Raw genomic sequence first — 60,948 nt, 5'->3', positions numbered from 1 at the left:
AGGTATTCGAATTTACTTCAACTTTTGTTCAATATTCTATGCCAAAATTATAAAAGTTTATGATCATGAGAGAGGAAGGACACTGCACAAGTTATAGAACAATGTTAGTAGAGTAGCAATCACAACATATATGTGGACTTCTAACTATCAAAAGATGGAGTTCATGCCTTCTAGAACACATTTTATTCCTAAACTCCACATAGAGAAGGTAAATATGAATAAACTTTCGGAGGAAGACATGAATCATATGAAAAACAAGAACATGCATGAGACCCTGGAAAGTTTTACCGAAGCAGGCCTGACAAAGTTTCTTGTATTTCATCACTAATATTGACGCAACATATAAATGCTAAGAAAGTAATGAGGATTTTTCAAGTCTCGGATCGAAAGTTGTGCTTGTTTTCGTCAGAAATCAGGGCTTGACACAGTTTATTGTATTTCATCACTAATATTGACACGATATGTAATTCGTAGGCCCAAATACGCCCACTTTGCCGAAACATTTGCGCTTTGGCCCAGATTATTGCCAAATTTTTGTATAACTAATGATGCCTTGATAGATGAGCTGAATGATAAATTGCAAGTTGGTTCTTTGGCATTATATTGAGCTCGATGATTTAAAAGAATATATGCAAATAAAAGACATAAGAATTTAGTTGCAATAAGTAATAGTGCTCTGACACAAATGTGTTTAGTGTTTTTAAAAAATATATAATAAAAAAGTTAAAGAGAAAATAACAAAAGATCTGCTACTCCGCCAAGTGAATACCTCATACATTTGAAATATTAAAAAAGTTATCTATCACAGCCAGCTGTGATATGATCAACAAGAATATATATATATATATATATATATATATATATATATATATATATATATATATATATATATGCTTTTGATTTTTAACAATTATTTTTATATCAGTAAATTAAAATAATAAAAAAAATTAATTTTTTTAAAAAATTAAAATTTATAAAAACACTGTCAATACAACGTATAAATGCCTTTTTCTATCGCATCGCTTTGTAACTGGGGAATTTCCAGGAAATCAACAAATGGTTACTTCCGTAAAGCCCAAGAAATTGGATTTGATGCCCCCATTATTATAAATTTATACATATGCCTAAGGCAGGGTCTTCAACACGTAAAGCCTAAGCTACTGTTTCAAAATCAGCCTCATCTTTTTTCCTTGAGTTACTTCCGTTCTCTCCCTCCAGACCTCCCTTACCACCAGAGTCTTAAGTCTTGTTTTGATATGAATCGCACCTGGAGCTACATGTGGAGTTGGACCCAGTCAGGAGGATTATTTCAGTAATTGTTGAGTAAGGTGTCTGTTGCACTAGAATCGGTCAACTAAATAAAAGGATGGCAAGGCTAAGAGCAAGCCGCCGAAGAGAAGAGAGCAAGAGAAAACTACCAAACTATTTCAAAATTATTTGAGAATAATATTTTAAAAAACACAATATCCCCATAAAAACAAATACCACCCGACTATTGCAAAAGTACTTGAGAATGCAATAATGACTGTTTTTCAAAAAAAAATTATCTAAAAATATAATAAAATAATATCTTTTTATTTTTAAAAATTATTTTTTATATTAGTTCATCAAAATAACCTAAAAATATATATCAAAAAAAAAATTAAAATTTCATGTTAGCGTTTCCAAAAGGTTTCTTCGTATCTAAAAGAGACTGCAACGGGCTCGTGTCGGTCAATTTGACCTGCAGGCGGCAACGGCATATAGCATTCTGCTTGTTGCAGCACGCCAGTATCTGGATATGAAGTTACTCAAAGGCAAAAAAAGGCACTAACAATGACAACCGCCCCCAATAAATGATCTTATTAACGTAATTTCAATATATAGAAGTAATTCTTCGTGAAGATGCGCCCATGACAAAGGTATGCCACGCCAAGCAACGGTGCATATAATAATAATAATAATAATAATAATCAACGAGCATTTGCTAGAAGTTGGGACAATTGTTAACTTTTTCAAGGAAAAGTAAGTGGCACCCAACTGTTCAGAGCTTAGCGAGAAGCCCATTCTGGATTGGCTTTGCGGCTACCACATTGTCCTTGAGATCCAGATCAGATGCACTTGGAGGGACATCAACCGCCGGTGAGCTATTAAAGAACCCATGTGGCTGCATCACGAACAGAATTAAGAGCAGCAGCATCACAAGTTTGCCTCATTGGTAAAGAACTTGTATTTTAACTCCATAAAACATGTAAGAATCGCTTTAGAAGTGCAATAATGTATGAAAATAGATACTGTTATTACTGAGATGAGTAAAATACCATAAGCATAAAACCAATTCGTTCCACTGGCATGACAGGCCAGTCTTCTAGCCGAGGAATGTGTGTAACACCAAATACATACCTGCAATATTTGATATCATGATCAGAAAGATCTCTCATATGTGAATAAACCAATGATCTGATGTATTTGCATGGCAAATGATGCTTAGCGTGCTCTATTTGCAACACTTTTTGGTAGTTCGTTAATACCCTATTGTATTATTTATCTAAGACAGTGTATGCTGCTGCATCAGATATACAAAAGCACGTCTAATATCCAGTGTAGAGTTTTGTGATAGAAAATCAGGATATTATTTCCATAATCAAATTGATAGTGCCAATACAAAATGAAATTGTTTCTCTTATAGAAACAAGAAATATCGGTAAGTGGACTGACCAAAGAACTACATCAGTTTCTTCAAGTGATCGATTTTGCTTCACCCAAGTAGCCAATCCCTCACCAACACGTGGATTCTGATTAGGAAACTCGCCTCCAGGATACATTTCATCACGTGCATATGGCGTAACCCAAAGGTTATGTTTCAAGAAAGCAGCTCTTCTCAAGAATTTTGCCTCAGAACCAGCTAACGGTAAACAGTTTGAACCAGGCATCAGCTTGTAACCTGTTAGCTGCCCGCTCCGGTTGACAGTTCTTGTGTTTCTGATCTGATTTTATGAAATGAGGAGCACAAACCAAAGCAATCAAAGATGGGAATAAATAGTAAAAGATATGAAGTCCTCCCCAAAAAATAGACCAAGAAACAACAGTTTAAAAAAGACAGTAGCAAAAGATGACATCCTTTCAATTTATACAACTAGAACAGCTGCAAATGAACTAAACGTTAGTATGCATTACAACCTTCCAGGTGACAAAAGTAGCGAACATATTGTTCAGTCAAAGCAAATCCGACAAGAATTTGCATGTTTAAGCACAAAAAATTCATGCACAATCCAATTTTTCAAATGAAATGTGAAATTCCAAGACAAACATCATGGCAGCATGAGCACTAAAAGTTGTTTGACATTGATACAGGATAACTAAATTTTTCTCCCAATTTGCACCCAAATTTTTTTTAAAAAATCATTATGGAACATAAACCAAAGCATACTTTTATTAAGGATATAGCCTAGCAAGCAGAACGTCTGCTTCCCCAACAGTTATGTTATTTGAAAATAAATTGAATTGTGCATGGGGGCATGCTAATCTCAAGACATTGCCCCAATCCAATCAACCTTACTGTCCCGGGGCCTGTTTAGGAGTGTGGTAGAGATTGTTTTTCAAAGTGCTTTTCGCTTAGACATGCATCAAAATAATATTTTTCATTTTTAAAATTTATTTTTGACATCAGTACAAACAAAATGATCCAAAAACACACAAAAATAATAATTTGAAGGTAAAAACATTTTCAAAAGCACCGTTGGACTACAATGACAAACAAGGCCTCACTCTCTGCATATTGCCAAAATCAACCTTCACTGTGCACACTATGACCATATGACAAATATTACAATTTACCCAAAATGACAAGGAGAGTCACAATGGCGGCAGAAGTACTTACAATCCAATGGCGAGCAGATAATGGATTACAATCTCGCATTGCTTGTAACTCAGATCTGAGCAGTTCCTCTTCAGCATAGAATGCATTGTTATGGACATTATCCTTTCCTGGCTCTTCAATTTTAACGTTCACCTCAACGACCTATAAGAAGTTAGATAAAGAAAGTAGACATCCCTTAGCGAGCATGAAAACATAACAGCAGTGGAGATTAATTTAGTCACTTGGAATACAACTCTGTAATGGGACAGAAGAAGAAAACAAACTCTATTTGAATTAGTTAATTTTCTTTTACTTTGATATACTGTACTGCGACTTGGTCTTCATCACACATTTTTTTAATGATATTAGATCATATAGCCTGGAGAGAGGGACCAAAAGAAAAAAGGAAGGGACATAGAAAAAATAAATAAATCAAGACAAGCCCAGATTCCGGTGGACAATTTCAGCAAATGCTAAGCATAAAGAGTTCGAGAAACCACAACAATAACAAAATATCCAAAGATAGCCAATGTAAGAGACACCTGATATTCTACCTACTGAAAAGAACCAGCATCCCTGTTAATAAATCAGGAAAGCTGCTTGAACATAAAACTCAAATATCAATATTCCAACTAATAACATGTGTCCATGAGCCATAAAATTGCCTAGAATTTACCCTGTAGCACCTGTGATTTTTTCCCTCTCAAACTACTCAAATGAGGAAGTTACAAACAGACTCAATCTTGGAGAAGCCATCTAGCACAGTCTATCTTGACCAACCAAACCTAAATTAACATTAAATCATGAAACAATGACCAACAGCCTTCAAGAACGCTACAACTATAGAACATATTGATGAGTACTCAAACGACCTCCCAGAAAGAGCAACTTATGGGGACAGAGATGAGCCAGAATTAACTAATCCTTCAAAATGTCAGAATGCAGTAGCTCTTATTCACAAAAGAAATAAGGATTTAATTGATCATAAGAAATATTAAAATAAGCCTATCACAAAAATTGCAATATTACAGTGGATCAGAGACTTACCTGATTGAATGTTTCACCAGGTCTACAATCAACAGCCATATCCATACGTGCCACAAAAAAGTGTTGATGGACAGGTGCGTACAATCCCGGAGCAATTGTTGTTCCATATTTTCGAGTTTCTCCAGGTGGAAGTGCTCCTAAGCTAAGAATTCCAGTTAGTTTAACCTCGGCTTCAATTTTTCCATCCTGAAAGAAGGAATGACTACAGGCATTATGAATACATTAAGGAACTATCTTTTGACAGCCTCAAGGAAAAAACTCTAAAGAAGATAGCAGTAAACTGTATAAGCACTGCAATATTCCTCACTTGAAAACAACCCCATTTTTCCATCAAGATGGCGGCTAAGCATCACAGCCACATTCAAAGAGCTTTGCATAACTCATAAGATAAAACTACTATCAAAAAAAGACTGAACGATCAAGGATTTATGTAAAGCAAGCAGATTATACCACCAATTGACTGACTTGCCTGATAAAAGTGCCAGAAAAATCCATACTCATAATTAGCAACAGTGCAAACAAAAGACACTGAAAGCCTTCTAGAACGTCGGACTTCTGCTAATCCTGTTCTCCAATCCTGATGCTTCCATAAGATCCCATGATCCTCTTCATGTAAACAAACACAGTTCTCAATCGTTTCAACACCTCCTGTGAAATTTGTAAAGTGTGCATCGAAGTACTTTATATAGCCTAAACAATCACAACCCTGCAACGTCCACTTTATTCAGTTATTGAGTAGCATAACATGGATTCTAAAATTTTAAACTGATGGAAGAAAACCAATAGTAAAAAGGGAGATGAAAGAAGAAAATAATTCTCACCTTCTTAAGAGAATGTGCATTTTTACCCAGTCCATCTTCTCCAGCATCAAATGCATTCTTCCTATAGTGTGGGTCATTAGGATCTCCATAAGGGACCACCATCTCAACAAAACTTAACCTGTGAGCCACAGGTCTCCGACCTCGACCATCATCAACATATGCAACAGAATAGATGACTAAGCCCTCCCTGGGTGTGAAACCAATACGAAAATTCCACTGCCAAGGAAAATGAGAGCAGAAAAGAATACTGATCAGTTGATTTGTAGCACTTGGAGAGTTAGTTATGTAGCTCTACAAACAGACAAGCACCTTCTGCCATTCGATGAAGTGTCCACTGACACGAAAACTTGGACCTTCGGGTTGAATGATCTGTAGAGGTTTAATATCACTTCTATCAACACCTCCTCGAGTTTCGCCTGAAGTATAATTTCTCAATGGATCAGCAGGCGGTAAGGGAATCAGTTTACGGTCTTCAAACTCAATCACGACCATATTTTGCATATCAACAAGAACATGGATTCCTTCAACCGGACGGGCATAACCATTTTCCATAGGGCAGTCACTCTCAGTTCTGCAAAAGATAAGAGGTTTAGCAAGCCTGCGGCTAGGAGCATCAGAATCACTGTGATATCCAGCACACCTGGAAAAAAAATTTGGGAACACCCAAAATATTATAATGATTGCAGGGGGATACACTGGAACATAATTTTACAGAGATAATTGGTGTCAGTGCCAACAAAGAAACTAACCAAGGGTCCACCATCACAAGATCCATGTCGTCAATACCCCTCTTTTTCATTGCCTCGCGAAATGGAGGGAAATCTTTCACCACAGCTTCGCATTCAGCATATTCCACAGCATCCTGTAATTTTGAAGCAAATGAAAAGGTAGAATCCATTATGTGTATTATTCTATTTAAGATCACAGCAAAAACTACCTCAGATTTTTTTTTTCCAGGATTCATACAAGTACCCCACTGCCGCATAGCGCTTTCCACAGACCTAACTGGAACTTTCTTCCTATTCTGATTATGTTATAACCTTAACCTAACAGTTGATCATTTAACATGTAGCCCATACAAGAAGAGTGGTCGTTAGAGACAGGAGCTTTCAAAGATGCATTACAAAATCTTTTTAAAAAGGCCAGGCACTCCTGTAAAGTTCAAAATGTTTCACATAATTCACCCTGTTTCCAACAAATTTAAATTTATGCCATTATCACAGACAAGTGACAAGTACTTAACCAAGTCTAAATTCTTGATGAAAATTTCATTTTTTTAGCACAGCAGCCAGAGCTAAAAAAGGGTACTTTACATACCATGGGAGGCTGAACATTCGGAACAACTTCAGATGAAATGACTTTGCCCCTGTGGTGGCCACCTCGAGTTGTTGCACGAACTTCTGCCAGTTCAACAATCCATATGCTTGTCTCATTTGACCTTTTGTTGTAAACAACAAGTCTTGCTCGTCTCGGAGGAAGTTTAGTGGGAATCACTGGTCCACCTTTCGTTCTGGGAAGTAATGAAGGCTGGAAAGGAGGAAAGAAATACGCATCTGCCAATGCAACCACGTGCTTGACAGGCTCCACCAAAACTACTTCCACAAATCGCATGCTATCCCTCACCTGCCAAAAAAAAAAAAAAAGGAGTGAAGTAAACAGTTAATAAATTCCTTTATGAAATCAAAGTTAGTATAAGTCATAAATTTAGTTTAATTAAAACCTCAGGGGTTGCTCCAGCTGCCCTAACAGTTGCCACTGCAACAGAAATCTCAGCAGCAGTTAGTGGTTCTAAAGGGTGGCAGGTTTGCGCCCTCGTCATTATCGTAATCCCTGTCCAAAAAAGATTAAAGATGAGACGGAAAAAAATGGAATAATTTTCAGAATGCAAGTATGTTGAGTTACCTTTAGTATTAGGATCAGGTGAGAGGGAGGAAACAGGACGGATCAGGGAAACCGAGGTGGGTGATCTCTTGGTGATGGGATCCTGGGAGGGATCGGTCCAGCTCTGCAAGACCCCATCTGCTGCTGCTGCTTTTCCAGCAGCAGACGCAAAGGAAGTAGGCGTCGCCTTTTCCTGAGCTGTGGCCATTGTAAAGGGTTAGCAAGCTCACCGTAATAACTGTCACTGTAGTATTTCGCTGTCATACAGCAAAAAAATTCTACAACTAAAAATTGTGTAGCTCTAGCTAGCTAGCAAAGGTAAGGTAGGATTCAATTAGTTGAGTGATTTGATTCTTCACCTAAACTTTCTCGACTTCTTGCTCAAGCCCTTTCCTTGTCTTTTTTATACGATACCGAGAAAGAAAGAAAGAAGATGGATTGGTGCGAGTGAGACCGAGTTGAGTTGAGTTGAGTGAGAGAATAAAGAAGGATGAGGATTTTGCTTTAAGATTTATTAATTGCCTACAGTACCCCCACCCTACCTACCCCTTATTTTCCTAAATTTTACACTCTGACCGTGGTGCATTATTGAAAAACTTGCCGTGTCCTTTTATTATTATTATTATTATTATTATTATTATTTATCATAGTATTTAAAAAAACAATTAACTGCACCACATTGGCAATAAAAGAATCTATGCATATTATTTGCAGCAGCTCGTTTTATTAGTTTTTAGATTTTTTAAAATGTTTTTTTAATTTTTTAAATTTACTAATATAACAAGTATTTTTTAAAAAAATATAATTTTAATACATTTTCAAATAAAAAAATATTTTTAAAAGTAACTTTTAATCACTGTCTAAAAACTTTTAAAATTGTTTTTTGTACTTTTATTAGTCTCATTTTTATAATTATAATTTTTTTAATTTTTTTTTGTTGAGAGTGCTGTTCCATTTTTATAATCTTTCACGTTTTGGGGATATTATCATGTGGTAGTAGCTAGGCTCCAACCAGAAAACGGATTATTGTCGGTGAATTTGGCATGACATTTATGATTCCTCGCGTCAAAATTCAAATGTATAATAATTGAGTAATGGTCAAAATTCAAGATTTCAAACCTTGAGAGCCCGTGTTTACGGGATAAAACCTCGAGGCTACGTGGCTAACAGGGACAATATCTTCCAGAAATTAAGGTTATGTTTGCAGACAAAATTATATCAAAAGTTGAGATTTTTAACTTTCAACTTGTGAATTATAACTTATAATACATTTAAAACAAGTTTTTTCAAGTCATTTTCACTAAATATATTTATAATTTATTTTTATTTATAACTTATTGTAAATTATTTATAAAAAATAAATTTTGATTATGACTCGTCATAAAAAAATATATAATTCAAGAATAATGTTTGTTGGACTTTAAATTAAGATATTTTTAAAATATTTTTTGTTTGAAAACATATTAAAATAATATTTTTTTCATTTAAAAATTTTATTTTTAAAATTATCACATTAAAACAATTTAAAATTATAAAAAAATTAATTCGAAGCTAAAACAATTCTCAAGAATTTTTAAAAGCGTTATTTGAACATAAAAACAAATATTCTTTTAAAATATGTTTGTTTTTGTGGTTGGGATTTGAAAAAAAAATAGATTTATAAAAATTATTTTTATTTATTATTTATTTGATTTAAATAGATGTTTAATTAAAATTATGGTTGAAAATATTATTAAAAATATATATATTAAAACTGTTTGGTTAAAGTTGATGCTGTGACTTAAATTACAAAAAGGATACTACGTTTTTTCTTAATTTGCATAGCAATTATAATAAACTATAATAAAAACAATAAAAAAAACTAATTTTGTATAAATAATTATAGCATGTTACTTTTTTGTTAACTCATGACTGGACCATAAGTTTTAATAGGTCCTCCAAATACAAATATATATTTCAAATATAACTAAGCCGTTATAAAATTAAATATAATTTTAGATAATATTTGAGATTATGATAATAGTTATTTTTTAACATATTTTTCATTTAAAAATATATTATAATAATATTTATTTACTTTTTAAAATTTATTTTTTAATATTAATTATCTAAAAACATAAGAAATTTACCTCGAAAAAATTTTTAAAATTCACAAAAATATTTTCTAAGAGCAAAAACAAACACAGAAAAGCTCGCCCTTTTCTTCTTAATTAACACGTGAGCAAAACTTTACCTTGTGATTGAAAAAAGAAAAATGTATTTTTCTGAAGTTTAGAACACGATAAATTTATCTATGCATCTAGTAAGATCATCTCTCGCGATTCTCCAATTTATTCTATTTTTTAATGGAAAAATCATTTAACAGTTTAACTACAAAATAAGCTATTCCCAAATTAAAAGTTTATCATCTCATGAATTTTTTAGAGGAAAGGTATTAAATAAAAGAGATAATAACACGTGTGAACTTTGATAATTTCACAACCGAGTGTCAATATTTATTTTTTTAAAATAGAAGTGTAGACTATTAAAATTATAACAACCAAGTGGGATTTAAAAAATTGTCGGATATAGCATGAAAATCTTGCTTAGGTGTGTCGTTTTAGTACTAAGATGGCATGTATAACATGAATTTAAGGGTATTGAATTGAAATCTGTTGATCACGTAGAAGATTGTACAGATCACGTAGAAGATGGTGCAGCAACTAAAAATCAGGCCAAACCTCAGCAAGCGGAGAAGACATAACAATAATTCTGGACCTTTAGTTTCGGTTCTGTTAAATGCCTTGATTTACGTTTTCAGATTCTACTTTTGAATTTTGTATAGCAAATTAGTAGGAGTGATTTACTCACAATTGTATTATAAATATTTAGACTTTGTACACAACAAACCATTGAAATAAGAAAACAATTCTCCTCATCTGTCTCTGTGAAATTCTACATGGTATCAGAGCCAACAACTTACATTCTCTCATAAAGATTCTTCTCTGTCCATTACTTACATCTTCTCCTTCTAAACTCCTTTCTCAGATTCCTCTTAGCCACCATGGTCGCCTCTTCCCATGCTTCCCTTACTTCTGACAACACTCTACCTGTCTTCAATCCTTCTTCCAGCATCAATATCACCAAACTTACTCGCACCAATTTTCTAAATTGGAAAGCGACCATGCTTCCCTATCTCAAAGGTCAAAAAGTGTTTGGCTATGTTAATGGCACTATTAAAATGCCTGCAAAGGAAATTCCTCACAGTGATGGCACCATGCAATCAAACCCAGCCTTTGATATATGGGAAACTCAAGACAATCTTCTTCTCAGTTGTATTAATGCCTCTCTTACTGATGATATACTCATGCAAGTAGCACAATGCACTACTTCTCATGTAGTTTGGATATCTCTTCACACCACCTTTGCTACACAATCAAAAGCTAAGGCCATCCAAATCCGTTCGCAGCTTGCTACTGCTCGTAAAACTACTCAGTCTGTTACCGAATATTTCTTGTATGTGAAAAAGCTCTCTGATGAACTTGCTATGGCAGGTCAAACACTCAAATGTGATGAAATTATCACATACCTACTTACTGGTCTAGGACCTGAGTATGATTCTCTTATCACCACCATTTCAATTAAAGAAAATGTCACCTTAGAAGAGGTGTACTCTATGCTGCTCATTTGTGAGGCACGTGTGCAGCATCATCAACAAGCTCTCTTGTCTGCCATACCATCAGCTAATGTTGCTACCAAGCAACAATCCTTTTCTGGATCCCGTGTCTGCAACAACAATTTTACCTTCCGAGGCAAGGGGCGTGGCCCTTCCTCCTTTCATGGTAGAGGTAACTTCCAAACTGCTTGTCGTCCAAATAACAACTACACTAATCTTTGGTGTCAGCTCTGTGATAAACCTGGCCATATTGCGGCTCGCTGCTTTAAGAGATTTGACAGTCAGTTTCTTCCTCAACCTTTTCGACCAAATCCTCAAGCCAACATTGCCTCCAACCAACACATTCAGCACTCATTGGAGCAAGAATGGCATGCCGACACTGGAGCTACACACCATTTGACTAATAACTTCAACAACCTTAATGTTCGTAGTGAAGAGTATGCTGGAAATGATCAGATTCAAGTCGGAGATGGCACAGGTTTGCACATAACTCATTTAGGCAAGGCATCTTTATCTGCACACTCTAAATCTTTTATCCTTGACCAAATATTAGTTGTCCCTCAAATTACAAAAAATCTTATTTCTATCAAAAAATTCACTGAAGATAATTCTGTTTATTTTGAGTTTCATGCTTCCTGTTTTTTGATCAAGGATTACTCGGGAAACACCCTGCATAAAGGTGTCGTCAAAGATGGTCTCTACTGTTTTTCACAGCCTCTTCAACATTTATATCCCAAAGCTTTTGTTGGTGTTCGTGTTTCAGTCTTAGATTGGCACTGTCGTCTTGGGCACGCCTCTTACAACACTGTCAATCATGTTATCCGCTCAAATAATCTTTCCTTTCTTTCCAATAAAAGACACAAGATATGTCCTGAATGTGAGATGGCAAAAAGCCATAATTTACCTTTTTCCGCTTCTGTACCTCATGTTACTAAGCCCTTGGAACTCATTTATTCAGATGTTTGGGGGCCTAGTTCCGTGATTTCCAGCTACGGCTCTCGCTATTATGTTTGTTTCTTGGATGCTTTCACAAAATATATTTGGTTATTTCCTCTTAAACAAAAATCCGATGTTGAAAATATTTTCTTACATTTTCAAACGTATGTTGAACGCCATTTTAATACCAAAATTAAGGCCATTCAAACTGATTGGGGAGTTGAGTATCGTAGATTAAATACATATTTTTCCAAATGTGGTATTCAACATTGTCTAGCTTGCCCATACACACATGAGCAAATGGGAGCTGTTGAAAGACGACATCGTCAAATTGTTGAAATGGATCTAGCATTATTGGCCTATGCTAATCTTCCAAAACCATACTGGGAGGATGCATTTTTAACGGCTGTTTATATAATCAATCGTCTTCCAACTAAAATTTTAAACCATTGCTCTCCTTTTGAAAAGGCTTATCATCAAAAACCAAATTATAACTTTATGCGTGTGTTTGGTTGTGCTTGTTGGCCAAATTTACGTCCTTATAACAAACATAAATTTGATTACAGATCGAAAACATGTATTTTTATTGGCTACAGTCTCTCACATCAGGGGTATAAGTGTCTCGATTTGTCTACTGGCAAAATCTTTGTGTCTAGACATGTCATATTTGATGAACTTTTCTTTCCCTACAATTCTCCCCAATCTGTGTCCTTAGTTTCCGAGTCCACTGCTATCACCTTACCAGCCAATTTACAACCAAGTGTTTCAAATTCCCTAACTCTTCTTGCAGGTGATGTTACAAATGCCAATCATGTCTCTCCACATGAATTTGATCTCATTCCAGCTACTGTTACTACAAATGTTATTTCAAATGAGGTTCCAACTCCAGCACTGCATGCGGTTCATACATCTTTTGCAGATGCACTTGCTCCTTCCCACATACCAAGAAAAATGACTACCAGATCTCAGACAAACTCTCTCAAACCGAAGCAACCATATGTTGGGTTCATCAAATACCCATTGCCTCATGCACTTCTTGCACAATCCTGCCACGCACCGGTTGAACCAACATCTTTTACTGATGCTTCAAAAGACCACAAATGGAGGGAAGCAATGAACATGGAATTTACTGCTCTTTTACAAAATAATACTTGGGATCTTGTACCAGCTAAATCCAACATCAATCTTGTTGGAAATAAATGGGTTTACCGTATCAAGACCCATGCTAATGGCACTGTGGAGCGGTACAAGGCGCGGCTGGTAGCTAAACGCTATCATCAACAACATGGTGTTGATTTTCTGGAAACCTTTAGCCCCGTCATTAAACAAGGAACCATTCGGTTAGTGTTATCTATTGCTCTCTCCCAGCGTTGGTGTATTCGGCAACTGGATATTCAAAATGCCTTTCTCCATGGACTGCTAGATGAAGAGGTATATATGTGTCAACCTCAAGGGTATATTCATCCCGACTTTCCCACTCATATATGCCGCTTAAAGAAAAGTCTGTATAGTCTTCGTCAGGCTCCTCGTTCTTGGTTCTCTAGGTTGACAGATCAATTGCTTCAGTATGGTTTTGTAGGCTCAAAATCAGATCCTTCACTTTACATTTTACAAACTGCAAGTTTCCAGCTGCTCATACTTATATATGTTGATGACATTATTGTCACGGGTTCTCACTTTGAGGAAGTCAACAAATTAATTTCTTACCTTGGACGTGTCTTCCCTGTCAAAGATTTGGGACTATTATCATATTTTCTCGGAGTTGAAACTCTGCATGATGGTGGTGATCTGATTCTGACTCAACGAAAATATGTCATTGACTTGTTACGAAGACTCAAGCTAGATAAGGTCAAACCTTGCAGCACACCAATGTCCACAAACTGCACACACTCTAAATTTGAGGGTATTGATTTCGACGACCCTTATTTATATCGAAGTACAGTTGGTGCCTTACATTATCTCGGTTTTACACGACCTGACATTGCATTTGCAGTTCACAAGGTGAGCAAGTTCATGCATCAGCCCAAAGATGTTCATTGGCAGGCAGTGAAACGTATACTTCGTTATCTCAAATACACTGTAAATTTTGGTTTACATATTACTCATCAGTCTGATCATACTTTACAAGGATTTAGTGACGCCGATTGGGCTGGTGACAGTGATGACCGACGAAGTGTAGGAGCATATTGTATCTTTCATGGATCCAATTTAATTAGCTGGAGCTGCAAACAACAGCAAACAGTGGCACGCAGCAGCACTGAATCGGAGTATAAGTCACTGGCCAACACTGCTGCTGAATTGCAGTGGCTTCAATCTCTGTTGCAAGAACTCAAAATGCCTCTCCAACGTTGTCCAACTCTTTGGTGCGATAATATTGGTGCGACTTATCTCTCATCTAATCCAAAGTTCCATGCTCGTACGAAGCACATTGAAATTGACTTTCATTTCGTACGAGATCAAGTTGTGCAGCAGAAACTTCATGTCTCCTTCGTGTCCACACGTGATCAGCTTGCAGATTTGTTGACTAAACCTCTGACTGTTGCACGGTTTACTCATCTACGGACCAACCTTCATGTGCAGGAGCTGCCCATTCGGTTGAGGGGGTGTATTGAATTGAAATCTGTTGATCACGTAGAAGATTGTACAGATCACGTAGAAGATGGTGCAGCAACTAAAAATCAGGCCAAACCTCAGCAAGCGGAGAAGACATAACAATAATTCTGGACCTTTAGTTTCGGTTCTGTTAAATGCCTTGATTTACGTTTTCAGATTCTACTTTTGAATTTTGTATAGCAAATTAGTAGGAGTGATTTACTCACAATTGTATTATAAATATTTAGACTCTGTACACAACAAACCATTGAAATAAGAAAACAATTCTCCTCATCTGTCTCTGTGAAATTCTACAAAGGGATAATGCAGTGGATGATTAATCATGTGCCGCTAATGGCAAGGAAAACACTTTTAAAGGTAAATTTCCCCTTTTTTTTCTTTCTACTTTTGAATAAAAAATAAAAAGTAATAATCGTGTTTGAGAGTATGATTGTCATTGTTTTTTAAAGTGTTTTTTATTTAGAAATATATTAAAATAATATTTTTTATTTTTTAAAAATTATTTAATAAAAAATTAATTTTTTAATAAAAAATAAATAAAAAAACTAACCAACTTAACCTAACAAGAAATTAGAAGTGTTCCCTCTTCTTCTTATATTTTTTTAACTAAATATAAAAAACAATTAATTTTTTTTTATTTTTCTTGTCTTTATTGCCATGCCATCTCCTAGATCCATGTCATTCGTGTCATCTGGATAACAATAAAAAAATATCCAATTAAACATTCATTTTTTAAAAAAAGAAAAATGTTGACATAATTGAATGTAAAATTTCTCAAAATACACACATCTTTCTAAGTGAAGCTTTTCACCACCACACGAAGGAGAATAAATTATAAACTAGTCATCTTAATTTTGGAAAACAAATTAAATGGTCCTTTTAATTTTAAAAACTAACTAGTCGTCTCTTTCTTGAATTTTTTATTTTATTTTATTTTATGTTTTAGTTTTAAAAATAAATAAATAATATGGAAAGATTTGACGAGGGAAAAAACATTTTTTGGAATAAAATTATATAGAATTAAACATGCTCAACGTTGATTAAAAGACTAAGTAATTAGTTTTTAAAATCAAACGAACTACTTAATTTGTTCTGCAAAACTACAAGAACTAATTTATAATACACTTCAGGAAGGAACATAGCTTTTCAGTGCAAGTTTTTTCCAATGTTTAAATAAAGTCTAGAATGCTTCATTTTAACAATTGTTATTAAACAGCGAAAGCCCAATACACTAAGATTTTAACATTAAATGTTCCTTGAGACACTATTTCTTGTAGGGGTCTCGGACTAAATAAAACGGTCATTATTTTCATGGTCTATAAAATCAGACTCCGTCCATAAAACTTCAAGGTTAGTAAAATTAATTAAGATAAATACAAGCTAATCCAGATACCTATATTAATAAATAATAATAAAAAAAAAGACAACAATACCCAACAGGGTAGGGTTTGAATATTCATGTAAGCTAACAATGGCAATATCTGTATGTTCAACCAATTTCTTGTTAGCTTGCTTCGACAGTATTGCTTGCTATTCACTAAACTGATCGACCCCTGGCGGAGCTCGGCATTCAAATACTAACCTTACAATTGCCTTAAGTCTCTAAATGCTGGTTTCCGTCCTAAATCCCTGGGAGAACTCTCCACGGACAGAGGAACCCTGACATTCGAGCACTATAATTGATTGGACCACCATGATAATATTTCTTCGCCTCAATTTGAGTTCGTTCGTTTCTATAATGGCTAGTGCAACTTCAATCTCGATTCCCACTAGAGATGAACAAACTCCTTTGATAAAACCAGTAAACCTAATGCTATAGAATCTGACTTTCACTCCTCAATCCCCCCATTTATCCAATACAAAAGGTATTTGCACAATGTAGGATTCGCAGCTAGAAACATTAAAACCGCAAGTCCATTGGATGAAATAAGACAGCTCTGAAAACACATACAAATAGGCCAAAATTCAAGCACGCCAAAGGGTCAATGACAAGAGATGGATACCAAACTCTATGATGGAAGAATATTGCTGGCAGACATGGTTAGAACGCCATGCAAAAGGAAATTTTACAATCACTCGAGCCAAAGAGTCAATGACAAGAGATGGATACCAAACTCTATGATGGAAGAATATTGCTGGCAGGCATGGTTATGATGCCATGCCAAAGGAAATTTTACAATCACTCGAGAGAGTGATTTAACGGACATAAACAGAATCTCCATAAAGCACAAAACACCAGGGCCTTAACAAAGCAGGTGGAACCAAATTGCTGATACGCAAGTACAGGTGATAGCAGACAGTCATATTATAGTCCATGCACAAAAATTCCTAATAACATATCAATTTATCAATAAAATGAGTATTCGTATTTCATACTGATCGAAATGATACTTAAAACATTTGCAAATAAGTGATAAAAAAACATTATAAATATAATATGATATTTGTGAGGAAAAATCAGCAAGCACACCAGAATGTCTTCACACTATTGTTAAAATCTCCAGTCACTAATGCTAAAATAAATAATGCAGAAGGAACATGAGCAATAGGTTTAGTAGAAAACCCACCAAACAGCATTAATTTATTGAAAAACGAATTTCGGGTGTGGATTCCTAGAGTCCCTCAAGTCTACTGCAATGAGCTAGATCAATACATTACTGATATTCTATTTCCTTCCCACAAGCAAAATGCGTCATGATTGGAAACCAAATATGAGCAAATTCCTATAAGAATCTTGTAAACAAGACACCTAACGAGAGAATGTGACAGGGCATATCCCAAAAGAAACCAACTATCGAGAGAATGTGACAGGGCATATTCCAAAAGAAACCAACTATCGAGAGAATGTGACAGGGCATATTCCAAAAGAAACCAGCACTGAGAAATGAATCAGACCTAATTGCATTTTCTTGCAATGCATATAAACTTCAATTGCCTGATTCGAAACGAAACTTTCAAGAGCAGTTTCATTTACAATTCAACTCTATAAAAAATATTCACTCAGTAAAAAATTGAATGGCAACTAAAGATTTTTATATCCATGCAAAAAGAACCCTCATAAACAAGTCAGCATTAGGAAGAGTAAGGTTTCATATTCACAAAGCACCACAGTGAAATTAGCATAATCAAACAATCAATTCAATTCGACCCGGCCTTGAATGCAAGAGACAAAGCCATAAATAAGCCAATACCAATAGATTTATAAGAAAAACATAAAGTATCCATAATATCAAACGGTCCAACAGTATCACTAATCTCTTGAATTTAACAAAATCAAGGACAGCTAAAAATCTTAAAAACCCTCACCTAAGCAGTAAGCAAAACAGCCCCACCAGCCTCTTTAATCTTCTTCTCAGCAATCTTCGAAATAAGCTTGGCCTTGACAACGATTGGTTGCTTCTCAGGCAAAACCCCCTTCCCAAGAACTTTGAAGTACCCGAACTGAGTGACATCGATCATCGGCATAGTATCCTTGGTTGCCTTGTCCTTAACATCCTGAGGGACCATGGACCAGAGCTTGTCGATGTTCACGATCGGACAGTGGAACTTGTTGCGGAGCTTGTGGAAGTAACGCATACCGACTTTGCCAAAGTAACCAGGATGGTACTTGTCGAATAGAATCCGGTGGTGGTGCATACCTCCAGCATTACCACGACCACCTGGGTGCTTCCTGTGCTTGCCGATACGTCCATGGCCAGCACTGACGTGCCCTCTCTTCTTCCGGTTCTTCTTGAAGCGAGTCGTCATTTTTTGGTGAGAGGGGTAGATATCAGTTGTCTAGGGTCTGAACGGCGGCAAAGAGACCAGAGTGAACGGTCTTAGGGTTTGGAAAATATATATATATGTGCGAAAGAAAATGTGTGGGATTCTTTGTTGACGATTTTGTCCTCCGGTTTTGGATGTGGCAGCGGCAGCAGTTAGGGTTTCAGAAAGTGGGCTTTAAATAACTGGACCAGAAATTCTGAACTGGGCTTCCCTCTCATGCTCACAGTGACTAAAGTTTTTGTATTTTTTTTACTATGCATTATCGAATACATATAACAAAATTAATCATTTAATTCAAATAAATAAGGATCATTGTTGATGAGCTTAAAAAATTATTGGTAGGAAGATTGGAGATGTTTTTCATGGACGGGTAAAAATAGATTTAAAAGACTTGGTGAGCCTGATAATATTTAAAAAAAAATACTCAAAATCTTAAATTATATAATATTTATTCAGGTAAAGAAAAATAAATATTTTCCAGCTTAAATGTTTTGTTGAAATCAATTATTTAACACATAAAAATATATATCATCATTTTTTTTATAATTGTAGCATGCTCTACGTCATTTGTAATTAAAATGAGGGGTATTAGAGAAAAAATATAGTGATTATTTCTTTATGAAACTAATCATTTTAAAATTCATAGAATCTATATCAATTACTTATTGATTAACACCTTAATTCATGTATAAATTTGATATGAAATATCCAGTTGTAATTTTTTTTTAATTATTAACACGGGTGTTGGGTTAGTTTGTACGCACCTCGACTAATTCTATAGGCCATAAAGTTAATGATCATATAAGTCTCTAGTGACTATCATATTAGTAACCACATGACTCGAACTTTAGATCACAGGAGAAATAAACTTTTTGGTCCTAAATTGTTACTATTGGATCATCTACTAAACTATATTTTTTTTTTTGATAATAGATGAGGAGATGGTCATCTCTTTGATGAGACTCATAAGGAAATAATTTTCCTTAAATAATAGATTTCTTTCTTGACGTACCACTAAATTAGTTCAATGATATTAATTAATTAGTTATTATATGTAATTTTAAAAAATTGAAATATTGTTGATTCTTATATTATTCGACCATGAAATATAATTGCTATGATTGCACGATCTGATATATAGAATTATTATAACAAATAAAAAAAGAGATTATTACACTTAGATTTGTCAATTGTCGTAGTTTGAGTATGCCTGCATTAATGGGTAAATAGGAGGAAATTTTACAAATATTGAAATAATACAACTTCGGAGATATCAATCTTAATCCTAAGTAAGTTAAATCCTTCCGAAATAGGAGGAATGTTTGAATGAAATGTTTTTGTTTTTATGCTTTGCTGAGCAAACAAGGTTAGACCCGTTAGTTAACGAATCTTCATCTTAGCTTGGGTTCCATTGAAGAATCTTCACCTTTACCACCGAGGCCTTCGATGACCTCGAGTAATGTTATTACCAGTCCCGCACGCAAATGAAATCCAATCAATACTCGAAAATGACAATGGTGTGTTCGTTATTGCCTTTGGGGAGTATTTTTTAAAAAAATTAATTTTTTTTAATTTTTTCATATCATTTTTATATGCTAATATCAAAAATAATTTTTAAAAAATAAAAAAATATTGTTTTGATGTATTTTAAAATAAAAAACACTTTGAAAAAAAATCGCTACTACACTTCTAAACACACTATCAAACGTATGAAGTCATCATCAAGCTATCAACAATACTAATTTTCCTTGTACCGATATCATTTGAAATAGTAATTTCTCGAACAAAATAATATTTGACGTCAATGTATTTTGTACTCTTCATAAATATTTGGCTTTTTATTAGTTATAAACAATAATATAACCATCACAATACATAACTGAAGATGTCTTAAATTCAAAATAATTTAAGAATAAGGTTTATATATCGGAAATTTGGTTAATCTCTTTATTCAAATATATATATATATATATATATACACTATCTGATGCTTAAGTAAGTATCTTTCTAGAGGGAGAGTGCAATGATATTTTAAAAAGATGCTCTAAAAATATGTATGTAATAAAGATTGTGAACCTGGCTCTTTGAAGGAATCTCCCGGTCATTATAATCCATGAACATTGTTCTTTTATGAAGAGAAGAGGTTAAAGTGTCATCTTGCTCTAATAGCATTTAAAAAATGATAAATATCTTTTACACATTATTAATGATGGATAAAGTAACAGGTTCCCTATAAAACTTTTATATACATAGGGATATAGAGAGATTAATATTTTTTTTACCTTAATTGTTTATGTTAAGGGTCACGACAAAAACAAACAGAGTTTTGTAACCTAATAGAGAGCCTAAAAATATCATCGGTTTTACATCCATCTAGGCTTGACGAGATGTCGAGCCCAAGGATACTGCAAACGTCAAACAAATAATACTTTTCTTTCTAAGGGTCAAACAAATTTGACCCCTCTAAAATGACTGCAGACATCATGGTTTGCTTTAAAATAATAAGGGTCTCTACCCCTGTGAAGACCAATGTTCTAGCCTTAATTATAAAGGCTCATATAGAGACATTTCATTTACCTCAACTACTTTGTCTATAGAGGCTACAATAGTTGGGCCCTTTACTTGGGTTATTCTTGAGGAAGCTGAATTTGAGGATTTTTTTTTGACCTCGCTCTTAATCAAAATCTTTTCAGTTCCCTTATCTTGACTAATAAGGAGAGAAAACTCATAGAGGCTGTTGTTGGTGGAAGGAAATGCCTTAGAGAGATTGACCTTTAGATGGTGAGACTACTAAAAAGGATCCTCACTATTTCATCAGACATCTTAATAATATCTTATGGGATCTATTATTGCCATTTGGCTTTAAGTTGACAGATGATCTTCAATGTAAAGAACTTTCTTGTTTATCCTTGTAGTTTGGTTTTATGACCATTATTACTAACACTTGTTTTTGGTAGTTTTCTTAATGTGCACATATTCTTAAAGGTGTTAAATGACCAAGAGAAATCACATAAGAGAGGTCATTGCTAAAAATAGAGGAAACCAAGCTGTCTTTAAGCAACGAAAAGAGGATAAAACTATTGTGAATGCTGAATTGAGGAGCCTCAAGGTGGTTAATTATCACTGAAGGAACAAATAAAAGGTGTTGTTCTTCAGTTTGGCTCTAATGATAAACTGCTTCAGGTCGCTTATAATCAAGCGGATATCCTGAAATGGAAGATTTTTTAGGTGAAAACCACTTAAGACGATCTGAGGGTTGAGCTTCTCACTATCAGGAAAGAAGCCTAAAGTTCTTAGGCTCAGCTGAAGGTTTTGAGGAACTCTTATATGGAGCTCTATGAACTTTTTAGGGGGTTCATAGCTTTGTCCGAGACAGTTAGAGACACGAGCTTTCTTGTCATGTCCAACATGTATTTCTTAAATCAATCAAGAGGAATGCATATAGACTTTAGTGTTGCCTTCCATCTAGTCCCGATGCTTGATTTTCTAGATATGTTCCTTGTTAGGGCTGCAGCTGCCTATCGTGGAGAATATCTAGTTGGGGAGCCCGGGTTAGATATCTTATTCCCTTTCCCTCATCTCCCTTTACTCATGTATATAGCCTCAGTCCTGTAGGGTTTATCCATGTAACATATATTTTGTTTTATTTTATAAATTTTATTCTTTTCATGTCTATATTGACCTGTTATGTTTATATGGATCTAATGTCCATAATAAAAATTACACGGGATTCGAGCCCTTTAGAAAAGTTTTGAAATTTTGTATAGGTCTAACACCCGTACTTAGAAAAATATCAAGCCTATACTAAAATTTTTATGCAGGGTCTAGAAGCCCTTATAAAATTGTTTAAAATTTGTATGGGTTCATCACTTATACTTAGAAAAACATTTATTAAATTTTGATAGAAATCGAGCTTTGATTTTGCCTAACCTTGGTAGGATATGCCCCTTACTTGAAACCAAGAAGAATCTAAGGTACGAGTGTATCTTTATATTTCTAACAAATCGTTAAGATGGCGTTGAGATCACATAAAGATTGGTGTTATTGCATTGCAGGGATGAAGTCAAGTTTTTTTTGGAGTTGTGGGGTTATTGCCCTGATAAAATCGTGTCTATCCTTATTGTTGAGGTCACTTTCATCCCATCCTTGAAGAGTTATGCAATCGTACTAGGAAGATTATGCCAATTATTTTCATGGTAAATTACGCAATCGTACTAAGAAGATCATGTCAATCATTTCCATGATTATTAGCCCATATCAAAGTTCAGTATATAAACATTATAAGAAAATTTTATTTTTTCAATATGAGATTGGAGATCTATTAGTATAGATACTCTGTGTTTATAAGAAAAAAGTTGTGCCAATATAAAATAAAAAATATTTTTAGTTTAAATACTTAAACTTAAAAGAAGAAAATAATATCTTTTTAATGTAAAGTGAAAAACCTTTGTAAATAATAATATTTTAAACTTTATTATTTACAACAATTACATCTCAAATCTATGTTACTATCTTTATAAATAACCCATGTGCTTCCCATTAAAGATCCGATTGTTTATTTAGTTGGGGTTGTGCTTCGCCATAATTATAGAATGAATACCATTTAGTCAATAAAACAACCAAATAATTTTACATGAGTTTCACTGAAAACTCTTTTAGTTAAGAAAAAACTAAAAATAATTTTTTTTCAAATTACAACTATAAAAATTATCACAATTCTAAAAAACACCAATAAGCCATTTATTTTTGCAGCCCAACCGTGCTTTTAAAAAATTTTAATTTTTTTGTTTTAGATTAATTTTTTAATATTTTTAAATCGTTTTGATATATTGATGTGAAAATTTTTTAAAAATATTATTTTAATATATTTTTAAGTAAAAATTATTTTAAAAAATAATTTATAAAAAATTAATTAAAAATACACGTGCTAATAGCTGCAGTGAGCCCGAATTTTTGGCACCTCACGTCCAAATAGCAAGCAGGCATCGAGCGCTATCAACAATGTACCTACAACCTCTCTTCCTGATGCTCCTGGTGTCTATAACTCCACGACAACAAAACAGATAGCAGTAAAAAACAGCAACTAAAAAGCTCCCCCTTCTTCCTAGAACTCAAAAAGCCCTAATCTAGATGTCGAAACGAAACGAGCCATAGAGATGATCACTGGTTCACGGAGAAATTAATTAAAGAATAAAAAATTGATTTGGAAAAGGAAGAAAGAAACAGTTTACAAGGGACTACCACCGGCTTGGTAATTAACCAGTCCAATAACCTCTTTATTTTTAATCCAATGGTTATTAATGACCTCTCAAGTAATTCAACTGAAGACTTGCTTAAGAAACACTCCTTGGCAACCAAATTTCACAACGCAAAGTTGCACAAAGAGAAGAAAGCGGTGCACTCCTCTTACTTCTCCATTTCTTCAATCGTATATCCATGGCCGTGCTGATTTGCAGCAGCAATGTCAACTTAATAAAGCCTCGCCTTCTCTCTTCGCCTCACCACCACAAATATAAGCAACGTCGTCTAATCCGTACCTGTAGGAACCTCGTCCGTTTAGACACCGGTACCGGATTTCAATTTTCCCTTCATAATAATAATAATAATAGAAGAAGACCGCTTCCCCCAAAATCTTCATCTTCTTCTTCATCATCATCAGTAAACGGCTATGGCAGTAACATAGAACAGTATTATGGCAGCGAGCAGCGGGTGGAGAGAGAGGAAGGTGTTGAGTTAAACGAGAGGATTCGGAGATTTATCGAGTTTCTTCCGTCAATTTTGCCTGGAGGAAACTGGTGGAGCTTTTCTGATGAGGCGGATATTAAAATTTTGGCCAAACCGGTCACCGTGTGGCGTGCACTTACTCGCATGTGGCACCTTGTGGCTCAGGATCGTTGGGTCATTTTCGCCGCTTTTACTGCTCTCATTGTTGCAGCGGTGCGTGTGATTTTCTTGAATTTAATTAATTAATTAATTTTAACTAGTAGGAGTAGTGCTTAATTTGTGCACGTGCTTGTGGTGGGCTCAGCTTTCGGAAATCTCAGTACCGCATTTCTTAACGGCATCGATCTTTTCAGCCCAGACTGCAACCGTTGCAGTATTCCACCGAAATGTGCGTCTCTTGGTTGCCCTATGTGTTGTAGCTGGAATTTGCAGGTTAAAATCTTGTATGGTCAAAAATCCCCTTCTCCTCTGTAGCTTGCATGCTAATAAAGCATGGCCGTCTGATATATAGTTAATGCAACAATTTCCTACATTGAGCTTTCAATTTGACAGCTGCTGACATTGTGCCTTGTTTATTTGAAATTCAGTGGAATACGGGGTTGTTGTTTTGGCATTGCAAATATGATCCTGGTGAGTCACTCCCTGATGGTTAACCTCTCCGGTTTCTAAACTAGCATTTCACTTGTTGGTCCTATCAGTTGTGTTATGCCAATGCCAGAGTTCATATCGTTGGTAGTTCCGAGTTACATTCTAAAATTGCTTGCTTAGCTTAAAGAAGATGTTTAGACTTGAGTTTTTCAAGATACTACTAGAGAAGAGCTGTTTTGTGAAACGCTCTCTCCCGTGAAGTATCGTTCTGACTTCTGTAGTATTTTGTAGGTGAAGCGAATGAGGGAAACATTATATTCTGCTCTTCTTCTCCAGGTTTGTTATACTCTGATCAGCACTACTGCTTTGTACGTCCTCTAATGCGATTGCAGGCGGTGCTTGTTTGGATATTATGGTTTATGGATTAACTTATGATTGTGGTATATCTATTGTAGGATATATCATTTTTTGACAATGAAACAGTCGGTGATTTGACAAGCAGGCTTGGGTCAGATTGTCAGCAAGTGTCTCGTGTTATTGGCAATGATCTTAATTTGATCTTGCGCAATGTCCTACAGGTTATTTGCTGGTAAAATCATCAGTAGTTATTAGTTTGTTTACAATATGATGATTGAACCTGTGTTCCTTTTGCTCTATTCTAGGGTACAGGTGCATTGATCTACTTGATAATTTTGTCCTGGAAACTTGGTTCATTCACACTGTTGATATGCACAACTTTAGCAGCAGTGATGCTGATCTACGGCCAGTAAGATTTTGTATCTTTTCATCCTGATCTCCCCCCCCCCAATAATCTTGAGATGGGCTTACTGAAAGTGGTTGATCATAAACTGGATTTGATTGAAATGAGGATGTTTGGTGGGTGCACCACATGATAAATCGAATAAGAATATTTCCACGCAAACAATGGCTGATTTAATTAGGAGTCACGTGGTTCAAGTTAATGTCAATTAATAAAGAAAGGTTGAGTGATAGCCTTAGCAATCTTGAGCTAAAGGGTTGTTGTTTTGCTAGAAACATGATGTGCTTTGACTCTAGATTAGTGACTTCAACACGCAATGCACACAAATTTAAAGACCAATGATTTGGGCTAATGTATAATTTCTATCATCCCCTCTTTTCTATTCGTGGACTTATTTTGAACACTGCTGATTATTACTTCAACTTGGTTTTCTTTTTCGTTAGGTACCAGAAGAAGGCCGCAAAGTTGACTCAAGAGTTCACTGCTTCTGCTAATGAAGTAGAATAAAACAACTCATCCTTTAGTTATTGAAGGAAACAGTTCCTTTTTCTTCTAAATGATATCACAACAAATGGGTTTGCATTATTTTTATGTAGGTGGCGCAAGAGACATTCTCTTTGATGAGGACAGTTCGTATTTATGGAACAGAAAAAGTTGAACTTGGAAGGTAAATATGCCTTTGAATCCTGTATATGCTTGAGCACATCTGCCTTTTGGCTCTGCAACTCCCAGAAAATGGAAAACATTGCCATCAGGCATACATGTTTTTTTGTAGCTAAATTAATTCTGGTAGAAAAATGTTTTATATCATTGGTCCATAGGTACAAGCTGTGGCTGGAGAAATTGGCTAATATAAGCTTGCGACAAAGTGCTGCGTATGGATTTTGGAATTTGAGTTTCAACACTCTTTATCACTCAACTCAGGTCCATTTTTCTTTTTTTTTTAAGTCATGTCTGTCATGTTGTCAATTTTTCAAACAACTATCTTCTAACTTTTGAATTTGAGTGGTTTCATGGAAGTATCTAGTGTAAGGTGTTCAATGATCCACTATGAAAGTTAATGCATCTGGCCTTGAAAGTATTAGTAAACCTAAACTTCGTGGTCTGGTTTTTAGTCTCTTCCTGCTTATTTTGGCAGTTTTAATTTTTTAGGTCATTGCGGTGCTAGTAGGAGGAACGTCTATTCTGGCTGGTCATATTACGGCAGAGCAACTTACAAAGTTTATATTATACAGCGAATGGCTGATATATTCTACATGGTGGGTAGGGGATAATTTATCATCCCTAATGCAATCCATTGGGGCAAGTGAAAAGGTCTTCCAATTGATGGATCTATTGCCAAGCGACCAATTCTTATCAAAAGGCAAGCAGTTTTGAACTTTGATAGGATCTTGCATACTTATATTCTTTTATTTTGTTCTGGTCCTCTTTCTTGCTCTTTTGGATACATGGATGAATCCTTCTCTTGTGAGATCACAACAATTAAAAGGGAGATGCATTCTAACTCCCCCCCTGTGAGTTTGAAGCATCAGTGGTTTCCAAATTGAGGATCAAAGATTTGGAGGACAATGTGTTAATTCAGTGTTTCTTAGATGACACTGCTGACATTCTACAATATCTGGGTAGCTTTTCAATGCAAACCTTGCAGACATTCTATGATGATTTGATGGTTTTTTCCTTCAACTAGGCACTTTGGGCTGGGAGAAACATTGTCCATAGTTGGACTGATGAAATAACTCTCAAGTCTCTGACCAATAGGCCTTAGAGACTGCCTTGAGATATCATCTACTAAGGTGTATCGTATTTGCACACATGTAGTTTTTTTATTTTTCAGAAATATCTAATTCCATAGAACACAAAGGAAAGCTGCCACTTTGGTTGCCAAAAGATTGCATTCAGAAGAGAACTTCCGTGCCTGTATTTTATTTACTGGTGAATTTCCAGTTATAATAGTTTGATTTTTTAGATTTTGCTACCATACAGAATTTTTGTTTCCATTTATATTAGTTTGATTTTTTAGACTCTACTGCTTTACAGGATTAAAGTTGCAAAGGCTGATGGGACATATAGAGTTTGTAAATGTGGCTTTCTACTATCCTTCAAGAGAAATGGTATGTTTCTTAACTTCAGCACCAATTATGCTTCTGCCTCCTGATTCCATGCCCATTTTTTCCTTAAGACATACCCTCTCATGCTTTACTCTTCGATGACTGTAAATAGCGCTAAAACCGTAACTGTATAGTAGTTCCATACCCTATATTGCAGTGAATGCTCCAGTAACAAGAGTACTTTGAGGAACTGTATGGCTATGGGTGAATGTGAAAGGAAACAACGTGGAGAGATTTTTTGATGTCATATTTACTTTTTTATGCTGGGTTCTAATTTTCTGAAGTTTGTCATCATGCTGCTTTGAAACAAAATAATCATTTTAGCATCGGAACAGGTTCCTGTACTGCGACATGTAAACATTTCAGTGCATCCTGGTGAAGTGCTTGCAATTGTAAGAATGTTGTTTCTTTGATTCCAATCCTTAAGAATGTTGTTTCTTTGATTCCAATCCTGTTTCAATGACGATCATTGCTAATAATTTGCTCATCTAATTTCTCTTAGGTTGGTCTTAGTGGAAGTGGGAAAAGCACCATAGTGAATCTGCTGCTTCGCCTTTATGAGCCAACAAATGGTCAGGTAAAATTTTTGACATGTGACAGGACTCAAACTTTTATTTATTGTCTGATATGGAAGGATTTGGTACTCTAGAATTGAATAATCAACGTAGAAGAAAATGTGGAAATCAAGGTGAAATCTTATATTCTGTGCTCTACTTGTTCCTTTGAAGGTGTTTAAATCTCAGTTGCTGAATAGAGGATTAATTATTAGCAGCACCTTTTTCAAAATCAAGTATAAGACTGTAAAAGGAAAAGGTAAAAAGTCATCAAGGTTCCTTCTCCACTTCCTGATGTAGAGGGATAAGCAAAAAAAAACCCACCTCTTTAACCCCACCCCCACCCCATCCACCTGTTTCAATTGATCATGAAGATAGATGTCATAGGTATAGAAAATTTGTGCTCATATTGTTACACCAAAGCCCTAAAGAGTCCTATCCAAAAAGGGATAACCTCCAAACAAATAAATTCCCAGTAGCAATAAAGTCCTACTTAAATGCCAATTTTTTCTAACTTTCTCTCTGTTTTTTTTGGAATGGAATATATACAGATCCCTATAAATAGCATCATGTTATTTTCACGTCTTTCTTATTCTTGAGCAAGTCTATGAGAGTGCTTAATTGATCCATAATTTTGTGTTTTATCTTTCGTGTCCTTTCCTTTGTTTTGAGAAATTATGGCGATCAATTCCATTTTTTATTGCAAATAGAAAACTTCCTAAATAAGGACAAATAAAAAATTAATAAAATTGCAAATAATTTGGAGATGGTTTTCCCGCTTGTACTATATCAGTTTAGAGGGCTGGAAAAACTTGACCTTGAACTCTGTTTCGTGGAAGTAAGTAGAGGTATATTCTAAATTGGTACGTAAAAAACCTCCAGTTTGCATGGATAACACATCGAAACTGATTTTGCTGTAGGGATTATTCAGTTACCATTAGTGATTGGGTACAACTAGTGCATGGCTCTCAACTTTGACTTACAACAACTTTATCCTCCACATCATGCTCGGTGATATTTGCTGTAATAATAGAGGTCTAGAATGATTTTTTTAGTATTCTGAGATCGAAGAAGGATAAGCAAGAGAATTCACTTCTCAAATACTTGACGAACCCATCTTGCACCAGAATAAGAGTTTCAGATGATGTTCATGTTTCTTGTGTTTCTATTAAAGGCTGCGCCTGCCTCCTTTGTCCTTTTCTTTTCTTTTCTTGTATTTGAAAAAGGAAACTTGACCATGAAGTTATTTCCCCCCCTCTTTATTCAAATTTAGTTTGGGTTCATTCAAGAGTTACACATTAAACATGGGCAATCATCATTTGATTTTTAATTTTGATGGATGCTTGCCTCTTGAAGATTGTAATGGGAGCTGTTGGCAGATGATACTCTTGCATTTCAATGATCTATTGATTAATACGGTGGATGAACAAATATGAATCTCATGTAATTGTTACTTTTCTTGCAGATTTTAATTGATGGCTTCTCTCTTGGAGAGTTGGATATCAAGTGGTTAAGGGAGCGGATTGGATATGTTGGGCAGGTGCTTCATTTACCTCCAGAATTAATGAATTCCAGTAAACTCAAAGAATTTCCTCCTTACTATGAATATTTGTAAACAGGAACCAAAACTATTCCACATGGATATCAGTTCAAACATTAGATATGGATGTACACGGGATATAACGCAGGAGGATGTTGAGTGGGCTGCAAAGCAGGCATATGCTCATGAGTTCATTTCGTCTCTTCCCAGTGGTTACAAAACACTTGTTGATGATGATCTGCTCAGTGGGGGTCAGAAGCAGCGAATTGCCATTGCTCGTGCTATTCTTCGGGACCCAGCCATTTTGATCCTTGATGAAGCCACTAGTGCACTGGATGCAGAGAGCGAGCACAATGTTAAGGTACCTTCTTTTGGAATAACACACGACAAATAAACCCAAACAAAAGGAAAAGAAAAGGTTGAGAGAGAAAAGAGTGGAATATGTGAGGTCAATAACTTGATGACTTCAATTTGCCATCTGCTTGTAGGGTGTACTTCGTGCTGTTAGAAGTGAATCAATGGCAAAGAGAACTGTAATTGTTATTGCACACAGGTAGGTCTTTGTCTGCTGCACCCACCTACTTTCAAGTGTCTTAATTGAGAGTTGAAGTTTGCTTGTATTCTTTCCCCAGGCTCTCCACCATTCAAGCTGCTGACCGGATAGTGGTAATGGATGGTGGTCAAGTTGTTGAGGTCAGTGCTCCGTTAATTCCATCTGAATTCCTAAATATTAACTCCATCATTATTTTGAAAATTGGAATTTTCTTTTCGAACCTCTTTAACTATATGTTTTTTCCGTTTTTCTGCACTACCAAACCTATTACTTGCTTACAAATAAAAAAATGTATCGAACCTGTCCCTCAGGTAAGGGCTTTGAAGGCATTTATCCCATAATTTCTCAATGCCACTGCAGTTTTTTTGTTGTTCTTGTTTCTGAGAAAAAAGTTGGCGTTGGATGCCTACTAGCCCCTTGTTCCACAGGAGGACATTGTTGACACAACATTAACTTATGACCAATAATATTCAGGCATATTTGTTACTGATTGCAAAGTGGAGAGAAACTGCATCCCTTGTTTCTTCTACATTTTGAGTTAAAATGTTCATAGTTTACAATAGAGATTTGAGACTAGGATTAATAAGTAGACGATGGAAAAAGCCTATAGGTTTCTAGATACTTCCTTTCAAACCCGGGCAATTTTAATTTTCAGGACTTTTATCTGGTTCCATTTACCGTTCTTTAGTATAAAATTTAGTAAAAAGGTGCAAATGCCCCCATTATTATTCTTTCTTTTTCATCATGCAGATGGGCAGTCACAGGGAACTTCTCCATCAGGATGGGTTATATGCACGATTGAATAGACGACAGGCTGACGCTGTGGCATGATAACATGACACGCTGACATATAATAGAGTACCAGATATTTCTTTTGATCCGTTCTTTCAATTATTCCGTCAGGCATCTTTTTACCACTGCCGGAAGTGTTCATCATCTACTGAAATTCAACTGTCTTGGAGCAAGGAAAGGAGATCCGGAGGGATAGCCTGAGAAGTTTCTGCTATCCAAGTCTGTAGAGTAAGAAAGGCACGCAATACAGAATGCTTACAGCTCATTGTTTGTTCATCCACCGGTAAAAAAAAACAGAACTTTACACCCCTGCTCTTGGAACTCTGATGCAAGAGTGTATTTTAGTAAAGAAAGATGTTTATTGTGTTTCACTCATGGCCACATGAGACGTTGATTATACTGCTTCACCATGAATGCAGTGATATATTTACCAGACTTGGAACTAGTGAAAGCATTACTGTCGGTTTTGGTGAGCTGATCTTCATCATCTCCTTGCTGTAGTTGGGTTCCAGTTGACTTTCTTTATGATTTTTTTTTAAAGGTACCTATCTTGCGATTTGGTATAAAGGGATGAATTGTTTGACCATTAATGCTTCTGATCTCTGTGCATCAATCACTAGACAACTTGACTCCACAGATTTGCATATAAAATGCAACGAAGTGGCTGCTGAATCCAATGTCCCCTGCTGCTCAACTCTGTGATTCCCACTTGTATTTTTCTCGCTTTTTTCTTTTAGAAATGGGAATTTTTGGTGGATAATCGTTTATACTAGTTAGTCAATTTCTTTTTTCTTTTTTGGGGTCAACTTGCTCTCTTTTTCTATAATAAAGAGAAGGAAAAGGAAAATTATAATTTGCATTTTAAAATTCATTTTATTTTAAAAAATATTGAATTATTATTTTTTAATGGTTTTATGTGATGAAATAAAAAATTAAAATTAAAAAAAATTATTTTCAGGCAAAAATCAGCGCTATAATACCCAAACACACAAGCCTACCAAGCTAATTAACCATAACTAAAAGGGATTATTGTTTTACTGTAGACTAAATTACTGTGTATTGTGATTGTTTTTATTGTGGATTGTATTGTTTAGTATTGTGAAGTGAATTACTGTAGATTATGAGTGATTTCACTGTGGATTGTATTATTTAGTGGGGCATGGTGAAGCTGCAAGCCTGCTTTTCTAGGTCTGCAGACCTCATAGCGAAGAATAACAAATTTGTTTGGTGGGGCATGGTAAGGATGCAGACTCTAGGCATTGGCTACAAACCCAGGCAAGGGGTCTGCAGACCTGCCCCTCGGGTCTCTTCTGACCTGCACCTGGGTTCTTCAGACCCCCTAGGGTTGGAGACCCGTGCGGCTGGGTGTGTGGACTCTGCAGAAAAGAAAAATGAAAAAAAAATAATAACAATTATTATTATTATTATTATTATCATCGTTAATAGTTAAATTTTTTTTAAAAATTATTACTATAAAAACTTTGGCTAGACAAGTTAATATTATTATTAATATGATAAATATTATTATTTTTATTATAATTAAAAGTTTAATATTAAGAATATTATTATTGTGATATAAATATTATGATTTTTATTATAATTAATATTATTAATATTAAAAATACTGTTATTTTTATTATAAATATTATAATTTTGATTATAATTAATATTATTCATATAATAATTAAAAAATTTGTAGAAAATATTATAAATATTGAAAAGCAAAAATATATTTGATTTGTAGGGTAAATTTGAGAATTAATATTACTATTATTGTTGTTGTTATCATCATTAGTAAATTTTAATTATTATAAACTGTTAGTGCTTTCATTGTGGATTGCACTGTTTGGAAGTATTGTAGATTGAGAGTGATTTCAATTTGAATTGTACTGTTTAGGTTCACTCTTTGCTAAAAGCATTGTTGATTGATGCGGTGTAATGACAATGCTGCCATTTCCACAAAGAATTGCAAAAACTATAGGAGGTGAGGTTGTCTTTTTGGTTAGGGAGAAAATGGTTAGTTCTGGTTCGGGTGAGGCTGCAGGCCCTAGGCGCTGGGCTGCCACGCCCTGGGTGCTAGGGCCAGACCCGCATGCCTGGCCACAACCCCAGGCTGCAGACACTTGGCGTAGGGACTGTCAAGCCCTAGGCACTAGGTCTAGACAGGTGTGTCTAACTACAGACCCAAGCAAGCAGGTCTGAAGACCTGCCGTCTAGGGTGTGCAAACCTAAGCGCCAAGGTCTGCAGAATCACATGTTGGGTCATGTGTCAGGACTCAATTCTCTTGGGTCCCGTGTTAGGACCCAAGGTTCTTGAGTCTTATGTTTCTAGATATAATTATTTGTATTATAAACATTATTATTTTTATTATAATTAAAAGTATTGATACCAAAAATATTATTATTTGTCTTAAAATATTATTATTTTTGTTATAATTAATATTAAAAATACTATTATTTGTATTATAAATATTAATATTTTTATTATAGTTAAAATCATTAATATAATACTTATTAAATTTAAAAAAATATTATTAATATTAAAAAATAAAAATAGATTTCGGGTAAAATTAAAAATTATTATTATTATTATCATTAATAAATTTTAAAAAAATATTATTGTTATTGAAAAAAACATATAAATTTGATTTGAAGGGATTAAAAACTATAAGAACTTGGGTAGATAAATTTAATATTATTATTAATATTATAAATATTATTATATTCATGAATATTATTAAATTTAAAATAAATATTATTACTATAAAAAACACATAGAATTGATTTGAAAGACAAAATCAATTATTATTATTATTAACTTGGGTCAGGAATCCCCTTCCAGGCTCAAGAAACTTAGAGCTAAAAACAGGCGTTTTATCCAAGTTTCTTGAGTATAGAATGAGCAGAAACCTAAATTCCTTGGTTCTTGCCGCTCCACTTAACTCAAGACTATATGTCATTTATAAGGATCCAATTTTCATGGATCATCTGTTAGGATTCAAATCCCATAAGTCAGTCGTAAGGATCTAAATATCTTTAGTCTTGCAGTTATGCTTGACCCAAGACTATGAATCCTGTATAAGATCCAATGCTAATGGATCCTGATGCCACGACTGAAGTTTAATGGATCCTGCCCAAAAATCTCTCGGCTCCGCGTTAGGATCCAATTTGCTTGCGTATTTCGTTCAGACCCAATACATTTAGTTTAGCCGTTTAATAGGTCTTGATGACAGACTCATTAGCCCTGAGATCTAAAACCAGACCCAAGCAAATTAAATTCCCTCAAGATTCAATTCTCTTGAGTTCAATGTCTGGATTCAAAGCTAATATATTCTATGTCAGGATTTCTTGAGTGCTATGCCAGGATCCAAGGCGAATGAATCATGCAATCATGATGCAAGCCTAATAGGTTCTACATCACGAACCAATTCTTTTGGATTTATAATAGAACTCCATCCTAAACTCATAGTGTTTTATCCTTTTTTTTAAAGAAAAGGAAAGAAAAGAAACTCAGAAAAAACGCTTCTCTTTTGTTTTCTTTGCCATCAAACCTAGTCCGGAAAGCGAAACCCTTGTTTGGATCTCTTGAAGGCAATCATATAATTAAAACCCACAAAGAGCGAAGTGAACACCCAAACATGGACGGTTACCAACAGCAGCAGCAGCTTCACGGATACATGAGACCGCCACCACCACAGCAACAGCAACAGCAACAGCAACAACAAGTGCCACCATCGGCGGCGGATCCTTACCACTACTACCACCAGCACCAGCCAAGACCACCAGTTCCTCCACAACCGCAAGGAAGCACTACATGGTACTCCAACCATTTCCAATACCATCCACCACAGCCACAGCCACCGCCACCGCCACCACCATCCCACTCTACATCTCCTCCACCTCCCCAGCAGTGGCCTGTACCTCCTCCTCCCTCTTCTTCATATCCTTATCCTACGCACCTTCCCCCTCAAAGCCACAACTTCCCTCCTCCTCGCCCCCACGTGCCTCCACCAACACAACCTTACTCTCAGGTGATTCGCCCAATGCTTAATCTTATGCTTTGGCACTCTGTGAAGCTATGGTTATTTTTTCCGCTATGATATTTCAGAGGGATACATTAATTGGTGACCAATTGCATGTTTATTTATTTCTGTTTGTTTGCAGGAATGGGGGAATCCTAATTGGGGACAGCACCAAGCTTGGGAATATCCAGCAGGTTAGTTTACTCATAAATCCAAATGCAATTCTTGACACCCTTTCCCCCCCTTTATTGCCTGAGTTTGGACGGTCTACTATCAGCATTGTGGATTATATATACTTAACCAACACGAACCTTTCCTCCACCTAGACCTTGCTAGGAGTTTTAGTTTTTAAATTATTTTTGGGGTTTACTTTGTGATGATATGTTTTAATAGCAGCTAATAACCATGTGGAGGATTGGGCTGCTAAGGCCAGAGCATGGGCAGCTGCGAAAAAAGGGTCACCTGACGACCAGCATCCTCAGTCTCAGTTTACACCAGTTGGCAGATCAGAAGAACAAAGTTGGTATTATGACCAGTATCCGCAAACTGTCGATACTCATTATCAAGGTCTTCAGCAGCATCCATTTCCTGCAACGGGCTATCAACAGTTTCCAGTTTCAGGCACTCCTTTGCACCAGCCACCGGTAGCTTATCCACAGGAGAATGCATCTTTCAAGATGGGACAATCTTCATATGTTTCTGATAGGCCCCTACCCTACACTGGTGGGGCTGCATCTTCGATTACAAGTCCGTCTGTTCATCAGCAGGAGGTACCTTCTAGTTATTCTTCTGTTACAGGTAATAATTAATTTAGCATATTGTACTTGCATGTGAAGGTTGTGTTCAAGAACTGCTCCTATGAGACCTTGTTTTAACACTTCTACTTTTCCATCTGTATGTAAAAGGCATGCAAGACGAAGTGGCTTCGGGAGATGTATTGCCTTTTCTATGAATAAGGTTTAAGGAGAATTTGTTTTCAGTTCTTGCTGTAAAAAAAAGGATAAAGCAACATCAACTCCTATTGGAGTTACAAGTTTTTTGAGAGGATGAAGTCCAATGTTACCATGATTTTTAAAATCTAAAACTACATTAAAATCTATAGAATTCATGCAGTGAATTGAACTTTGTGTGCGGAACATTTAGGAGCAAGCTTATTGATGTCCAAGTTAAACCTCCATTTCTCTTGTGGCTTTTATATGTTATTGTTCATTTTTAATTTTGCTGTTTGGCTACTTAATTGTATGCAGGTAAAGAAGAGACTGAAGGTCCAAAGGAGCAGCTTTACAAATCATTGCCTTTGGCCATTTCCTCTGCTCAAGAAGGGCAGCATCATATCCCACCATCACTGCCTGCTGCTGGTAGATCAGTTTTGACCGAGCAGCCTTTTGCATACAGCAATCAGGCATCTAATCCCACAGCCGACCTCAGTAACCAGCCTTTGGAATTTGCACCTGGTTTCAACTCTGATCAAGATCCTCATGTACAATCAAGCTATGCTGCACATCATGATTCAGCAGGAACTGTGAAAAGCTTTGGCCCTGCTGCACCCATGCCTTCAATTAGTTCCTGGAATCCTGCTGTTACAACTGGTGTAGTTTATCCCCCAATTCCTCCAGTTTTTCCACCAGGGCCTCAGGTTTTGGTTCTGGCTTTGTGAATATTGCAAATATTCCTTCAATTTTAGAGGTTTTACACTGATGTGTTAATAACTGCTACTTTTTTCTGCAGGATCCTACCATATCTGTGCCTTCTTCTGTTTCTGGGCATGCTGCACCACCATTTGGAAACTTTCCTGGAACAAGTTTTCAGGCCACAATTTCACCAGTTGGTGTGCCATATGGTCTTGGTGCAGGAAATGCACTTCATCCTACTGGAGGCTTCGCAGATGCTTATGGGGTTTCTAATGTTTCTGAACGCCCAAAAAAGGTGGGCACACTCTTAGGCTGCTTTGCATTTAACTAAAATGATTACTAATGAGTTGTGAGAAATTTTCCAGTCTTCTGTGCCTAATTGGCTTAAAGAAGAAATAATTAAGAATGCCCCTGTCATGATGAGGCCTTCTCTAGAGCATCCTAGAGAGGAAACACAATCTATTGAGGATGAAGGTGTTGAAAAATCATTTGGAAAGGGTAATCAAGCAGGTAGCAAAAGCATCGATTCCCCAAGTTCTACTGAAGAAAAGGATGATGATGAGGTTCTATTGCTTAATCTTTTGATCTTTAATGTACTTTTGGTGTTTCTTTCCCATGATCAAAGACTCTTTCCTTGCTAGATATGTTTCTAGATAATTTCTATGAGTTTTCCAATTTTCCTATCATGCTATGCTCTCCATTTGATTTTGAACAATGAACATCCTTTTCCCCTTATTCTTTGTCTTTCTGTTTTGGCTCTTTTCAGGATTATGCCGAAGCAGCCAGGACTGCAGCTATTAACCAGGAAATCAAACGTATCCTAACTGAAGTTCTTTTGAAGGTTACAGCTGCATAAATTCTATTGTTTTTTTTAATTAACTTCTCTCTTTGGTAGTTGTAACCTCCATGTTTTGATTAGGTTACTGATGAGCTGTTTGATGAAATTGCAACGAAAGTTCTTGAGGAAGATGATCTGATGGTTGAAGGTAATAATGCCATAACATCTAAGTCTTTATCCATATCTTTACATATCTTCCTGTAACTACCCACAAATGTTAACTCCATTCCCCTCTTCAAATCTTGTCTATGATGGCCCTTTTCGGCTTTGCAGTTGAGCACCAACCAGCTGCTTCAAATCAAAAGGTATCATCCCCATCTCACCCAGCTATCTCAACTCTAAAGGCTTCTGCAAAGGTTCTAGTTCCTGTTGGAAACAAGGAATTTGAGAATGAAGATGTCAATGAAAAATCTAGTTCCAGCTCCCCTGGAAATGTTTTGGGTCTCGCTAACTATGCCTCTGACGAAGATGATGATGAAATCCAGAGTTCCAGTGTATCAAATTCGAGGAAAAATTCTGTGGTTCAACCATTGGCCATTCCAGAGATTGCTGAAGATAATGATGCAGCTGAAAATGGCAATTCACAAGTAGAACTTGTAAAGAACACTGGAGCTACAAATTTAGAGAGTGATCTGAGCAAAACAAGTTCAACTGGGTCTGATAATAAAATCAATGGTGCTTTTAGTGAGGTGAGCGAGCATGTGCATTCTGAGGTGGTCTTTGGAGCCAGACATGTTGAAATTAGTGTCAATGGAGAAGAAAAAATAGAAAGCAATAACAAGGCTGCATCCAAAGCTACAATTGGAGAACATGCCAAAATGAAATCTGAACCACTTGGTGAGAGTCTCAGTGTGGAAAAATCTGTGGTCGATTATTCTCATACTAGGGGTACCAGGGTGAGGTCAGATCAAGACAGTCGACATGAAACTAGAAGTAGTGGGAGTAGGGCAGATGAGAAGGGGGATGATGGTCACAGGAGACAGGATGGAAAGCATCTAAGCAAGGAAAAAACAGATGATCTGAATGGCTCAAAAGAGAAAAAGAAAGAGCGAAATGATAAGACAGGAGCTAGTGCAAAGGAACCAGAATCAAGAAGAAGGTCATCTCATCCTGAAGTCAAGGAGGACAGGAAAGAGGAAGAAAAACCCCACAGATCTAGTGCCAAAGAAAATGCCATCAGAAAGAGAGACCGCACAAAGGAAAAGGAGGAAGACAAAGCAAGACATAAACCTACCAGTGATTCAATCAAGCACAAGAGAACACGCTCCTCATCAATCAGCAGTAGGGGTAGAAACTGCAAGGACAATGATTCTAGTGATGAAGCTTCAGATCCTAAGAGGTTCACTTCTGAGATCCAGTCTGTTCCTTTTTTTTTCCTGGATTTGCAGTGTGGATGATTATATTCTGTTGTGTACTGCAGGAAACATTCAAGGAAACGGCGTTCTTCACCATCACCTGTCAGATCTAGAAGAAGGTACTCATTTTTCAGAAGTTCATTGTTCTTATCATGTCTCCCATGTTTTTATTTTTCTCTACACATTTGAACACCTTAAAACTCTTCTGTGGTACTATCATGAAAATAAAATGTGTCCCTCTCCATGTAACTAGTATGAAAAATAGGGTAAATTGCAGTTTAATTCAAAGCTAATATGCTTGTTTGGACCCAGGTTTTTGTTCGTTTAAATGCTTTGTGGATTCTTTGATCTTTTCTCACCAGCAATTCAAAATGTAGTATGATTCTCTAATGATTTTTTTCATGGTCAATTTTTAGTGAAGTTTCCTGTGATATATTGTTCAAGTCTGCTCTCCTTGATGCATGCTCTGATAAAGTAACCTAGCTAGCTCAGTCTTTGAACGGAAACAATTAAATCAGTTGAAATTGTTTGCCTTTTTTGAGAAGAAAATTAGGAGTTATTTTATCAAGAGCAAGAAAGGGAAAATTAAGAGTTATGGGGACAAAAGTAGCTGCAATCTTACCATCTTTGTACTTTTAGATGGTGTAGGCATATATGAGAGATACTCGTGCCTCTATCATTATCAAGTAGACTTCAATGTTTCAGATACATAATAATTTTGCATATTCCATCATCAAGTAGACATGTTTTGACTTGTTGATAGCATATGGAGCCAACATGTGGTTAAATGATCCAAAGATACTGAACTATGGAACAAGATTGTAGGCACTTTTTTTGTGTGCTCTATTTGTAGTATATGTGAGGTTCAATCTCACTGTTGGCTCTGTCATGTTTGTCAACATTATATGATTTCATCTTTGCATATTGCATTTCATGTCTTCAGTAAACATGCTCATTGTATGTAATCATTCATCCGTTTCCCCCCTAATGTAGTTCCTTTTCTTGTATCTCTAAAGCAATGGGTGTCTTGACCTGGTTGTAGTTTGCAACCTCTGTTGAGAACAGGGCACATTTTTATTTTGTCAACTACCCCACACTTGAAAATATCATAGAATAAGTCTGTTAAGAGCATAGCCACACATTGCCTTAAATGGATTTTTAGCAAAGCATCACTTTGTTTCATGATTTAGGTTAGCACTTGCTCAATCCAAGCGGCCACTTTAATTTTTTTTTTCAGTTAGAAAAAGATATAATTAAATAATTTATAATTTTATGCTCTTCTGGTAGAAAATTATTATTATTTTTAAAATTTAAATGAACATTTCTACCTTTCCTAGTTGAAGAGATAAAATATTGTTACGTTAGCTTTTTTGGTTAACGCTAGATGGTGTTTGATAGTATGTATATATACATCCTTGTTATGTTAGTAGTAGCAAAAAAAGTTTACACGGATGGAAATTCTTGTAGAGTTTGATTCAGAATGAGGCTAAGTATTTCTCTGTTCAGTTGTGTGTTTTCAACTCACCAAATAAGTATGATGGCTGCTTTCATTTCTAGACAAGTATCGCGGTCACCTCATAGCAAGCATTCCCAGCGCAGGCATTCTCCCTACTCTTCTTTTGAGACCACAAGGTATGTTGCCTTGCAATCTTCAAGAATAAGATTTTGTTAGTGTTTCTGAGACATGCACAACCATTTGCTGCAAAGGTGAAAACATCGAGTTTCTGATTTGTGAATTGCAATATTACCTGGTTCAGTAGCAGTGCTAATTTCTTGCAGGAGGAGATCAAGATCCCAATCACCTGTCAGGCGGCACAAATGATCTAAGATAAGAAAAGAGGATTCCTTGGAATGATGCAGGCTCTGAAATCCTAGGCATTTCTGATTGGAGGTTTGGAGAAAGATCTAATGTGTCCTCTTGAAATTATTTGATGTGCCCTGAATTAGGGATCAGGCCTAAATTCCTTAAATCAGTCCGGGATGTTGAATTTCTGGTATGCTGGGTGACGTGCTTAGGGAAGTTTAGTGGGTAATGCAAAATCTATTTGCATGGTATGTAATGTCCAGGTTAAGTTGATAAGGGCTTTAATGGGGTGCTCAATGAAGGCTTTGTCCGTTCTATAATTGTTAAATATGTTGTATTTCGATAGCATGCAGCTGGGAATTTTGTTGGGCTACATTTTAGTGCCTTTTCACTGAAAATATGACGACAGCCTTTGTGAATTTTCATGTATGATTCGACACTGGAATTTTTCAGCTTAGATAGTAGTTTAATTAGAATCAACTTAGAGAGGCAATTCACAAGGCGTAATGAGCTAGTTGGGGAAATCTGATGGTGGGTGGAACTTCCATTGAAAGCTGAAGCACTTTAGCTTGTGATCTGTGAGAGAGTAAATTATAAGCTGGTCCCGCTAGTTTTGAGAAATGAATTAATCAGTCCCCCTTGCTTCATCAGTTCATTATGTAATTCCTTGACTGGTATTGATTATGCTTAATTTAATATTATTTCATTTCGAAATTCAGTCTTTTCATAATATCTATTTAGTTTTTTTCCTTTTTCTATTTTTTTAAATAGAAAAATAAATTAAATTAAAAAAGAATACAAAATGGATGAAATAATTAGTTTTTGAAACAGGGGAGGTTATTAGGGCCTCGAATTCTATCCATGGCCGCCCATTAGGCGCTTCAGATTTATGTCCGAGCTTGATAGATCCTCTCACATTCAAGATTTCAGGGGTGTTTAAGATTGAGTTGTAATTTATTTTTTTTATTAAAATTTATTTTTTATTTATTTTTTTTTTCAGTATTTTTAAAATTTTTTATATGATAATATTAAAAATAAAGTTAAAAAAATAAAAAAAAATATTATTTTGATTTTTTTATGTAAAAATCAATTTGAATTTTAACTAATCACATTCTTAAATATTTTGATTGTTGCTTTAATTTATTATTTTTAAGTTTTTATAATTTTTATTGTTTTGATAGGTTAATATTAAAAATAAACTTTAAAAAATAAAAAAAATAATATTTTAATATATTTTACCGCAAGCTACCGAATAGTTATCTTTATCTCAATTTAACCCTTAAATTCTTAAGGGGTCCCAGCCTGACCTCCCTTGAACCCGGTAGCAACTCGATCCTCTGATATGAAAATGATTCCAGTCAAACCGATTTGACTCACTTTTAAAAACCACTTCTTTCGATGCCAGATTTTAATCATTGGAAAACTAAAAATAAAAACAAACAGCATTTGACATATTTTTTCTTGTTTAGAAAAATTGAAAACAAAAGCGAGAACATATAGAATAAATAAATAAATAAAAAGCCAGCACAGCCCTTTGATTTGTTTATGTAATTTATCCGGCATTTTAATAGGTGAGAGAGCATAGAAGCGAAATCGTGTTTTGGACTGGATTGGATGGAACATGGAAGGCAGCTGGATCCCAATGCTCTATCTAGGGTTCATAATATTGAAAATCTGGTAATAATAATAATAAAAAAGTAATGGAAGGTGACGTTTGGGTGACGCCTAACTTCACGTCTTCTCATGCGATTCCCCGTCTTGGTGGTGCTGCTTCCAATGGCCATGGCGGGTTTGTTCCTCTACCATTTCTTTCCTGCTTTTCAGTTAAAGTTTCACCCTCTTTTTGCCCACCAGCAGAAAGAGTAGTAGAGCACACGCAACCAACGCTTTTGCAATCCCAACAAAACAGAAGAGCACTTTGAAGACTTTGAAGGTTTCCTCACCTCTCCTCTTTTCTCTTTAATTTGATTTGTTTTTGAATGCAGGTTGATTGCTCTCTCTTTGCATGCCACTCGGAGGTTACCGCCATCTTCTTTTAAGCAGACAAGACCCCGAGGCTTAAGCCATCCAACCATCACAATATTTTCTGCACCTACTGCCCCTGGCTCCAACCAGAGTCTTGCTATTCGATCATGGCTTGCTTTGCCCCCTCAAATCACTGTCGTTTTGTTCACTCAACACCCTTCTTTTGCCTCCGCTTTTGGTTCCCGGGTTTTGGTTGATTCCACTACTGATTTCACGTAAGGATTTCTGTTTTAATTTGATTATGCTCGATTGGTTATGCTAGCTAGTTCAGCAAGGTTGTTGTCTTGATTCTAATGTGAGGAATATGTCATTTACATTAGGCTTGTTCTCTTCTTTTCGAATGTTTTCTAGGTTCCTTGGCACCCCATTCTTTCATTCCATGCTTGAAAAATCACGGTTATACACGACAGGTATTACTGTTTTTGTTGATCCACGGACGGTTCGTGTGTCTGACCTCATTTCCACCTTAAATTATGCTTACGAACTTGACCGTAATTGGCTTCTTGTGGCTTCGTTACGAAACGTTGCCTACTTCCCGTTCCATTTGGATGATGCTGGGGAACACTGGCTTAGAGAGGATGGCCAAAGGTAAGACGCCAGGAGGTACGAAGGATTCCTACTCCAGATTGAAAGGTGACCGTCTATTTGGGAAACCAGTACCATTGATTTCATTCTTGATTCCGACAGTTGCAGGGGATGCTTGGTCATCATTGGCAGTGGAATCATTGTGAGGACAGAATGCTTATGGCATGGAACAACAGAAATCTACCTTTACATAATGGAGTACTTCCTCCTTTCTTGTATGGCAAGGGGTTTCACATCCACTGGATCATCAATGAGGCTGTCTTTTCTGAATTTATGCTTGCCTTCGATGCAAGTTGGACCATCTCATGTTTCTCTCTTAATTATCCCGAACACTGGTCTGAACAGTCAGGCAGAGGATCCAGTGCTTTAGAGATTGAAAACAGAAGCTGGGAAGACAGTGGTAATTCCCATCCGGGTGCAATATATGCCTCAATGTTTTTCCATGAAATTAATTATACTGGTCTAGTAAAGCTTTTGAATTGTGAGGGGAAATATATTTTTGTTGACATAACAGAAGACATTGTTTATCCATCTGTGTGCCAGACAGGAAGTCAGTGGACTAGAAGGGTTTTGAGATCCTTTTACCATCAGGAAAAATATGGATTCTGCTGAAAATGTCAAATCACAAAACAGAATATTAAATTGCTCTCTGAGAGATCAGTTAAAGTCATTGGGCTCATTAGATTTTCCATTTTCTTTGGAGTCACTCCTTTCAATAACTGCAGACAAGAATAAAACAATCGTGCTTGCTGTTGCTGGGTATAGTTACAAGGACATGCTAATGAGTTGGGTGTGCAGATTACGCCTCCCCCAGGTCACAAATTTCATCATTTGTGCTCTTGATCATGGAACATATCAGTTCTCTGTCTTACAGGTACTGCTTTACTGCTTTCTGTTTCTCTTTAGTTATAGGGGTTTTTTTTTCCAATTCAATTAAATCGGGGGTCAGTTCTCAGTGTGCAATTAAAGGCACGTGAAAAGGGACATGCTCATAAAAGAGAAACATATGTGTGCATCTGGTATACAAGTTTTTGGCTACTGGCAGCATACTGGTTCAGAAAAAAAAAATGCAAGTTTTTACCATTGCCTGAAATTGACATTTTAGGATAACCTTGAACATCTGGGGAATGGACTTTGCCTGGACTGTTCTCTATTTATGGTTTGGAATGCCCAGAGGAATTCCAAGGTTTATTATGGCCTGAGTGCAATTCTTATTGTTGAGTTGCACCAAATGGTTTAGACCGCAAAATTTTAACATTTGAATTCTATTATGCTTTTGGAAAATTGGCCCCAACAGTTCTATCTGGATTTTAGTTGTGGATCTCCTTCCTCCCAAGCTGCTATCTATTTGTGTGTGCCAATTGAAATTCTCTGTTTTCTGCCAGGGCTTACCTGTTTTCCATGATCCATCAGCCCCAAGAAACATCAGCTTTGACGATTGCCACTTTGGAACAGCATGCTTTCAGAGAGTCACCAAAGTGAAGTCCAGAATGGTTTGGAAGATACTGAAACTCGGGTACAACGTACTTCTAAGTGATGTGGATGTTTATTGGTTTGGGAATCCATTACCATTACTTTATTCATTTCGTCCTGGTGTTCTTGTGGCACAGTCCGACGAGTACCATGACACAGGTGAATGCTCTCAAATATTTAGGACTTAAATAACTAATTTCTTCCCATTGGCTTAGTACACATTGATTCAAGGGGATCAAAAGGAAACTAGTAGATTAAAATACAAGAATATGTAGTTGAAATCTGGTGCAAGTGACTTTAATGACTTGTTTCAAATGACACTATCTTATGTTTGGTAAATGTGCAAAATAAAGGGGGAAAAAAAGGGGTTAAAATGCTGTTAATACTGAATAATGTGTTTGGTGACTCTATCTTAACTTTGTTTATTCATCTCTGCTATATTCTTAGAATTTAAATTGTAACGGTTTTTGTTCTGCTGTTATATCTTTAGGACCTGTAAACTTACCCAGGTGATTGAACTCTGGTTATTTACTTTGCTTGTTCTAATGGTTCAACTGTAGCTGCTATGGAGAAAGTGGTAAAACATGCAGCAACATCAAACCTGTCTGAACAGCCAAGCTTCTATGACACATTGTGTGGAGAAGGTGGATCCTATCGTATCAGTGATAACAGCTGTGTGGAACCTGAAACAAATCTGACTGTTCATTTCTTGGGTAGGAACCTCTTCCCTAACGGTGCATACTTAAACCTATTGCAGAAGAAAAATGTGAAAAAAACCTGTATGATGAAGGGTTGTCTTGTTCTTCATAACAACTGGATTAGTGGGAGGATAAAGAAATTGGACCGACAGATTGTGTCAGGTTTATGGGAGTATGATACTAGCAGAATGTGCCTGCAAAGATAGCACAATTCCAAATTGATGCAATATTTTTGTTACCTAGTTGTTGTTGGGTTGGTGTATCTTATCTGCTGTCTTAGGCTAACTTTGATATTCACTTGGAAGAAAAGAAAGGAAATTATTCCCTTCCCCAATGTCAATAATCACTAGATAACCTCGGTTTCATCATTGGCTTTCTGCGGGGAAAACGCCTACTTATATACTGCCAGCCATGAAACCTTTGCAATATATAATAATATGGAAATAATGCAGATCAGAACAATACTCGCCCACATTCTTGTCATTATAGTGAGATGAAATATTGGGATCTGACAGCTTTTGATTGCCGGATATGCTGAATGCCTGTCTAAATTTGTTAGGCCCAAGTCTAAGTAACAGACAGAGTCCAGAAGGAAAATAGAACTGGAAGGAGGTCCTATTTCAGTGGACTCATGCATACAGTCGAGAGATATTTGTGTCAGGATAGTTCATCCTGGTGGAAGAGAGGAGCTGTATCAACACGCAGTTCCTGCATCTCAGTTAATGGAAAAATATCCTGGAATTTGCGTTGCCCATCCAGGAGTTTTCAAGAATCCGCAGGAGTCTCTCTGGTATGGCCAGATGAAAAATTGTTGCCTGGTCACAAATATCTTATAATTCCATCCACCACTGCTCAGAAATTTACTCATAAACACACTGGAAGTGTAAAAGTCAAAGGTTTTGCACAAGGTAAAGATGAGATAATTGATGTGAATATCACTTGGGATCCGAGACTAGATATTTCTGAGGAATCTGTAGGTTCTGCGAGAGAATTCTATACCTCCAAGGATAGGTGGCCAAGATATAAAGTGAAGAGGACTGTCAAAGCAAAGAAGCCTTTTGTACCCCTACTTCCTAAGGCAAGGTCTTTTCGGGGATCAGGGTGGGAACCCAGCTTGAACTCTGTACAAGAAGTTTCTCCATGATGTATTATACCACCATGCATTCTGGTATGTGGTCCTTCCAAGCAGTTCTTTTTCCTCTCTTCTTTTTGTAAGAGTTCTAAATCAGTTTTCATTGTCTATTGGTTTTGTGACAAGTCTGCTAAAGAAACATTTACCACAATAATTGTGTTTGTATAGAAGTATAGATAGGTGCTATATTCCTTACACTCATGAGCTGGAGGTTCCTTCTTATGATTGTGGAAGCTGCTGGGGCTATTTCTTCCTTTGTCTAAAACTTTCAGAATGTTCAATTATTTACCATTGCTGAATTAAACATCAACAACTTTGTCTTCTGAATTTTAATAGAACCAATAATTTTGCCATTTGCTTCAAGAGTTCCTGCCATGCTTCTGGGACGTTGATTCCCATGCTGACGTAAATCTTTCATAGTCTTCTTAGAGCTGCATTGTACCTAGTCATGGCTAAACTTACTGTACAATTAACTAGAATAGAACCTAAAGGCTGTGCAGAAAAAATACCACCCTCACCAACATTAGAAAAGAGAATCACCTTGCAGTTTGATTATTGCTCTCTTTCTAGAATGTCGATTTTGGTTTCAAACATGAGCAATCTTTAATCCTTACTCTACACTGAACTGAGCCAGTATTTAGGTTATTTTCTTATGCCAATATCATAAAATACCAATATCAAGTAAAAAAAAAAATTCATTTTGTTCTCTCATTTCCATAAAAAACTGTGACTTCTTCAAGGAAATCACATAGCTCAAAAAGACACCAATACCACAAATTCTTTTGAGAGAGGAGTGATTTTGATTAATCACATACATCAAGATTTTCATTTGGATCTTGTAAATTTACTCTCACAATATGTAAGACAAAAGCTTGGTCAAAATCCATGTGTAGAAAACTGCAAAGATAGCACCAACTGGAATTGTCACAGCCCATGAAACAACAATCTCTCTCACGGTTTCTGCTCTAACACTGTTCAGACCTCTTGCAAAACCTACACCCATCACTGCACCCACCAAAGTATGCGTTGCAGATATGGGCAGTCCCAATTTTGATGCCACTAGAACCACAGAAGCTGCAGCAAACTCAGCTGCAAATCCTCTAGTTGGTGTAAGTTCAGTTATCTTCTTCCCAATTGTTGCTATCACTCTGTATCCCCACATCATTAGCCCTGCAACTATACCAAATCCTCCCCATGCTAGAACGTCCATCGGAATAACAATCTCTGTTCCACTGGCACCGCCGTGCAGAATAGATAATGCAGCAGCCAAAGGACCTATCGCATTGGAAACATCATTTCCCCCGTGTGCAAATGACATGAAGCATGCTGAGAGGATCTGCATGTATCCAAAAACTCCATAAACTATTTCCAACTGGGTACCCTTTGGTCCTGCAAAGTCAGACAGTAACCCAATATTTTTGCTGTGTATAGCATTCTCTTTTGGCTCAGGTTGTGACGAGCTAGCTTTCACCAGGAGATGACCAAGCTGTTTCCGTATAATTCGGTCAACTAGGAAAGCACCAACTGCACCACTGGCTAGAGCCTGTGCCAGAGCTAAAGGAAAGACCTTGCTTAGAGGAAAGGCTGCAAAAGAGATTCCAGTTACACCCAGAAAGACAGCAATTGGTGCGGCTGCAGCTGCAGCTAGTCCTGGATTTGGGGCGCTGTATACAAACTACAAAAGTTAAAAATGGTTAGAATTTCGGAACACATGAATGCCATAATTAGAATGTAAGTTTTTGAAAAAAAAAGTAAAAAAACCTCTCATTTGGTTGCACAAGTGGAAATTTTTTGTAGCATAGCACAAGAAATATTTGATATAAAGTATGAGCTTCTCTGGTTCAAATCTGCAAGTGTAAGAACATACCCTGCGGATGAATTTGTAGACAAGAAATGAAACCATTGCTCCCATTAATGGTGAGATCACCCACGATGAAGTTACCCTTGCCAAAGAACTCCAGAAGACAGCACCAGGCCCCCCATAGACAAGACCAAATCCTACCATTGATCCTACTATACAGTGTGTGGTAGAGACAGGCCAACCATAATATGACGCAACCTGGACAAATCAAGATGATAAATTAAGAATAAATGAAAAGATTAAGAATGTAGATGCACATTCAGCTTTAAGCTACAAAAATCAACAGAAATCGAATGTTGATATTTCAAGTAACTTGCAAAGTAGGACGAATTTTATCATCTAATAGGGTGCTGTCTAGATACGATGACGATTGCCAAAACATACATTTTCTTCAAGAAATCCTGTGCTCTTACCAGATCATAACTATATGCTTGATAGGCTTGGAAACTAGTATTGCTTCAGCTACTAATACAAGATAAGGCATTTGAAAGGTCTTGAAAGTTACCATCAACTACAAACCAGGCCACAAAATGTGGCATCTGAAGATTTTGTTGATATGATCAGCAGTATCAGGATGTAATAATGCATAGATGAAGTGAGCTGCAATTCTGAAATTGGTTATTCTAGAGCAAAAAAGGAATTCACCAAGTGCTAAACATTATATCTGCAACATCTGTTTGTTAAATTCAATAGAACTCCCAAGTAATTTTGCCCCATCTGTTGAGAGGCACCTGTGTAGGAAAGCCTTTTAAAGCATTAATTAATAATCATCACTACATCCTCATATACAAACTTTTCTCCTGTTCTCTGTCTCAAATAGGTTGGGTAATTTCATGATCAGTTCACAAGTTATTAAGTGTTTGATTTCAAATATACAAAAACTTCCTGCGTGGACAGGATGCCACACTATCAAAAAAACCATCTTAACCCAAAGTTTAAAGCTATTATTTTAAGTTTTAAAAATTCTTTTATATTATTTTCTAACACACGCTTTCTGGTAAAAGTTTTTTATCTTGAAACTTGTATATACTTACTATTATCTCGTGGTTAATTTTATTAATTTAATTAGATAATATAGAAAAGGTGAGATTCAAACTTTTAGATGTTTAATTATTAAGATTATGAAATCATATCAAATAATTATCCAAACAAAAAAAAAACTTAATCATATCAAGTAACTTATCATCATCCTTTCTATAACTTCAATTAATGCAGAATTTGCGTGACTAGGCTTTTAATTTGAGTGATGAAAGCCAATTACTACTAACTACTTGATTGAATTATGGCGGATATACTTGGATTAAATTCAAGATCTTATACAAAATGTAATCTATTTAAAGGAATTAAAGGGGAGAAATTGAATGTAGTAACGCAAAGTGCACCTGCAACCAAGTACCAGCAGCAGCCAACGAAGAGAGCAATCCAGCAAAGAGCAGGGTATCCTTTCCCTGAAACACATTAGCAACAAGAATTCCCTTCTGCATTGTACCGGTCACATGGGTACCCATCAACAGCGCTCCTGAGAACTCCAAAACAGCTGCAGTTAACACCGCCTGCCGGATTGTTAAGGCCCCAGACCCCACAGAAGTCCCCATGGCATTAGCCACATCATTGGCACCTATGTTCCAAGCCATATAGAATCCAAATAGCAGTGTCACATATGATAGGAATTTGGTCTTCAAGTCCAAGCCCTGTCCCAAAGTCTTCATAAATAAGGGAAGACTGAGAGCAGCAAATGCTATCAATATTGATATAGCAGAGGCTGTTCTTGAGGATATATCGAAGGCCTGAGCCATTCCAGGAGAGTCATTTTCCTTCTTTTTTACCGTTTCTTGATGTTCCTCGATTTGAACTCCTTCGTTTTTCTCTTCCTCACCTCCAGCTTCTGCGTAAGAGGATATACTTGCAAAAGGGTGTGCGAGTTTAGAGTTGTTAAGTCTCAAGATGGGAGGAAAACTCCCAGTTGGTTGCTGCTGCTGAGGCTTGAATGGAAGGGTTTCTCTCTTGAAGAGGGTGGTTTCATTGGAAAAGAAAGAAGAACGGTTTCTTGGTAGATAGAAGTGAGAATTATGAAGGACATGAGTTTCTGGTGAGATAATGTTTCTTGTAGAAGATGATAGGGTATAAAAGAGAGTCATGTCTAGTGGTAGATGGTAAAGAGAGTGAAGAGAAGAGATATGGATATGGAATTATTCATGTAGATTCCTTGGCCATGGAAGAATATTGTAGCCAAAGGGGAGAAAGGAGAGTAGGTGGTGGAGGAAGAACAGAGGAGTGTGCATAACTTTTGTTTCTTGTTCACCGGGGTGGAAAGGAGGTTGAGAGTGGATTTGGCTGCTTGCTTTGGTTGATTCAAATGAGTGGTGGCTGTGCTTCTGGAGGGTCTCCACTTGTATGTGCACATGTTTGTAGTCAGAAATATTAGTTGAAAAAAAAAGGGGAAAATCTCCATTCTTTATCCAAAAAGAGATATAGGTAACCCCAACCATCAAAACCAGGTCTCTTTCCACTAGTTTTCTACCCAAGATATATATATATATAACGTTGTCAAGAGTTTAAGAAGCAAATCACATTATATTATATTACAATTACAATTAATTAAAAAAAAAGAAGGCATAGATGGTTTCTATAGGAATTCACATTGATTTTTTATTTATTTATTTTGATAAGGAAAGTGTTTTTCTCTTCGCTTTGATCCCCTCCTCTAAATTGATAATCAATCGATTCAAATTAGAGGATCAAAGTGAAAAAAAGCAGAAAAATAGATGGCAATTTTAAAGTTGATGTGAAATGTTCATTTTAGTTCTCATAATAACTTTTCAATCTTTTCAATTTTTTAAAATTCAATTTCAATTCAAAACTTTTTTTTTAATGTTTTAGTCTCTAATTTAAGTGAGGAGAGAAATTTGTTGGATTGTAATGATAGAGAGAGAAGATAGTCGATTGACATTGATTTTGACCAAGAAAAGGTTCAATTTTGGTGTCAAGGAGTTCCATTCGAGTATTCTTTGACCTTCTTATTGCTTAAGAGGATACATTTGCACTCATAATTGTTTTTCAATTCTAGTTGAATTTGGGTTTTTGGATCTATTAAATGCTATTTTGATACAAAAAATGGGTGTTTTGAGTTCATTAGAGTTTTTGTTTTTTTTACCTATGGGAGTTGGCTGCTAACTTTTCATCCACCTATGGTAATCGAAATTTTAAAAACTAAACGATGCATCATCTATTTTTTTTTAAATGAAGGGCTGATTGGCATGTCATCCTCCCTTTCAAAAAAAAAAAAAAACTAAACATGCCTAGGTGCGTGGGCTGCCCCAGGCCTTTGTGCATGAACCTTTTTTTGGTTTTTGTTTTGTTTTTTGAATTGATTTTTTTTTCAATTTTATCCTTTCCAATTGAATCTTTATTGATTCTTCTTATTGATTTTTTTCTTTTCTAATTTTATTCTTCAATATTTTTTTTATTTTAAAAAAGGCAACATAATTTGTTTCAGTATGATATTTGTAGGTCTATCGCAATCTCAAAAAGCCTCAATATTTGGTTGTCTCTTCATTTTGCAAGTGTGTATTTTTGTTGTCATATAATTAAATAAAAAATGATTGAACTCGTTTGAGTCTATAACTCGGGTCACGAGTTTAGCAGGTTAATTTTGGCTAGTTAGAAGTTAACTTCATAATTTGTTTCAATTTGCTTTATATGAAGTTATCGAAGTCTCAAACTAATGTCTTGCCATTGAGTTGGTGCTTGATTTTACGAGCGACTATTTTTGTTATCATATGATTAAATAAAAAATAGTCTTAATTTTTTTTTAAAACTTAATGGAGTTCATGACCTAAGTCATAGATTCGACAAGGTAGGCCATGAAACCCAGATCGATCAAATATGTCACCGTCTCAGTATTTTCTTTTTTAAAAAATTATGTCATCTTGAAATTTATATTTAAACCGAGACCACATTTCTACCAGTCATTTGGCTTGCCTTCAAACTCGCCAAGTCGATTGTGTTATGTTAGGATAACTCTAAAGTAGTTTGATTTAAAATATAGACTAGGCAATGATACGAGTTGAGAGGTTTCATGATTGCCACTAGTCACTAAAAAAATTCTTTGCGATGTAAACATTTTTTTCAGTTAAAAAAAATTATGGTACGACTTATGGTGTATCATAGATCAGGAAATATGTTTTTTAGTTAGTAATTTCTTGAAAGTTTATAGATGTATAATGCATGCTCATTGTAACATCTTAATTTTTAACACATGTTGTGTTTGAATAATATGCTTATATGCAATATTAGGGTCAATTTTTATTTTGTAAATAATTCATCTATATAAGTGGTTAAGCAAAATCTTACAGTATTAAAGATCCTATCAAAATTTCAGCAGATTTTTCTCTATACTTGAAGGATACCAAGTTAACGACATCTTCAATCATAACCCAAACAACACCATAATCATGGTCCAACCATCCTGGACCTCTCCCCACATCAACACAACTTAAAGATTGGCATATAAGAAATTTTCTTCCATAAACTATGAATAATAAAGCTTAAAAATCAAAAGGACAAACATATAAAATATGTAACAAGAAAAGTAAATGCATGTACTGCATCTAAAGAGCTTACAAATTGATTACTTTACATAATAAAATTAAGGATTCTACTAATTATACATAAGAAGTGTGTGAGTACAAAATATACCTCATACAACAAAATTTAACCCTAATATATCAACCTTGCTCTATAGTGTGCAATGAACCTGCAAATGACCATAATAAAATAACAAACAATTTAATAATGAAATTCACAAGTGCACACTAGTATTTAAATAAAATTTGATGATCCTTGAGAAACTAATTATTCTTTTAATATGACATAGTTTCTCTTCCAATCTAAAATTTTCATTTTTTTTTATAATTATAACCTCACCTAAAAAAAGAAGAAGTCATATTCAATATTCACAACACTTCATCTTATTGGTTTTCTTTTAATAATGAAAACAAAATATTATTGACTTTCATTTAACCATGAAAGTAACAGACAATAGCTTCCACTCAACGATGAAAGCTACAAACATTGGCTTCTATCCAACGATAAAAGTTACATAGTAATGAGTCTCATTCATCAATGGAATTAAGCAACATATCATTGGCTTCAATTCTATGATTGAAGCTACAAGCATTGGCTTCCATCCAATGATGAAAGCAATATAACAATGACTCTCATTCATCAATGGAAATAAGCAACATATCATTAACTTCCATTCCATAATGGAAGCAACAAACATTGCTTCCATCCAACGATTTTTTTTTCCATGAAATCAACACATATTGGCTTTCATTCAATATGAAAGCAATATAAGTATTGAATTCCTTTTATTAATGGAAGCAACAAACATTGGCTTCCATTCACTAATGAAAGTAACATAACCATTGATTTTCCAAAACCCCCTTTTCCAATATACTTTTGTCACTTTTACCAAGGTTTATCAAGTATAAGAAATTGTAAGACTAATATGCAAAATTAAAAAGTTTAAGGTGCAAAAAGACCTACTTGGTGTTTGACTTCTAGATGCGACACCCTGCTATTGTCTAGCTAGTGCAACCTCTCCTATACCAATAAAGACAAACATCACCGATAAGTTCCACGAACAATAAAAGTGTCGTTTCAATTTTCATCCTATCCAAATTTTAACTCACTAAGTAGAACAAATCCTCAAAGTTTCACACATGTACACAATGTTTCATTTTTCATAATTTCTATAGTGTCGAATCCCAAGCAAAGGTTGGAAATTAATTTTTTTTGCCACTTCAACCTAAGCCCCTCATAACACTGTTTAGTGTTTCAATCATAACTAGAGTTATAGAACTCAATTTTAAGTGTGGTTTGTTTTGTTAGAAAAATAATACATAAAGCTATGACTTTTATGAAGGATGATGAACCCATATCTACCATTTATATATCGAAATGTTCTCATAAAAGTAATCTATGTGACTGTCTAATAGGTTCTAGGTTAGACCTTTCATCAATTTTTAGTCCTTATCTAGAATTTTATAGATCATAATTACACAAAACCAATTACATTTGAAAGTTAACACCCATACCAATAACTTTCATGGTGATAGTCATTTCAAATTGTATCATTTCTAGATAAATCTGTCATGTTTTTAGCTTATCACTTTCACAAGCAACTATGTTTTAATTTATCTCTTCATCATTCAAGGCATCCATTTCCTTTCAATATTCTTTCTAATACCATTAAACATGAATTTTACATAAATCAAACTAATCAAATCTACCCTTCATAGATAAAAACTCTCTCAATCAAACCATGATTCAATGACTACACATAGTAAACAACATCATTCACCATAAGAACATCAAAACACACAACTAAGGTTTATAATCTCAATTTCACATACACAATTTCAACACATCTCATACCACATCTTTATTCAATCTAAGCAATTTGGATGAAGTTCTTACCCTTGATAGATGATGAATCAAGAGATAAATGCAAGGATAAACTAAGTTGTCTTCATTTTCTCTTTTCTCCCTTCACTTCATCTAAAATCCTCACTTACAACCTATACTCTCTTCCATCCCTTGAATTTTTCTTGGTGTCTTTTATCTCCCAATCCCTTAAATCTATGTTTCTATTAGTGTTTACCAAGAAATTTGTAAGGTTTCCTCCTCTCTTCTTAGCATGTAAGACTGGTTGGAACACTTCCTTTAGAAGTCAAAACTTCTATGTGTACCCTATAAATCCTTTATGTGTATATTAGATCCTCATAGTTTCTTTATTTGCATATTAGCCCCTTATATTATTTTTGTTATTTACACATTAACCCTATATTTTCCTTTATTTTCACATTGACCCTAAATATTTTCTTCATCTTTACTTCGACCCTAATATTTCTTTATTCTTACATTGGCTCACTAAACTCTTCATTTCTAATAATTTAATGTTGCACCATCTCTTTTCTCATTCTCTTTTATCATTTTCTTTTAATTAGAGTTTTCTTTGGATTTAGTCATTTATTTCTAGGTTAAATTATCTCTAGATCCACCATTGGTTTATTCTAAATTGAGGTTGAGTTATTGTGAATTTTCATTGAATATATGTCAACATATTTTTCTCATATAAATATTTTGTTTCAAATTCCCAAAGCTATCATCTTCCTCACGCAGTTAAATATTTTTCTATTCATTTAACATAACAGAATTCTTACTATCTATGTATAATTCTATCCAAGGGTGTTCATTCTCCCTTTCTTATAAAAATTTCATCCTCAAAATTGACATTTATACTTGTTTGTGAAAATAATTCTAGATACTTGTTTCTCATTTCAGATTCTTTTTTTCAGGTTTCTTTTTAATTTGGGAACTCCTCCATAATATTTTCACCAAAGGAACCTTTAAGAATACTTGATCCCCCACTATAAATTCCAATGGTCTTTTTTGATTGTCCACGCAACTCTTTTTTCTATCTTGTGCTTCTTTCATCCTTTCCCGGATTAACCTCACCTTTTCAATAGTTATCTACACTAATTCTAGTCCCAGGAGTTTCCCTTCACCCACTTCATCCCAACATAAAGGAGTCTAAAATTTTCTTCCTACAATGCTTCATATAAAGTCAGACCAATAATAGCCTCGTAACTACTGTTGTATGATAATTCCACTAATGATAAATGTTTTTCCTAGTGTCTCCCAAGTTCCAAAATGCAGGACCTTAACAAAACTTTTAAGATTTGAATGATTCTTTCAGACTGACCATCTGTCTGCGGATGAAAAACAGTGTTGTTTAAGTTCAACTTTATGCCAAGGCACGCTGTGTACTTGGGCACAATCTTAAAGTGAACTATGCGTCTTTATCATAGACTATGGATAATGGAATCCCATGGAGTCAAATCACTTTATTCACATACAATTTAACTAATTTATCCATAGAATCACTTATTGTCATCGGTAAAAATAAAATAGACTTAGTTAATTGATCCATAATCACTCAAATTTCTTCATTACCCTTCTTGCTTCTTGTAATCTTGATATAAAATCTATAGTGATATATTCTCATTTCCATCATGAAATCGAAAGAGGCTGTAATTGCCCTATATGTTGCTGATGTTCTACCTTCACTTGCTGACATACTGCATATTTTGCCATATATTCTACTATTTCTCTTTTCATATTAAGCCACTAGTAATTCTCCTTTAAATTTCTATACATCTTAATATTTTCAAGATGAACTACAAGTCTAGATTCATGTGCCCCACAAAAAATTTCTTCATTTAAAACCTTGTCATTTGGTATACAAATTCATTTTCCCAATGCTAACATTCTGTTTTTCAATATACCAAATGATGTATTTTATTTTAATGCAATTTCTCTTTTTATCTTTTCTAACCCATTATTGGTCTTTTGAGCTTCTAAAATTCTTTCTCTCAGAACTAGTTGGACTACCAATTTTGCTAATAATGATCCTCTTACTCCCAGATTCAACTGTACTTTGAACTTAGCCAATTCTAGAAGTTTGATTTTGTCTCCAGCTAAGACACCACCAATCATAGTCTTATTATTTCGACTCAAAGCATAAGTTATCACATTTGCTTTTCCAAAATGATAATCGATGATACAATCATAATATTTTATCAGTTCTATCCACCTCCTCTAACTTATATTTAACTCCTTATATGACATTAAGTACTTTAAACTCTTATGATCTGTAAAAAGTTGTACTTGAGTTCCATATAAGTAATGTCTCTATATTCTCAAAGCAAACACTATAGCTACTAACTCCAATTCATGCACCAGATAATTCACTTCATGTGGTTTTAGCTGTCTCGAAGCATAGACAATTACTTTGTCATGTTGCATTACACAACCTAAACATTTAATGGAAGCATAATTATAATCCACAAATCCATCTTGACCCTTTGGCAGTGTCAATGCTGGAGTTGAAGTCAATTGCTTATTCAATTTTAGAAAACTTTCTTTACATTCATTTGACCACTCAAACTTGACTTCCTTCCTAGTCAACCGAGTTAACAGAGAGGCTATAGTCAAAAACCCTTCTATAAGCATCCTCTAATACCTGCCAGCCTCATAAAACTATGAATTTTAATCACATTCATAGGCCTCTCCTATTTTAACACTGCTTCTACCTTCTTATGATCCACATATATGCTCTTTTTTGATATCACATGGCCTAAGAATACTATCTCATCTAACCAAAACTCACACTTAGTTTAACATATAGCTTATATTGCCTCAACATCTTCAATACCATCCTCAAATGTTGTCATGTTTCAAGAACGAGAGTAAATCAAAATATTATCTATAAACACTACCACAAATCTATCCAAATAAAGTTTGAAGACTCTATTCATCAAGTCTATAAACATTATTGGAGTGTTAGTTAGCCTAAATGGCATCACCAAGAACTCGTAATGGTTATAACGAGTCCTAAAAGCTATTTTTTATACTTCTTGCTCCTCAATCCTTAGCTAATGATATCCTGATCATAAATCTATCTTAAAAAATTACTTGTGCTCCTTTAAGTTGATCAAACAAATAATCAATTCTAGGAAATGAATATCTATTTTTTATGGTCACTCTATTTAGCTGTCTATAATTTATACACAGCTCCCCAAGGTGAACTACTGGGTCAAATGGACCCTTTTTCTAGTAATTCTTTCAATTGCACCTTTAACTCTGCTAGTTCAATAGGAGCTATCCTATATGGAGCTTGGGAAATAGGTGCAGTGCTTGGCATGACCTTTATAGTCTCTTCTATTTCTCGTCTATAAAGTAATCCTGGTAATTCCTCAGGAAATACATCAGGGTATTCTTATATTATTGGAATAACTTTTAATTCATTTCCTCTCTTATATACATCCTTTACATATGCTAGGAAATCCTCACACCTTTTTCGTATTAATTTTCTAATGGTCATCATTAAAATTAACCCATTAAACATCACATTTCTCTCCTTTTTAAATTTGACCTTATCATCATTTGTCATTTTAAGAATAATTATCTTAGCATAACAGTCCATCTTAGCATGGTACATACTTAGCCAATCTATCCCTAAAATTATATCAAAATCTAACATATCTAGTGGTATTAGATCTACCCTTAACTCATAACTTTTTATCAAAATAGTAAACCCTTCATAAACATCTTTTATTTCTACCTCCTCCCTTAAAGGTGTACTAATAACTAACCCCTTCACCACTTTTCTTATAGGTTTATTTAATTTATTGGCAAATTTACAAGATACAAAAGAATGTATGGCTCCTGATTGAAATAATATATAGCCTTTCTAAGTATTTATAGTGATCATACATGCCACCACATCTGATGAGGCTCTAGCATCATTCTGATCCATATAATATACTCTGCCCTGAGTCCTGTTATACTGTCCCTAACATCGACCCCTACTAATGCCAACTCCTAATTAGACAGGTATTATCTACTCTCCACTAGGCTTATCCATTGTCTCTGATTGTGGCTGACTCGGTGCCAAAGTCCTATTTGGACAATTTTATCTGAAATGTCAATAATCTCCATATAAATAACATCTTTCCTCTAATTATGAACACACTCGCCAATGATGCCCCTATTTATAAATAAAACACCTCCTTACAATCACCATACAATTATCAAGATGAAGCCATCTACAAATATCATAATATGGGAAAGTAAATGATCTTTGAGTGGCAGTCCTTGATGAACTGCCACCATGTGCTTCTTTAGCCATCCTCCTCTAGGAGGAAATCCTCCCATACTAAACTGTGGAAACCTGCTAACTGATCCCCCAGTAAAGAAACCTCCTCTCCAAAAATATTGACCATGCTGAAGCCCTTCTCCTCTATTAGGAAAAAAACGGGCTTGCCTACAGAAGATGCAAGCTCTTTCCTCTTCCATAAATCCACCCAATCATATCTTCCACCCGAGGGCTCCTCATATCCCATCATAACCTCTAATGTCTGAGCATCCTAATCCAACTATCTAACTGTCACAGGTTGCAGGCTACCAATCCCTTCTTCAGCTCCTGTTTGAGTCCTTCTCTAAATCTATTTATTATGTGCTGCTTTGTTAGAAGCAATGTATAGGAAAATATAAAAAGCTTTTGGAATTATCTCTTATATTCTTCCACAATCATACCTCTTTGTCTTAATTCCAAGAACTTATTCTCTTTACTCCACTAATGATGTAAGAAGTAATATCTAGTCTCAAACTCTTTTCATAAATCAACCCAACTCAGATTCTCACTTACCTTTTGAGTCCTAATAGTAGCCTACCAAGTCCAAGCACCATCTGAGAGTAACTGTGCCACACAATTTACCTTGATCTCTTTAGGTATTGGAATTTAGATAAATGACTCCTCTACCTACTAAAGTAGTTGTTCTACAACTTCTGCATCATCATCTCCCATATAGGGTATACAACCAATATCTCTCATACACTTAACTCAGTGGAAAAGGTATAAGTACCCTTTCCTCTAGCTGTACTAACAGTCCCTGATATCTTAGATACAATAGCTCTGACTATTTATCGTAAATAAGTAGGATCAAAGTTAGGAGGTGTCTTCGAGAAAGTTATAAAAAGAAGCCCATCAACCTATTCTGGCCTCTGTTTTGTCTTTGGTTGTGGCATCTTTGCTGTAATTGATAGAAAAACACCTCTAGGTATAAAGGGCTCCCTCTTGATAGGCTAAGACTGTATCTCAGGTGAATGTGATGTTGTGTCCCCTAAAAGATCATCCCTTTGATCTCTCACTCTCTCATATCTCTATCTAGGAGATGAGTCAGTCCTCATTCCTTAAGAAGTACGTACCATCCTGCAATGAAATTCAGTTGTCATTAACATAAATTCATTCTTTCTTATAGATTATAACCAAATGCTCTGATACCAAAATGCAACATCTTAATTTTTAACACATGTTGTGTTCGAATAATATGCTTACATGCAATGTTAGAGTCAATTATTTTTTAATATAATTCATCTATATAAGTGGCTAAGCATAATCTTACTATATTAAAGATCCTATCAAAATTTCAGCAGAGTTTTCTCCATACTTGGAGGGTACCAAGTTAACGACATCTTCAACGATAACCCAAACAACACCATAATCATGGTCCAACCATCCTGGACCTTTCCCCACATCAACACAACTTAAAGGTTGGCATATAAGAAATTTTCTTCCATAAACTATGAATAATAAAGCTAAAAAATCAAAAGGACAAGCATATAAAATATGTAACAAGAAAAGTAAATGCATGGTACTCCATCTAAAGAGTTTAAAAAATGATTAATTTACAAAATAAAGTTAAGGATTCTACTAAAT

General features: G+C 35.4%; 6 protein-coding genes and 1 non-coding gene across 10 annotated transcripts; 4 read left to right on the top strand and 3 right to left on the bottom strand.

Annotated features, from left to right (window-relative positions):
- Nucleotides 1–1,810: 1,810 nt before the first annotated feature.
- LOC133697252 (amine oxidase [copper-containing] zeta, peroxisomal) lies at nucleotides 1,811–8,107 on the bottom strand. Of its 2 annotated transcripts, XM_062119707.1 has the most exons (13): nucleotides 7,947–8,107; nucleotides 7,609–7,785; nucleotides 7,427–7,536; nucleotides 7,024–7,329; nucleotides 6,456–6,568; nucleotides 6,016–6,346; nucleotides 5,707–5,922; nucleotides 5,355–5,591; nucleotides 4,886–5,071; nucleotides 3,860–4,000; nucleotides 2,698–2,966; nucleotides 2,301–2,382; nucleotides 1,811–2,146 (listed from the first exon to the last, which is right to left on the bottom strand). In XM_062119707.1, the coding sequence occupies exons 3-13, from the start codon at nucleotides 7,523–7,525 to the stop codon at nucleotides 2,024–2,026; spliced, it is 2,103 nt and encodes a 700-aa protein (XP_061975691.1). In that variant the 5' UTR covers nucleotides 7,526–7,536; nucleotides 7,609–7,785; nucleotides 7,947–8,107; the 3' UTR covers nucleotides 1,811–2,023. The 2 variants fall into 2 exon arrangements, with proteins under 2 accessions (XP_061975691.1, XP_061975690.1); XM_062119706.1 differs by having other exon boundaries at nucleotides 7,609–8,077.
- A 3,018-nt stretch (nucleotides 8,108–11,125) lies between these two features.
- Nucleotides 11,126–11,261, top strand: LOC133698076 (small nucleolar RNA Z247). Its single transcript, XR_009843000.1, has one exon. It is a non-coding gene; the product is annotated as a small nucleolar RNA Z247 (small nucleolar RNA).
- A 6,710-nt stretch (nucleotides 11,262–17,971) lies between these two features.
- On the bottom strand, nucleotides 17,972–18,627 carry LOC133696043 (large ribosomal subunit protein uL15x). Its single transcript, XM_062118060.1, has one exon. It carries the CDS (start codon nucleotides 18,536–18,538, stop codon nucleotides 18,098–18,100), a length of 441 nt encoding a protein of 146 aa, XP_061974044.1. The 5' UTR covers nucleotides 18,539–18,627; the 3' UTR covers nucleotides 17,972–18,097.
- A 5,027-nt stretch (nucleotides 18,628–23,654) lies between these two features.
- LOC133697087 (ABC transporter B family member 26, chloroplastic) lies at nucleotides 23,655–31,765 on the top strand. 2 transcript variants are annotated; one of them, XM_062119433.1, is made up of 18 exons: nucleotides 23,655–24,493; nucleotides 24,585–24,712; nucleotides 24,868–24,910; nucleotides 25,160–25,204; nucleotides 25,324–25,446; nucleotides 25,531–25,634; nucleotides 26,072–26,126; nucleotides 26,225–26,295; nucleotides 26,450–26,552; nucleotides 26,781–26,991; nucleotides 27,666–27,739; nucleotides 28,072–28,128; nucleotides 28,239–28,313; nucleotides 29,756–29,830; nucleotides 29,910–30,191; nucleotides 30,319–30,383; nucleotides 30,463–30,523; nucleotides 31,134–31,765. In XM_062119433.1, exons 1-18 carry the CDS (start codon nucleotides 23,993–23,995, stop codon nucleotides 31,212–31,214), a joined length of 2,154 nt encoding a protein of 717 aa, XP_061975417.1. In that variant the 5' UTR covers nucleotides 23,655–23,992; the 3' UTR covers nucleotides 31,215–31,765. The 2 variants fall into 2 exon arrangements, with proteins under 2 accessions (XP_061975417.1, XP_061975418.1); XM_062119434.1 differs by having other exon boundaries at nucleotides 24,351–24,493; nucleotides 24,585–24,723.
- A 2,655-nt stretch (nucleotides 31,766–34,420) lies between these two features.
- LOC133695898 (uncharacterized) lies at nucleotides 34,421–41,539 on the top strand. Of its 2 annotated transcripts, none has more exons than XM_062117868.1 (12): nucleotides 34,421–35,206; nucleotides 35,340–35,391; nucleotides 35,591–35,995; nucleotides 36,445–36,833; nucleotides 36,926–37,123; nucleotides 37,194–37,391; nucleotides 37,595–37,669; nucleotides 37,748–37,814; nucleotides 37,940–39,005; nucleotides 39,087–39,140; nucleotides 40,579–40,653; nucleotides 40,801–41,539. In XM_062117868.1, the coding sequence occupies exons 1-12, from the start codon at nucleotides 34,814–34,816 to the stop codon at nucleotides 40,841–40,843; spliced, it is 3,015 nt and encodes a 1,004-aa protein (XP_061973852.1). In that variant the 5' UTR covers nucleotides 34,421–34,813; the 3' UTR covers nucleotides 40,844–41,539. The 2 variants fall into 2 exon arrangements, with proteins under 2 accessions (XP_061973852.1, XP_061973855.1); XM_062117871.1 differs by having other exon boundaries at nucleotides 34,422–35,206; nucleotides 35,594–35,995.
- Nucleotides 41,540–42,288: 749 nt separating this feature from the next.
- Nucleotides 42,289–47,061, top strand: LOC133697304 (beta-arabinofuranosyltransferase RAY1). Its single transcript, XM_062119779.1, is given in 7 exon segments — nucleotides 42,289–42,614; nucleotides 42,811–43,065; nucleotides 43,202–43,439; nucleotides 43,529–44,010; nucleotides 44,012–44,309; nucleotides 44,821–45,067; nucleotides 45,469–47,061. Coding segments are annotated over 7 exon segments (1,953 nt in total). The 5' UTR covers nucleotides 42,289–42,525; the 3' UTR covers nucleotides 45,813–47,061.
- Nucleotides 47,062–47,420: 359 nt separating this feature from the next.
- Nucleotides 47,421–50,981, bottom strand: LOC133695899 (inorganic phosphate transporter 2-1, chloroplastic-like). The gene is made up of 3 exons (XM_062117872.1): nucleotides 49,982–50,981; nucleotides 48,606–48,797; nucleotides 47,421–48,413 (listed from the first exon to the last, which is right to left on the bottom strand). The coding sequence occupies exons 1-3, from the start codon at nucleotides 50,735–50,737 to the stop codon at nucleotides 47,589–47,591; spliced, it is 1,773 nt and encodes a 590-aa protein (XP_061973856.1). The 5' UTR covers nucleotides 50,738–50,981; the 3' UTR covers nucleotides 47,421–47,588.
- Between the last annotated feature and the right edge of the window lie 9,967 nt (nucleotides 50,982–60,948).

This window comes from Populus nigra, chromosome 6 (assembly GCF_951802175.1).
Source record: "Populus nigra chromosome 6, ddPopNigr1.1, whole genome shotgun sequence".
NCBI lineage: Eukaryota > Viridiplantae > Streptophyta > Magnoliopsida > Malpighiales > Salicaceae > Populus > Populus nigra.
This window is presented reverse-complemented; position numbering and strand designations above follow the sequence as displayed.

What these genes read in the sequence shown, in the direction of transcription:
- LOC133697252 (XM_062119706.1), bottom strand. Translation starts at nt 7,795, where the DNA reads ATGGCCACAGCTCAGGAAAAGGCGACGCCTACTTCCTTTGCGTCTGCT. An exon ending in ACCTGATCCTAATACTAAAG is followed by an intron (nt 7,537 to 7,608) that starts GTAACTCAACAT and finishes TTTTTTGGACAG; the next exon opens with GGATTACGATAATGACGAGG. An exon ending in GAATTGGTTTTATGCTTATG is followed by an intron (nt 2,147 to 2,300) that starts GTATTTTACTCA and finishes TTCGTGATGCAG; the next exon opens with CCACATGGGTTCTTTAATAG.
- LOC133696043 (XM_062118060.1), bottom strand. Translation starts at nt 18,538, where the DNA reads ATGACGACTCGCTTCAAGAAGAACCGGAAGAAGAGAGGGCACGTCAGT.
- LOC133697087 (XM_062119433.1), top strand. Translation starts at nt 23,993, where the DNA reads ATGGCCGTGCTGATTTGCAGCAGCAATGTCAACTTAATAAAGCCTCGC. An exon ending in CTGGTGAAGTGCTTGCAATT is followed by an intron (nt 28,129 to 28,238) that starts GTAAGAATGTTG and finishes AATTTCTCTTAG; the next exon opens with GTTGGTCTTAGTGGAAGTGG. An exon ending in ATGAGCCAACAAATGGTCAG is followed by an intron (nt 28,314 to 29,755) that starts GTAAAATTTTTG and finishes CTTTTCTTGCAG; the next exon opens with ATTTTAATTGATGGCTTCTC.
- LOC133695898 (XM_062117868.1), top strand. Translation starts at nt 34,814, where the DNA reads ATGGACGGTTACCAACAGCAGCAGCAGCTTCACGGATACATGAGACCG. An exon ending in TAGTTATTCTTCTGTTACAG is followed by an intron (nt 35,996 to 36,444) that starts GTAATAATTAAT and finishes AATTGTATGCAG; the next exon opens with GTAAAGAAGAGACTGAAGGT. An exon ending in TAACTGAAGTTCTTTTGAAG is followed by an intron (nt 37,670 to 37,747) that starts GTTACAGCTGCA and finishes TGTTTTGATTAG; the next exon opens with GTTACTGATGAGCTGTTTGA.
- LOC133695899 (XM_062117872.1), bottom strand. Translation starts at nt 50,737, where the DNA reads ATGACTCTCTTTTATACCCTATCATCTTCTACAAGAAACATTATCTCA. An exon ending in CTGCTGGTACTTGGTTGCAG is followed by an intron (nt 48,798 to 49,981) that starts GTGCACTTTGCG and finishes TGATTTGTCCAG; the next exon opens with GTTGCGTCATATTATGGTTG. An exon ending in TCTACAAATTCATCCGCAGG is followed by an intron (nt 48,414 to 48,605) that starts GTATGTTCTTAC and finishes TAACTTTTGTAG; the next exon opens with TTTGTATACAGCGCCCCAAA.